The following is a 72,089-nucleotide window of genomic DNA, read 5'->3' as shown; positions in this document are numbered from 1 at the left end:
TGATTATCTTGTTGTTTCCACTGGGAAACAGAATCACTAACCATTCATTGCTGCCGAAAACTTTTCACATGATAAAAGGCTTAGATAATCCTTTGAGTAAAAGACTCATCCCTACAACAGTTAGACTCAGACAAGAGCTGCGCAGTAGGGTCAAATCAATTATCCTGAGATATTTAAACCATGCAGCAAGTGACTTAACATATTCACTTAATAACAAGGCGACTCCCAACACAAGTCCCAATCTCTAGTACCATCTCAGACTCATCTTGTTGCCCCATAATTACATTCCAGATGCAGCCGAGACCTCCCTTGTCTCATACTTACCTACCAATTAACCAATATACCAGATTTCCAACCGGTTGCTGAGACTAATAGTCTCACACCATCGCACTACGCGACTTCTGAACGAGGGTCTTACCTGGCAAGATCTGTCCTAGCTTCTTTGCCTTAATGGCTCTAACAGCCTTCCTGATCCAACCAAACATAACCAACCATCAACCTGATGCAACCAATTTCCACCTGCTATAAATGAACACTACATGCCCAACTATAGTCTTATATCATAGTCGACCTCATACGACTCACAACCTCCTTCATTCCACGAAGGTTGTGGCCTTCCATCAGACTCACAACCTGCCCTGCCATGGACTAATCCCACCTAGAGGAAACTACGATCCAAATCAAAGATTTATCATGCTCTCACAGCTACTCAAGAACTAGGTGAATGCTACAGGCAACCTCACAGTCTTAAATCACTATCACACTACTTGCCAACCTAGTGAATGTTATGGCCACCCCTACAATCTTATAACACTTCTACCACTACTTTCCATTCTAGTGAATGCTACGGCCACCCCATAGTCTTACAACACTTCTACCACTACTTTCCATTCTAATAAATGCTATGGTCACCCCACAGTCTTACAAAACTTCCACCATTACTTTCCATTATAGTGAATGGTATGGCCACCCCACAGTCTTACAACACTTTTATACTGACATGGTCACCATCCATGGTCCTGCCGCTCATCTACCATTCTAACCATAATCATCCTGAGTCGAACCCGCATACGACTATATTCCAACCAGGTTTTTGGGTTATGCTTCGAACCCCAAAGACTTAATCAGACAAGAATAGACAGAGATGCTCTAACACAACCCTCGACCTGGATCCATCCACATACCCGCCATACATCATACTGACGTGCAATGAAACCCAAACATCCATTATAGTGCAATCCCTTATACCAAACGATTCTCCCCCACTTGGATTCGATTGCGCTCTTCTAATCCACAAAATTTGATGGATTTCCAATCCATCTCACAACCTTATAATTCAAACTGTCGACAACCTGAACTTACAAGAACTAGCATTCCATTACTAGCCAATCTTCACGATCACACTCATTCCAAAACCGGATGAATTCTTCCTGAAATCTTAACGAGCTCTACTATCCCAAGCACTTCCCATTTACTTCACTACAAATCCTCAACGACTTATCAGATGACGTAGAACATCTTAGTTATCGAAACGGGTACCCAACTGATTCCACGATCTATTTGCACTTAGAACAATTCCCTTGCGAACCTGCAACTGACCACAATACGAACGCATGAACTTGAAAACTACCGCTCTCACACCCATGATCAAATCCATTCATTATTGCCTCGCAACTACGAAGAACCCCTATAAGCCCTGTATTCGAACCCGACATGTCCACCTCGCAAATTTCTTGAATCCTTGCTGAAACTACCAAAGATTGAATTGATTGTTGATCTTTTCTCATTTAGGCTTGTTCCGACGATAGACAATGCCTCCCATATTGACATCCAAACTGGCTCACCCATACATCCCGTAAACACGGCTCTCGACATGCAAATGACATATGAAGGTTCTCAAGATAAAATGTCTAAGCCATCATGAAGAAAACTATAGTTCTAGGTGGATACTTAGATACACCCCATATAGCATCTCACACATACAATGATAAACACAATTAATAAGAGCAAGAAGGAAATGAATACAATGTTGGGTTTTATGTACTACAACATCCTATGGCGCACATACAACCCTAAATGCTTTGGATCTATGTTTTCTCTAATTATACATGCAATATTGTTTCCAAAGCATAAAGCCTACAACTAGCATACAATTGACATAAACAACACAAAAGTGAGTTATAGAATTACCTATTTGTTGTAGCTTGTAGTTTTGGCCTTTAAGAACTTAGCACCTCAAATGTGATGCCTCAAATGGTTCATAAACACCATGAACAAATGGAGGACATTTGAGAGAGAATATAGAGCACTAAAATTCGGCTATGCTTCTCCAAGAATACATGTTCAACCAATTTTAGGCCAAAGGGGTGTCATATATATAGTGTAGGAATTCAAGAGTCATGGATAAATCTTAATCCATACACTTGGGTTATGATCCATATTTCATGTGGGCTAACTCTTCATGGATACTTACATAAACTTAGCCCATCATGGATCAATAGCCCAAACAATATATATACATATCACTTATTTACATAATCAGTCCCCGTTAATTTAATTAGTCTCTTTTGATCACTAATTTAATTCCAAATTAATTCTTGATCAATACTAATTAAATAACATGATTTCATATTAATATATTAGAACTTATAATATATTAATAAATCATAAATAACCTATTCTCAAAAAGCCATCCTATCAAATTGTTCTGGTGAAGGCAACCCAAATGGACCATGCTACTCTCGGGTCAAATACATAACAATTATAGTTATGGGCTTAGACACCTAATCCAACAGTCTCCCACTTAGATAAGTCTAATAACTATTATTGCAAGTACGACTCCAAAATCCCGACTAGTAATCGTAGCTCTTAAAAGCCGATGTCGAACTCTGACCTAGTCAATGACGCGTCCATTAGATAAGGGATCATATATTCCTCCATTCTAAATATCGTATGAACTGAGACATGGATTATAATCATTCTCTCTGTCCATCTGTTGTTTCCCGATTTCCGATTTATGACGACTGACTAATTGAACAAATCAAATCAAGCCAGGCTTGACCAAACGCTTAGGGTATCATCACTAAATCATCGAGGGGCCCACAGATATCGCTTTTACCCCTCTAAGGGTAAAAGGAATGGATAAACTTCGACTCATATGCTTGCTATATTTACTCATCAAATCACATACAACAATGCGTTTTATAACACCAAGTTACTGGTGCGTTTACGCATCATCAATGTGCAACCGATTTGTAAGCTACAACTCACACGTCTCTGTTTTAAGAATATAGGATATTATCGTCTCACAATCACTCGTGATAAAATCCATGAAGTGATTCAGATGAGCGTGGGTTTAATCCAATACTCGAATTTTATTCCAGGAGTACTCATGAACACTGCATCAAACTTGTGCTATGTCTAAGCGCCTTTAGACAATCTACAGACCCATTCATGACAGTCTAGCTTCAATACCTACTTCCAAAGTATGATCGACCGTGGATGGTTTGAATAACCTAGTTATTCGGGAAGTCAAAACATGCAAAGTGAAACACAAGAATAATCGAATCCAATATGGTCTCAGAACTTATGAATATAAATAAAACACCTTTTATCTAATCACCATATTGATTACACATTATTCATTGTATAATGTTTCGATTAATCAACTTAATACTTGAATTAAAACAACAGTTATGCCATGCTCCAAGCATGCACACTATGTTTTCCTATGGTCCTTTCTTTGTGAAATAGATCAATTGAAAGCATTTCAATGACACTCATTTCATAATTCCAAATCCTTATCGTAAATGTAAGAATACCAAATTCTTGCCATTCGCTATAATCTGTTAGATTTTAAACTTATATGCAATGATCCTCTTATAATGACTATGCACAAAAGTCACAGAGACTTGGCAACATACATTACAAAGTATTCCAATGGAGAGCAATTCCATGAAGTCTCACATTCAAAGTACATTCCTTTGAACATCCTTCTTGAATTAAGTTTCCTAATCTTACATAGATTTAAAGAGTAACTTCCACTTATGGAAACATTTCCATATTCTCATTTTGAGTATCACTCTTGAACACGAGTTGCCTCTTTTCAGAATATGTCAATATGGTCCTTCCAAAATTTACAATATACTTCCAACTGTCCATAAGCAACCAATATTTGGTAAACCTCAGATTGTCCTCGACAATTGCTTGACCATTTTAGTCATATCTTGTTCTAGTCCTTTTTCCCTCTTAATCCCTAGGCATTTAGAAAATTAGAACATATTAATGTTATAACATATGTAATCAAGCCTATACCCGAAACATATGGGATACAATACATAATGTTTCACATAAAGACATGATATTTTACCAGTCTCTTGCTATAATATTTCCACATATAGAATTTCCTTATGTTGAATCATAACATTCATATATGTTCTTGACTAAATTTGATTAAAATCTCAATCTAAGCTTTTAGATTTGAAATGAAGTATGAGTTCCTCTCCCTTAATTATAGCAAAACAACTTTTCAAACCCTGCAACTTTGCGATTTGAAACTTTTGTTTTCTATAATTAACATTGCTAACTCGCAACACTTAACGTAATAATTGTGCTCCCACTAGCATAATAATTACATTCTTATTAGCATAACACTTATGCTCCCACTAGCTTTGACATGTACTCAGAAATCAGCTGGATTTCTAGAAATCAATACTTTTTGACTTTCTTACCAAAGTTCAGATTTCTAATATAAGATGCTTTGATAAGACTTTATCTAGGCTTCTCAAACTCATACACCTTTCCTTAGATAGCTCACATGTGTGTCTAAACAATTTTAGAACTTACAGCCATAAGTCTGAAATGTTTAGACCTTTTTCCATTTCTCACAATTCGAACTATGAAGAGGGATGCCGTAATCATAATCGAATTTGAGAATGCAAATAACACAATTGCTAACTATTTAAAATCTACTTAGTGAAAGCGTTTCCTCACAATTATTTTCATGAATTGGAGAGAAACCTTACGACACTTAGATTTTATGGTATATGTGTTCCTATCCATGTGAATTTGTCATAACCATAATCACAAGACAAGGTTAGTGACAAATCCAAACTCATATGGACTGAACTTGTTCAATATTAATTTCTTGCCACCTGGAAGCACAAGGGCCTACCATTGCTTCCAAGTTGTTATGCAAACAACTGAGAACTCATAGAACTCACATGCATAGTCAACTTTAACTGGAATGGGCACAGAAACAAGAATATGTCAACACGATAGGTTATAAACCTCAAGTCGTGTGCTAGTGATAAACAATTGGTTTACTCTTGATTGGTTCTTGAAACTCTTCAAGATATTTAAGACTCCCACTGACCTCTTGACATATAAGATTCTCTTTGTCAAGAAATATTACTTGACAAAGAAATATTCAAGAGTTAGTGCAGTTTCTTATCAAGAAAAACACTTCACACAATTGGTCTTAGTTGGTCTTTGTTTTATCGAAAACATCAAAACTTACCAATTTCAAATGTACAAGAGTAAGAAAAATTTTACTCTACATTTGATAAGTGTTATAAACCTTTCTTAAGATTATGTCACTCGAGGCTCGATCTTGGAGTGTTACTCTAAGACTTGATTTTGGAACGAAGTAGGATTCACCTTTTTGATTTAACCATTTCAACAATTCACGATTCCTTTTCTTAGCCATACAAATGCACTAAGATGTCGTTAGAGAATCAATTGTGACATGGTTTCATAATCACTAAGATAATCATAAAACACGATACTCAAGTACTCTCCCTTCTTTTCAGATTGGAGAAACTTTTATCTTTCTGCCTAATTTGATTCTTCTTATTCGTTCTGCGATACATTGAAACTTTTTCAATGATTCAGAATTACACTTAATCTTGTAAGCATAATCATATTTATTAAACTTTAGTAAATCATAACGAATAGTCTTATTGTTCTTTGTGGTGTACCTGATCAGCGCACAACCAAGTGTACACGATCCCCTAGTCCTTCAGTTGACTCACATATACACGTGAACAAGGAATTAGTCTTAATTTCCCAAAGACGAAGGTTCTCATTCATCACACAATACAAGTTGCATGATTCCAAGTTTCTATCCAACTGAAATTTAGGTGAAGAGAATCTTTCCTTATTTGGTAAATCTTGACACTACCACAAATGAAAGAATCAAATCCATTTTCCAATATTGCTATCAATGGAAACACATAAAAAACAATTCTCACAAATGCCATTGTAAGGAAACTTAAAATAAAATAAAATCAAAATTTATCTTTTATTTATTAAAATTACGGAAAACTTTTCCTTACAATGCAAATACATATGAAAACTATGTTGTTATCTATTCCTAAGCAATCTATCATAACTCTTAAGCAGCAGCTCAAAATTCTGATCATCGAACCATGCAATCGAAATCCATCTCTTCATGATCAGAATCAACTTACTCTTCCTTTAAGTTTCCTTTCATTTCTTCGATTCTACAAAACATCAAAATGTAATTACATTACATCATGTATTAAGAATCTCCAATTAGGAACTTAATAGAGTTAGATAGTATATTTTACCTGAAGTAGAGTCAAACTTTTTGACTTTACCATCCTTGTGGTCCTTCAGGTAGATACGATAGCTTCGCAACCAATGCCCTTTCTCTTGGCAATAGAAACATGTGGACTCTTTAGGAATGATACACAAGACTATCTCAGACTTACCCTTTCTCTTTACATTTGGTCAAATGACTTGACTATGACCGATCCCTTTCCATTGGGAAGAAAAAGCTTTTCTAGACTTCCGATGTCACCATTGTCAATGTCCATGGAAGTTTGGGGAGTAGATCTTCCAATCAAATTTGCTTTACCAGTGCGCCAAATCATTGCTGATTCAGCAGCAACAAGCAAATAGGTAAGATCGCTAGGGGTTATGTCGTGATCTGTCATATAGTAGTCCTTAATGAACTCACTATACGACTCAGGGAGTGATTGAAGAACCAAATCAATAGCCAACTTCCTTGAGACATCAACTCCTAACATTCCCAGCCTGTCAATGTGTGACTTCATCTCCAAGACATGTGCACACACTGACCTTCCATCTTGGTGTTTGCTAGCCAATAGGGCCTGAGTGACCTTGAAATTTTCAAGTCTTTGAACTTGTGGGTCAGGGAGAATTATTGGAGGAGGTGGAGGAAGTGAAGTTACACTACAGCACGAAGAAGGGATTACTCTTTTACCTCGATCGTCTTGTGGAATATCATCTTTATAAGGAAACTAATATTCAAAAGATTCGGGAAGACCATAGTTGTCAGAACTAGACATCTACAAGGGAGAAATTCAAGTTGGTTGATTTAAGTCCTTAATATAACACCCAAAATGAATATATTAAGGCTAGGACCCAACACAATACTTTACAATTCGGAAGAGGGATGCCGTAATCCAATTGAAAAATATTTGAAGGTAGATAAATGACGATTTACCAATTTCCATCATGAAAAACGAAAATGAACTTTAGGTTTTAAATGAACTGAAATTCCTAGATTCTTTGAGATTCATTGAACTTTTCAATGGCATGTTTAATCTCGATTATGCCCTTCAAGTTTGTGACTGGGATACCGAGGATCACAAACAAGGTGTGAATAACCATCCAAATTAGCTTGGTACTCTCGATGTCATTTATCACCTAATCAATGTGATGGTTAACCACACACGCTCCATTGATATATGACAAACATCGAGCTACTCTTTGCCACCCTTGTTAGTCCAAGTTAGTGTGCCGGTTAACCACACACGCTCCACTAATGACTTGGCAAGTTGCAAAGTGCAATTTCATGGGTTAGCATCAAATTCACATTTTTCCTCAGTAACTAAGATTAGGAATTTATAAGTGTTTAGTTACTTAAAGTACTCATTATACTTTTAATGAGAATAAATGTCTTATCCTACTCGTTCGGCTAACGACCCTCCACCAGTCAAGGAAGCGGTGAGTGAGAGTGGACACCCATTAAACCACCATTTTATAAGCAGAAACCTTATACCCCCCTTATAGACCGGCTTCGTGAATGAGGCCTACTAATGGTAAGACTGACTCGTCTTATACATATATATAATTATTAAACTTTTAATATTGTAATTGTATAAGGTTGTATTTTAAACTTTTAAAATACTAGATGATTTAATCTATTAATAAATTATACTCTTAATTTAATTAAACTTAAACCATGTCATTATGGAATTATTAATTCTCTTTTAATTAAACACTTTAATTAATTTAATAAAGTCCATAAGGTGCAATTTGAGCTACTCAAATACTTCAAGGTTCTAAATATAAAAATTAAAAATTAAAAACTATTTAATTATTTTTTTTAATTTATGAACCCAATAGTTACACCTTTTTAATTACAAGAGTTTCTAAATTTGAGACTTTTCAAATACCAAAACTTGACCGCAAGTTTTGTAACTCTTGAAAAACCTTTGATTTCCATAACTTATGAGTTTAATATGGTTTTTATGAAAAAACATTTCATGTTCCATAACTTGAGGACATGTTATGGAGGACTTTAAAAAACATTTAAGATCAATTATTTGAATTAACAAAATAAACAAATAAACTTATCTATGATCAAGTTAAACTCATAAGTCAAGATAATTCATATAAACACTTTGCAAGAAATTAGCCTAATCATATTTTATGAGCTAAAACATTTTGTGGTAATGATTCTAATCCAAAACAGGCCAAAAATCCCGAAAATCTGCCATCAGAAGCATCAACTCGTCGAGTGCATGATCATGACTCGCCGAGTTGACCTTTCACTGAGTAGACTCGTCGAGTCAGCCAGTGGACTCGGCGAGTTCATCAGTCAGAGGCCAGAAAATCAATTTTTTTCAACTTTGAAAATTAAGCAAGCATCAAATATAATAGAAAACGATCCTAGGCTCTGATACCACTGTTGGGTTTTATGTACTACAACATCCTATGGTGCACATACAACCCTAAATGCTTTGGATCTATGTTTTCTCTAATTATACATGCAATATTGTTTCCAAAGCATAAAGCCTACAACTAGCATACAATTGACATAAACAACATAAAAGTGAGTTATAGAATTACCTCTTTGTTGTAGCTTGTAGTTTTGGCCCTTAAGAACTTAGCACCTCAAATGTGATGTCTCAAATGGTTCACAAACACCATGAACAAATAGAGGACTTTTGAGAGATAATATGGAGCACTAAAATTCGGCTATGCTTCTCCAAGAATACATGTTCAACCATTTTAGGCCAAAGGGGTGTCATATATATAGTGTAGGAATCCAAGAGTCATGGGTAAACCTTAATCCATACACTTGGGTTATGATCCATATTTCATGTGGGCTAACTCTTCATGGATACTTACATAAACTTAGCCCATCATGGATCAATAGCCCAAACAATATATATACATATCACCGATTTACATAATCAGTCCCCGTTAATTTAATTAGTCTCTTTTGATCACTAAATTAATTACAAATTAATTCTTGATCAATACTAATTAAATAACATGATTTCATATTAATATATTAGAACTTATAATATATTAATAAATCATAAATAACCTATTCTCAAAAATCCATCCTATCAAATTGCTCTGGTGAAGGCAACCCAAATGGACCATGTTATTCTCGGGTCAAATACATACCAATTATAGTTATGGGCTTAGACACCTAATCCAACATACAATACATACATGCAGCATCAACTAATGGAACTTGATTCCCCTCGACCTATGACTGCAATGCTCGGCTCCTCACCACAGGAACCTCCACTCTGCCCTTGCGACCATCAGTAATCCTTAAAGTGGCTGGAGTAGGTGCCCTCACTGCTCCTCTCATCAACTCCTGACAGTCGGCCTTCTTGTGGCCCACTTGGTTGCAATGAAAACATAATGGGCTCATCCTATGGGGACAGTCTCTGCTGACATGACCAACCCTGCCATACTTGTAGCAACCCATACCCTAAGGTCAACAAACCCTATCGTGCTACTTCCCGCACGTGCTGTACTGACCCTAACCCTGCTGGCCCCTCAACCGCTAGTCTGAAGTCTTGGGTCTCTTCGCATAACCCCCATCTGCCTGCACCTGCTCTGGCTTCCTCTTCCCCAAGTGCTCCAAATCAATCTCCCGTTCCTGGGCTCAAGCAATCATATTATTCAGGGTCTTGTACCCTGACATACTCACAAACTCCCTGATGTCATCCCTTAGCATATCATGATACCTTACCTTCTTCATCTCCTCATCCGCTGCATACTGCGGAACCAACAAAGCCCTCTCCCGAAACTTGGCAGTGATCTCTGCTACAGTCTCAGTAGTCTGGCGAACGTCCTGAAACTCCCTCGTCAACTGTTGCACCTCAATAGATGGTGAAAACTCGGCTCTAAACCGGGTCACAAACTCATCCCAAGTCATCGTCTCCAGGGCTTTGCCTCCCAAAGAGAAGTCTACCTCTTCCCACTAATCTCGAGCTCTGTATTTCAGAAGACATGAAGCAAATCTGAACTTTGCCCCATCAGGGTAGAAACTCATCCGAAAAGTGTTCACCATATCTGCTAACCATCTCCTACTAGCAATGGGGTCCTTCTCCCCAAAGAACTCGGGAGCTCCACAAGCACGAAACTCACGGAAGGAAAGAGTGCGAGCTCTCACAATAGCCATAATCTTAGTACGGAACGCGCCCAGACACTCATCCAAAATCTTCATAATCCTCTCTTTTACTTACCGAAGATCTCAAGAGTCTGCTCCAAAATACCGCGGGTGATCTCCGACGAGATAAACTCCCGCATCCGCTCATCAATCGGATCAGCACCTACACCCGAGCCTGAACCTCCTCCACGTGTGCTCATCACCATTCTGAAAAACAATTATACAAATGATCAGAACATACCCAATAATCCTAAATCCATAGGCTTCCTAGATTCTCTGTGACTCTCCTCGATTTGAGTATGGATCATGTGCTTTCAGTAGTACGGGCCCAATACTACCTTCCACACATATCCATACTTTCCTCAAGAATTATCTCGAATCCTCCAGGTCACCTTCTCAAACTAGTACTCCCAATACTTGCTAAACAGTACATTCGGACCCACTACTGAACTTCCTAGGCTCTCCTAGGTTCCTCATCCTCACCCTACCATCAGCTGCTGAAGGACTCCCACTAACGTCAGCTAACCACTTCATGAATACAATCACATGCAACAAAGCTTAGATAATCCTTCGAGTAAAAGACTCATCCCTACAGTCCAAAGACAACGGCTTCAGGCGACAAAGCGTCCAGACAGAGCACAATCGCCTGAACCAATTGGAGGCCGGGACACGAACGTGGATCAGAGCCTCCAATGAGGACGACGGATCCTGTCGGGGCCACAGTCCCTGTCCCCGTACGGACCGAGGAGGATCCTCACTATAAAAGGACTAACACTTGGTTCAGCCGAGGTAAGTGAACCCAACTCCGATCACGCATTACCATATTCTCCCACACACTCTAGACTAACTTGATCGTCGGAGCGTCTTTCCGGGAGCTCCTCCCAGACGACGGCTGACATTCTTTTCTCTTGTGTGACTTCTCAGGTTCCACCGCGAAGGATCTCTTCCACATAGCCGGTGGTTTGGGACCTGGTCGCTGATGGGTTTTGAGCATTCTAACACTCCTATGGTGTACATGCAACCCTAGAAACCTTGGATCTATGTTTGACTAAGATACATGCAAATAATTATTTTTCCAAGGTTCTTATCCTAACTAGCATGGCATGGGATACTTGAATCAAATAAAACTAGTAGAATTACTTACCTTGTAGTAGTAGTTGATTGCTTGGAGTTTGAGAGCCTAGCACAAATAATGTGGATGCCTCAAATGGAAGTCACAAATCACCACAAACTTGGAAACTTGAGAGAATAGTCACAAACTTCTTGAAATCGGCCCTCTTGGTTTACACACATCAACTAATGTTATTTCAAGAACCAAAGCCTCCTTTATATAGTGTGGTGGATTAGGGTTACATCCATGTAAACCCTAATACCCATGTCTTTTCATTTCCATGAGATCCATTGGTTAAAGCTCCATGGAGTATCCATGGACTTTCCATGCAAGCCTAGCCCATTCCAAATAAGCATTAGCCCACACTATATAAATACAAGAGCCCATATTTAATTAGTCATACTTTTGATCTCTAAATTAATTCTAAATTAATTATAGATCAACACTAATTAAATAATATGATTTTATATTAATATATTAGAACTTATAATATATTAATAAATCATAACTTATACTATTCTCAAAAGATTATCCGTAAATTGTTCGGGTGAAGTGCAACCCAAATGGACCATGCCGGGTCGGGTCAAGTACATAGCAAATATAGTTATGGACTTAGACACTATCTCCAACAGTCTCCCACTTGGATAAGTCTAATAACTATAGTTGCAAGTATGACTTCAGGAACCGATCAACAATCGTAGCTCTTAAAACTCTGTTGAACTATGAAGCGCCATTTTAGATAAGTGATCATATAATCCTCTGTTCTAGATATCAGCCGGACAAATACATGTAACATGGTCTTGCTTATTGTCCAGCATTTGTTTCCCGATTTCCGATTTGTTTGACATAGAACTTAACTGAACACATCAATTTAGTTCTGACCGGGCCCGGTACATAGGTCAAAAAAACTCATCGAGGGGCCCAGATATCGCTTCTAATTCTAGAAGGAACAGATAAACTTCGACTCATATGTTTGCTCTACTACTTGTTGAATTACACACAAAAGCACGGTTTATAACATCGAGTTACCAATGCGTTTTCGTGCAATCAATGCATAACCAACTCATAGGCAACAAATCATATCTCTAGGTTTGAAGACTTATATGATATTACCGTCTCACGATCACTCGAGATAAATTCCATGAAGTGATACAAGTGAGCGTGGGTTGAATCCAATACTCAGAACTTATGAGCACTCATGAGTGTTGTAGCCCCACTTTGTCTAACATCTTAGACCTCTACAAGCCAACCCATGATAGTCTTGATTCATATCTACTTCCAACATATGACCGACTGTGGAGAGTTTGAATAATATGATATAAACCATAACATAATTATTCTGGAAGTCAAAACATGCAAAAAGAAATAATAGTAAACGATTGACAAGAGATAGCAACACTTTACTCATAAATAACAGCTTTTATTTATCATCAAATGTCAATTACATTTTACAAATTTCAAGATTATCTAACTACTAAAACTAATATCATCCTTCAGCCCTATGCTCCGAGCATGTTGGAGATGCTTAGCCCGAGTCAGTCCCTTCGTGAGGGGATCTGCTGGGTTCTCATCCGATGATACCCTCTTTGCCACGAGGATTCCTTCTTCTATTCGATGTCTGATGAAGTGATATTTTCTGTCAATGTGTCTGGATCTCCCATGATCTCTTGGTTCCTTGGCTAAGGCAACCGCACTATTGCTGTCACAGAAAATCTCCATTGGCTCCTTTATAGCTGGTACAACTCCAAGGTCTCCGATGAAGTTCTTTAGCCATATAGCCTCCTTTGCTGCCTCGCTTGCTGCTATATACTCTGATTCACAAGTGGAATCAGCCACTGTCTCCTGCTTGGAACTTTTCCAAGTAATTGCCCCTCCGTTTAGAGTAAAGACCCAGCCCGACTGAGAGCGGAAATTATCCCTGTCAGTCTGAAAGCTAGCATCACTGTACCCTACAACTCTCAAGTCCTTACTGCCACCGAGGGTAAGGACCCAGTCCTTAGTCCTCCGTAGGTACTTGAGGATATTCTTTACCGCAGTCCAGTGTGCCTTGCCAGGGTTCCCCTGATACCTGCTAACCATGCTCAAAGCAAAGGCTAAATCAGGTCGAGTACACGTCATAGCATACATGATCGATCCTACAGCTGAAGCATAAGGTATTCGACTCATTTCTGCTATCTCAGCCTCAGTACTAGGGCTTTGTGTCTTACTCAATCTGGCGTTACTCTGGATGGGTAACTCTCCTTTCTTGGAGTTATGCATGTTGAACCTTTTCAACACTTTGTCCACATAGGTGCTTTGACTAAGTCCAATTAGTCTTTTACTCCTGTTTCTCAAAATCCTTATCCCTAGGATATAGGCAGCTTCTCCAAGGTCCTTCATAGCGAAACACTTCCCAAGCCAGGACTTTACTTCCTGCAGGGTTGGGATGTCATTTCCTATGAGTAGTATGTCATCCACATACAGTACCAAAAAGCTGACTATACTCCCACTAGCCTTGATATAGACATAAGATTCATCTTCACTCCTTGAAAAGCCAAATTCTTTGACTTTCTCATCAAAGCAAAGATTCCATCTGCGAGGTGCCTGTTTTAATCCATAAATGGATTTCTCGAGCTTACACACTCTACTGGGGTACTCTGTACTGACAAAACCCTCTGGCTGAACCATGTAAACATCTTCAGCCAACTTTCCATTAAGGAAAGCGGTTTTGACATCCATTTCCCATATTTCATAATCATGAAATGCAGCAATGGCTAACAGAACCCTAATAGACTTAATCTTGGCCACTGGTGAAAAGGTCTCATCATAATCAACTCCCGGAGTTTGAGAATAACCCTTTGCAACCAGTCGTGCCTTATAAGTGTGTACATTACCATCCATGTCGGTCTTCTTCTTGAAGATCCATTTGCACCCAACTATCTTACGATCAGGTACATTGTCAACCAAGTTCCAAACTTGATTGTCATACATGGACTGTATCTCGCTATCCATAACCTCTTTCCATTTAGTAGCCTCAGGGCCTGTCATGGCTTCCGTGTAGCTGTTAGGCTCATCCAGATTTACCAGTGTGTTATCACTGATAAGTGTCTCACCTTCTGCAGTAATATGAAAACCATAATAATGCTCAGGTGCATTCCTAACTCTGGTGGAATGCCTCAGAGGTATAGATTCTTCAGTCGGCTCAATAGGAGTTTCCTCCTCCGGTTGAGGGCTAGGGTTTGAGGTTCCTTCACCACTTGACTCTTGAATTTCCTCAAGGTCAATTTGCCTCCCACTGTCTCCTTGGCTCATGAATTCTCTCTCTCGAAAGAATCCTCTTCTTGCTACAAAGACCACATTATCAATGGGTATGTAGAAGATGTAACCAAAGGATTTCTGTGGGTAACCGATGAAATTACACCTTTCGCTTCGGGGTTCGAGCTTATCGTGAGTCTCGCGTCTCACGAAAGCCTCGCAACCCCAAATCTTGATGTGGTCTAGATTGGGAACTTTTCCAGTCCACACCTCGTGAGGTGTTTTGGCAACCTTCTTTGTAGGAACTAGATTAAGGATATGGGCGGCAGTCTCTAAGGCATACCCCCAAAATGAGATTGGTAGCGAAGCTCGACTCATCATGGAACGAACCATGTCCAACAAGGTCCGATTATGCCTCTCAGCTACACCATTCAACTGTGGTGTCCTAGGAGGTGTCAATTGTGAGACAATCCCACATTCCTTAAGATAGTCAAGGAACTCAGTACTAAGATACTCACCACCACGATCGGATCAAAGCATCTTAATGTTCCTGCCCAACTGATTCTCCACTTCTTGCTTAAACTCTTTGAATTTCTCAAAGGTTTCTGACTTATGCTTGATTAGATAGACATATCCATATCTACTAAAATCATCAGTAAAAGTCACATAGAACCGATTAGCATCTCTTGTGGCGGTTCTGAAGGGTCCACACACATCCGTGTGTATGAGGTCCAACAAACCTTCACCCCTAGCACAAGTGCCAGTAAAAGGTGACTTTGTCATTTTACCAAGCAAACAAGATTCACAACTATCATCTGACTTTAGGTCAAATGACTCCAAGACTCCATCCTTTTGGAGTTGGCCTATGCGTTTCTTGCTTACATGTCCAAGACGACAATGCCATAAGGATGCTTTATCTAAGCTAGTGGAAGAGTTAATACATAATACATTATTTCCTAGATTATCTACAACAGATACAGTTTCATACACGCCATCACAAGATAATGCTTTAAAATAAAGAACATTATTAAAGAAAGCATCAATACTACCATTATTATTATCAAAATAAAAGGTAAAACCTTGTTTATACAATGCATGAAAGGAAATAACATTTCTTGCCATTTCTGGCGAATAATAACATTTATTCAAATCTAATGTAAACCCACTATTTAGCACTAAGGAATAAACTCCTATCTTGGTGACAGGTGAAGCTTTCCTGTTTCCCATGATCAAGTTTATCTTTCCCTGCTCCACATTCTCAATTCTTTTTAGTCCCTGCAAATCACAACATATGTGAATACCACAACCTGTATCAAGGACCCAAGACTTAGAATGAGGTGAGTTATTAGACAATATAGTGTATATACCTGCATGGTTGGGTTTTACTTTCCCATCCTTCAAATCTTGCTGGTACTTTGGGCAGTTTCGCTTCCAGTGCGACTTTTCATGGCAATAGAAGCATTCAGCCTCATTAGGGTTAGCAGAAGGAGTGACAAAACCTTTCTTGGTTTTGCTTGAAGAGGAGCCTTCAAGGGTCTTACCCTTAGTACCCTTAGAAGGGTTCTTTCTCTTCTTCCCTTTGCCATGCCCGATTGCCAAGACATTGGCCGCAGTTGGAGTAGGAGTAGGAGTAGTAACAACCGACTTACCCTTTAGACCACTTCCGACGGTCTTCAAGAGTCCTTGAAGTTTGCTGAGGGTGACTTCTTCCTTGTTCATGTGATATGTCATGCGGAATTGATCATAACACGATGGCAAGGAGTGCAAAATGATGTCTATTGCTAACTCCTCAGGGAAGTTCACATTCAGCTTCAGTAAACGGTCCACATACCTTTGCATTTTCTGCATGTGGCCCGTGATGGGTTCACCATCCTTCATTCGGGTTGTTATCATGGAGGAGATTATTTCATATCGCTCTTAACGAGCACTTTGATGGTAGCGGTCCATCAAGTCCTGGTGCATCTCAAAAGGATAATAGTCCTCATAGGACTTTTGGAGCTCGGCTGTCATGGTGGCCATCATGATGCATGCCACTTTTGCAGCATCTCTTCCATGTACCTCATATTCAGCAAGCTCTTCAGGAGTAGCAGTTGGCTCGGGTACCTTCAGCTCCTTGTCGAGAACATATTCTTTGTTCTCATACCGAGTGACCATCCTGATGTTTCTGATCCAATCTGTAAAGTTGGACCCATCAAAGATGACTCTCCCACAAAGATTCATGAGAGAGAAGGAGCTAGTAGGGTTTGAGCCAGAAGCATTGTTATTGGAAGACATCTGAAAAGAAGAGGGAATAGATTAGATTAGATATAGAGATAGTCCTTAACAAAACACCCAAATGTAATATTAAGGCTAGGACCCAACACAATATTTTATAACTTAGAAGAGGGATGCCGTAATCTAAGCTATAAGATATTTGAAGGTAGGTGAATGACGATTCACTAATTTCCACCATGAAAAACGAAATATTTAATTAGGTTTTAATTGGTTTAGAAACTCCTAGATTCTTTGAGATTCATTGAACTTTCTTCAATGACATGTTTCAATCTCGAGTGTGCCCTTCAAGTTTTGTGACTGGGATGCCGAGGATCACAAAACAAGGTGTGAAGTAACCATGCAAATTACTTGGTACCCTTAATGTATTACCCCTCAATCGATGTGCCGGTTAACCACACACGCTTCATCGATACTATGATAAACATTACGTCACCCTTTACCTACCTTGTTAAGTTCAAGTTAGTGTGCCGGTTAACCACACACGCTCCACTAATGACTTAAACAAAGTGTAAAGTGTAATTTCATGGATTAGCACCTTATTCACATTTTCCTAAAATAACTAAGATTGAGAATTCAATAAAGTTTAGTTACTTTAGTATTATCATTATACTTTTAATGAGAATTTATAAGTCCTTGTCCTACCCGTTCGGCTAACGACCCTCCACCGATCAAGGAAGCGGTGGGTGAGAGTGGACACCCATTAAGTTGCCATTTTATAGGCAACAACCTTATACCCCCCTTATAGACCGACTTCGTGAATGAGGGGTACTAGCGGTAAGACGACTTGATCTTATACATATATAAATATTATTAAACTTGTAATATTATAAAGTATAAGGGTTGAATTTTAACTTTTAAAATTCTAGGGGTTGGAACTAAAGTTTTTAATATGACTTTACATGTTCCAAAACTTGAGGGCAAGTTTTGTAAACTTTCAAAACTTTTCATTTCTCATAACTTATGAGTTAATGGTTATTAAAAATGAAGACTCTTCATTTTTTGTAACCTATGTGTTCTTTTAATGGTTATTTATAAATGTGACTTTTGGTTATCCATAACTTAAGAACTAGTTATGGACTCCATTAAAACACATAAAGATCAAGAATTAATCTAATCAATTATTAACACATAATTTCTATGATCTTCTAAACTCATATGTTTATGAGTGTTCATATCAAAAATTTCAAGAATCGTAAGTACATATACAAAAGTTGAAATTTTGATACGAGCTTTTGAACAAAACTTCGATTTTCAAGTTTTTTTTTTTTTTTTTTTTTTTTTTTTTTTTGCATTAAGTATCAAATAAACAAACCAGGCTCTGATACCACTGATGAGTTTTGAGCATTCTAACACTCCTATGGTGTACATGCAACCCTAGAAACCTTGGATCTATGTTTGACTAAGATACATGCAAATAATTATTTTTCCAAGGTTCTTATCCTAACTAGCATGGCATGGGATACTTGAATCAAATAAAACTAGTAGAATTACTTACCTTGTAGTAGTAGTTGATTGCTTGGAGTTTGAGAGCCTAGCACAAATAATGTGGATGCCTCAAATGGAAGTCACAAATCACCACAAACTTGGAAACTTGAGAGAATAGTCACAAACTTCTTGAAATCGGCCCTCTTAGTTTACACACATCAACTAGTGTTATTTCAAGAACCAAAGCCTCATTTATATAGTGTGGTGGATTAGGGTTACATCCATGTAAACCCTAATACCCATGTCTTTTCATTTCCATGAGATCCATGGGTTAAAGCTCCATGGAGTATCCATGGACTTTCCATGCAAGCCTAGCCCATTCCAAATAAGCATTAGCCCACACTATATAAATACAAGAGCCCATATTTAATTAGTCATACTTTTGATCTCTAAATTAATTCTAAATTAATTATAGATCAACACTAATTAAATAATATGATTTTATATTAATATATTAGAACTTATAATATATTAATAAATCATAACTTATACTATTCTCAAAAGATTATCCGTAAATTGTTCGGGTGAAGTGCAACCCAAATGGACCATGCCGGGTCGGGTCAAGTACATACTAAATATAGTTATGGACTTAGACACTATCTCCAACAAAGAATCTATGTGTAAAGTTAGAAACCTTAATGCAAGAAGGATGTTCAAAGGAATGTACTTTGAATATGGGACTTCATTTCCATGGAATTGTGTTGTAACCAATCTCCAATGGAATGGTTTGTAATATCATTGTCCAAGTCTCTGTGACTTTGGTACCTTGACATTACAAAAGGATTATTGCATGAGAGTTTAGACTTTAACATATTCTAATAGTGGAAGAATTTTGTATTCTTACACTTATAATAAGGATTAGGAATTGTGAAATAAGCATCATCGAAAATGTATTCAATCAATCTATTTCACAAAGTAAGGACCATAGGTAAACATAGTGTGCATGCTTGGAGCATGGGGTAACTATTGTTTTAATTCAAGTATTAAGTTGATTAGTCGAAACAATTATACAATGAATAATGTGGATTAAATTATTATTGTGTTTCACTTCGCATGTTTTACTTCCCGAATAACTAGGTTATTCAAACATCCACAATCGATCATACTTTGGAAGTAAATAATGAGTTTAGACTGTCATGAATCTGACTGTAGATTGTCTAAGTGTTTAGACATAACACAAGTTTGTTGCAGTGTTCATGAGTACTCCTGAAATAAGATTTGAGTATTGGATTAAAACCACGTTCACTTGAATCACTTCATGGATTTTATCACGAGTGATTGTGAGACGATAATATCTTATATTCTTGAAACGGAGATGTAGTTTACAAGTCAGTTGCACATTGATGATACGTAAACGCACCAGTATTGTTGTGTGTGATTTGATGAGTAAGTTGAGCTAGCATATGAGTCGAAGTTTATCCGTTCATTTTACCCAAAGTGGGATAAAAGTGATATTTGTGGGCCCCTCAATGATTTAGTGATGACACCTAAGCTCTTGGCCAAGCCTGGACTAAGTTGATGTGTTCAATGTAGTCTGTTGTCAGTCGTCATAAATCGGAAGTCGGGAAACAACACATGGAAAGAGAGAATGATTATAATCCATGTATCGGTCCATACGATATCTTGAAGAATGGAGGAATATATGATCCCTTATCTAAAGGACGCGATTCAGATATGATCAGAGTTTGACAGCGACTTTTGAGAGCTATGATTGCTAATCGAGTTATGAAGTTACATTGGCAATTATAGTTATTAGACTTATCCAAGTGGGAGACTGTTGGATTAGGTGTCTAAGCCCATAAATATAATCGGTATGTACTTGACCTGATAGTAGCATGATCCTTTTGGGTTGCCTTCACCGGAGCAATTTGATAGAATAGATATTTAAGAAAGAGGTTATTTGTGATTTATTAATATATTATTTGAATAATATATTAATTGAGAAATCATATTATTTAATTTGTATTGATCAAGAATTAATTTAGTGATCAAAAGAGACTGATTAAATTAACGGGGACTGATTAGGTAAATCAGTAATATTTATAGTTTGGGCTAATGATCCATGTTGATTAGGGATAGACTAAATCTATGTGAGAGTCCATGAAGATTTAGTCCATTGGGCCCATAAAATGAGTTATTGGATTAAAGGCTTAAGTGAATGAATTAGGGTTTACAAGTTGAAACCCCAGGAATTCCACACTATAAATGTAACCCCTAGTATCACCAAAATGGCCCCTAAGAGTTCCAAGAAGATCCCTAGCCGTTTTGTGTGCCTCCTAGCCTCTCTATCATTATCCTCCATTTGCTTATTGTGTTTGTGACTTATTTGAGGCATCAAATTTGAGGTTCTAAGCTCTTGAAAGGTCAAGTTCTACAAGCTACAACAAATAGGTATTCATCTAACTAGTTTTATGTTTCAAATATCAAAGTTGTATGCTAGTTATAGGTTTCATGCTTTGGATAATTTTATTGCATGTATAATTTTAGAAAACATAGATCCAAAGCATTAGGGTTGTGCACCATAGGGATGTTATAGTGCTCAAAACCCATCATTCATTTGATAGTTAGCTCGCATCAATGTGATCCCCACAAAGCACAAAGCAAGCAACATTCGAGCAGTATAGTTGACTGGCACTAAGACACAATAAAATCAGATAGATCCTCATATGAAACTCTCGATCTCTATCTCCCAGCATCTCGGATGCACCTTCGTCCTGCTCTCACTCTCTCAAGAGTGGCTAATCATTCCTCACGCTGACCCGCTATGAACTGCACCCACCATGAAACTTCCACCAACCCTGCAACACTTGTGTATGCTAATCATACATAACACTGGATCATATAGACATTTAAATACTCGATTCTACCCTAATCCCTTCATCAAACAAGAACATAAAATAAGGCTAAACCAAACATTCCCAGGCTATAGAATCTTAGTTATGTACAACTATAATGCATACACTAAGAAACTACAGTAATGATGTCATTTTTCATATAAGGAAGACCCTAGCCTATCAGGCATCATATAATCATGAAATTCTATCATGCAATTCCTAAAGATCCCTAGCCTATCACTAGCATTTTGTTCTAACATATCACAATATCAAATAACAATGTGATAATTTGGGGTCTACTTACTGGCTCCGGTTGATCGTACACATCGCATCCTTTCTTATTTTTTGAAAACAATTTTGAAAATCATTTTTAAAACCTTTTTCATTTTCCTTAGTTTGAGACTGGATTCACATGAGTTTTCCACCAATTCACTCAAACCAAGGCTCTGATAACAACTTGTAACATCCCAAAAATTTCAACAAATTTAAACCTTTCAAAACAATTCATTTACTAATAAAAGTGTTTACAAATTCATTGTTTCCAAAACATTATTTAAAATCAGAGTCTCCCAAGATCCAATCAGTCATAAAACCAGGGATGTGTACGGTCACGCCTTCGCCTTGCCATGGTCCTTATAAGTACCTGAACCCATAAACCAAAACTGTAAGCACGAAGCTTAGTGAGTTTCTCCCAAAGTACCGCCACAAAACATAAGTACAATAACCAACATCATGCATACAGAGCCTTCAGCCTGACTGGAATGTCGTACCGGCCTACAGACTATCTGGTACGCTCACAGAACCTTCATCATGACTAGAACACCTCACCGGGCCTTCAGCCTATCTGGAACGTTCTCCGGGCCTTCGGCCTGACTGGAACGTCTCTCAGGCCTGCAGTCTATCTGGGACGCCTTGGGTCTCTTGGCCTTTAGTCTACACGGGTCCACCTCAACCCAACCACACACAACATGTCGATATACACATAACAGATAAACATATATATGACCAGTCAATAGACAATCAGAAAGATCTTACAGATCACTAAGCATAACATCATCCTATATAGCATGATACCAATCTAACAGATCATCATAGCAGAATAACATACTATCACATACATGATATCTAATCCAATGGGCCTACCGTGGTGCCTTTGACCCGTAAGTACAGTGAAGAAAACTCACCTCAATCCGTTGATAATCAAATGACTGCTCAGGTTGCTGAACTGAATAACCTCGCGCTAACTAGCAAAATACAATCTTAATCAATAATTATTCTGATAATCCAAAATCTGAGGCCCACTCCTTAAACCAACTTCCTAAAGGGTAAAAGACTATTTTACCCTTTTTCTCATTTGGCACAAACCCAAGGCACAAACCCAAGGCTCAACCTAATCACAAAAAAGCCCAAGATGGCAAACCAAAACCCAATATGACCCAACTTCCTAATTGGGCCCAAAACTATCATGGGACCAAAACTAGGAAGCCTACAGCCTAACCATGGCTCATAATCAGAAATCCAATGGCCCGATAAATCCCAAAACCACATCTCACGTCGTGACCAGCCTTGGTCACGTCGTGAGTGCTCAATCAAACAGATCCCAACTCATCACGACTCAACCTAGCCGACTTAGCCAAAGGAAAGTCAACAGGGCTGCCCTCACATCGTGAGAAGCCTTCTCACATCGTGAGATTCAAGCAGATAACCAGAAACGGGGCCAAACGCTTCTCACGTCATGAGACCTTGTGTCCCACGTCGTGAGAATTGCCTGATGCTAAAATTCCAACTTTTAAGTCCTTAATCCATTAAGCTTTCAATCCTAATTCTTTCAGAAGCTAACAAGGAGTCCAAAGGCCAATAAAAACAATTACTTGATGGACATGCATGCCCCAAGCATGTCCTAAACCCATCTTAGCTCAAAATGGCAAGAAATGGCCCCAAACTCAAACAAGATTCATAAATTATAACCATACTTTAGATCCATAAGACTAAATCACAGAGAATGACTCATTAATCCATAAAGTTGCCAAATTTATGGATCCCAAGCATGAAATCTATCATAAACATGCAAAAAGGTGCTTAGAACTTAGATCTAGCAATTTGAGCTCATAAAGATTGGATCTTGGACAATTACAATGGTCCAAAATGTGCACAAGATGATGATGATGAAGCCTCCTTGTTGAACCAACACTTTAGGACTTCTCCTTCTTATTCTTCTAGCCACCAAAACACTAGAATGGATCCAAAAGACCAAGATGGATTAGGGTTAGGGTTTTTCTGAGTTAAGGGATGGTAGAGGCTGAGAAATGAACCGAAAAACCGAGTTAAGGGGGCTTAATTATGTAGGAAACCCTAAAACTTCGTGGGCTTGGGTTGCAGCGATCCTCACGTTGTGAGCTCTTATTGCTCACGTCGTGAGCTCAGTGCGGGATAGAATCTTCATGCGGCCCTCCTCACATCGTGAACTTCCATGCCTCACGTCGAGAGGACCCATTTTTCTCCAAAAATCCAACATTTTGACCCGCTAAAAGCCTAATTCAATTCGTCCAAGAAAACGGATGTTACAGCAACCCAAAAAGGACTTCGCTTCTATTTGCAAGTTTAAACCAATTTAGTTATGAACTTAGATACCTTAATCAAACACTTAATTGTAATAGAATTTATTTTTTTAAAAGTTAAATATTACCTATATCCTAACAAAATAAGTACATAACCATAAAACTTTTGTATATTCAGTCGTCTAAATATTTAAATCATCGTATATAATAATTTTTAGACTAATTGAGGGTATTTTTGAACAGTTTTAGGCATCAATCATCATAATTTAGTCACCCAGTATCATAAATTTGACTAATCGTGATTTTTTTTTGAAATTTTGACTGTCTGACTTTTTTACCGGCTTAGACCGCCTAGGACCGCCCACGACCACCTACTACCGCCCAGGACCGACTCCACCTAAGTCAACCGACTATCATTAATCGTAGACAGTAAGAGGCCGCCTAGGCCAACTTTTACAACAATGATATATATATATATATATATATATATATATATATATATATATATATATATATATATATATATATATATATATGTGTGTGTGTGTGTGTGTGTGTGTGTGTGTGTGTGTGTGTGTGTGTGTGTGTGTGTGTGATATTGGTAGATTGTGTTGGTAAAGTTTTCAGAATTATGGATGGTTGTGTGGTAGATTAAATGCTTCAAACAAAAAGATCGAAGGTGAATAATTCATATGAAGGGATACGATGTCAAGATTCATGCGAGACACATACAATTATTTTCAAGTTTCTACAATTGGATTGATATTATTATTTTATTCGCATAATTATGATGTTCATTTTTTTGTATTGTATGCTTTACCGATTCATCTAGAATATATGAATTATAATGGAGAAGTAACATGACGATATATTTTCATAATTTTGTTTGTTATCTTTTTTATTCCCAATAAAATGGTTGGATTTAATGTATTGAGTGACAATAGGTGTTAGGCTAAATAATACTCTTTTTGTTTCATTTTTAGATACATATAAAGAAAAAAGTCAAGGCAAGATCCTGCCAACTAAATTTTCAAAGGTCTCTTGGATATAGCAAAATTTGAACATTTATATGTATAACCTATTCACACTATTGTTGAATGACATTAACCTTAGGTTAAGCATATGTGACATTTCATGTTAATTATGAAACTTTCACTCCGTTGTAACTTAATTACATATTTATATTTTTATTTGTAAATATTATAATAATATATTTTATTTATATTAAAGTGTTCGATATTATGTGATAACTTTACAAAATGAATAAAAATATTATTTTTTTTACCCTCAAGTTTTGTTATTTCTAACAAAAAGTTATAACTTTGTTTAAAGGTCGTCAATAGATTTGCTTCCTTTGTAAATGTAATCTATGTAAAATATGTTAAATAATACGTTTTTCCTATACTTTTACATTTGGTAGCGTTTTTTGACGTTACAAATAATAATGATGATTAAGATGTTACTTATACAATAGTTAAAAACTCGATTTCTTCGAGAAAGCTATAACTAATTCTTTTAAAGCAACATAAAATAAGGGAAATGGACTTAAGAATGTAATTAATTTTTCGGTTTGTTCACATCTAGGTAACTATCTTTTTTTTGTACACATCTAGGTAACAAACTTTTTGGAAGTAGCAGGTTAGATCCGGGTATAATCGGTCATAATGGTCATATGTGAACACTTTAAAAAAGTTCGTTACCTAGATGTGTACAAAAAAAAGATAGTTACCCATATGTGAACAAACCGTTAAGGTAAAAGTAAATTACACGAATGGTCCCTGTAGTTTGGGTAATTTGTGCGTTTGGTCCATAACTTATTTTTTAACTTGGATGATCCCTACTGTTTATTTTTGTTGTGCGTTTGGTCCATGTCTTACCTCAAAAGACTATTGATGTCATTAAAGATGGAAAGAAAAGAAAAGTTAAGGAGGATGAGAAATGAGATGGTGACTGGTGGGACCGAGCTTAAATTTCTCAAATATGGTTTCAGGTTTAGGGTGAGGAGATACAAATATGAGGGGTCTATTAATTTTTTAAAATATATAAAAAATAAATACATAAATAAGAAAATTAATTAAAAAATAAATTAGAAATGGGCACAATAGTCTTTTGAGGTAAGACATGGACCAAATGCACAACAAAAATAAACAGTAGGGGTCATCCAAGTTAAAAAATAATTCAGAGACCAAAAGCAAATTTACTCAAACTACAGGGACCATTCGTGTAATTTACTTTTACCTATTCGGTGTGTTCACATCTGAGTAACAATCTTTTTTTTTGTACACATCTAGGTAAAAAACTTTTTGGAAGTGTTCACATATGACCATTATTACCGGTTATGACCGGATGTAACCTGCTACAGCCGGTCATAATGGTCATATGTGAACACTTCCAAAAAGTTCGTTACCTAGATGTATACAAAAAAAATATAGTTATCTAGATGTGAACAAACCGAAAAATTAATTACCTTATTAAGTCCATTTCCCCATAAAATAATATAAAAAAAGGCTTCATAATTTTACTTTAAATATCATATTCGAAATCTGTAGAATGTAATTGAACTGAAATAGAAAAAAATAGGAAAAGCAAAACATATTATGGATATCATTTTGCTTTAAGAATATTCATTCGAAACTCCCAAAAGTTTTCAACTTATTTTTAATTGATAACTAGTAAAGTGGCCCCCGCGTTGCGGGGGTTAGATGTTTCATTTATACCATCAACACCACCAAAACCCTTTTTATTGTAAGAGCCAAGAGGATTGGAAGAGGATCCGTTATAGGGGTCCGTCTCCTTTGTATGTGTATGTATGCTCCAGTAGTAGACACAGAAGAACGCGATAAGTCAGACTGAAATTCGATTTCTAGAGGTGGTAGCAAACACATTTTCTAGCAGTTGGGTTCTTGAGGAGCATGGCTTTCATATGTAAACTCCACAACATCTTTAGCTCTTCTTCTCTATTGCCTTCAAATCTGGTTCACTTCACACAATCTGTCACCTTACCTTCACCATCGGACACTGCATCTGCTGCCATAACAAACTGCTAGATATATATAAGAGTTAGAATAAGTAGATGCTGCAATGAAAAAGAACTTTATGACCTTCTGGAATCAGTAAGTAGATATATATAAGAGTTATAATAGGTAGATGCTGCAATGAAAAATATAGCAAAAACGTAAAACCCATTTCTTGTGCAGGTTGAATATAAATTTCAGGAAACCTTTGGAAAAAATCTAAACCTGAATAAGATTAACCATTTTGCGTGTCTGGGAAAAGATAAGAACTTTATGACCTTCTGGAATCAGTTTTTCCTATAATGGATGATTAAAAAAAAAGTTTAGGTTGATTTTCTCATATCTTTTAAACATTATTTATCCAAATGGTATTAAAATATAACAAAAAAAAAAAAAAAGAATAAGGGTCTAAGGGTATGTATGTAATATGTAATATTCTAACCAGTAAAGACATAATAAAGAAGATCTTGCAAGAAAGCTTGTCATGAGTTTCCCCAATGTCATATTTCTCTGCAGTATCTGCTATATGCATTGCTAATTTTTCAGCAATTCCTTGATCTTCCTCATTTAGCCCTGTTTCCATTGCTTCTAGAAGATCTTTAGCAACTCTTTTTGTTAATACAACTGGATGATCACAGATTTTTTCAATATCTATTAAATGTAAATCATAAACATTAACTTTCACTAAAGGAAAAGTCCACCAAAAACTAAGACTGATGTTAATAGAACAAAAAAATTGCATTGTTGATCTCTCTTATGTGCAAAAGACAGAAATACCCTTCTCATAAAAGACTACAATACCGTGAGAGCAGGTAAAGGTGAACCATCAAAGGCTGAAAGAACAATCTCACTGTTCAAAAAGCCTTCGTATAGTTGTCTCTGTAAATTTAAAAAGATAAAAAGAATGTAAGTTGAGTTTTTATAAAATAAAAAATATAAAAACAGTTAATGTAAGCACCTGACATTTGGATAATCTTAACCAAACAATAATCTCATTCTTTTTAGAAAGATTGGCAGTGTTTGTAGCATCATTATCACGAAAAACTTCACTTTTTAAACGCCTGAGAAAATAGGGCTGAATGCAATTTCTTAAATCCTGTTTGTAAGTTTGGATAAATGTTATTTTTTTTATAGTTTTAATCATAGCAAAAGGTTATTGCCTTAATATTTATGGACCATTTTGTCATTTAGGGAAATATAACTAATAACCTGTGCAACAGCTGAACCAATGCGCTTATCTCTATCAGATGCATTTTTGTCATTTCCACGTAGGATTGCTGACTCATATTTTTCCTTAAAACTGAAAAGAAAATAGATATAAATAAGTAAATAACATAACAATAAGAAGAAAAAAAAAATGAAATCTTACCATTTCTTCTCTCTGAAAAGCTCTGGGCAACAGAAGTTAAACAAAGCCCAAAGTTCCTGAATTATATAAGAACGATGATCAATAAAGTGGCTTTTAAAGCAATAAAAGTATAAACAGAAATCCATATAAATCTAATAGAGAAAAACACAATGGAATAGAATCCTATATTCCAAAGTGGTAATCCATGAGCTAAAACACATTCAATTAGATTACGTTGGACTAAGCTGCAATCCATTAGCTAAAACACATCCGTATCAACAGAAATCCATATAAATCTAATAGAGAAAAACACAATGGAATAGAATCCTATATTCCAATTTCTTGGTTGCCCAATTGACGCAATTGAATTGAGTCAATTCTGATGGAATCCACCAAAATCCATATATGAAGGGATTTCATCATTTGTAGGAATGGAAGACGGAATTGAATTCCATTCTCCCAAATCAAATTGTCTTACAAACCCTATACTTATTAAAGGGTATTTTGGTCATTTAACAAATTATTCTACCCGCGATATCCAATCGAGAAAGTTTTGTCTAAAAAGAAACATAATCCATTAGAATAAACTATAGAAACAGTCCTTATGCTTTCTGACATGTTTAGTTCAAGATTCAAACTTTTTTTTTTTCAGTTTTGCTCCTTATTTCAAGATTCCATGGACCAAAACCGGAAAATGTTTCAATTTTAGACTGAACACGGTAAAAATAAGAAAGATTAGGGCCCATTTTTAGTAATTTACTCCAAGTATTACGTCATTTTCGAAAAGAAAATCCAAATATTTTCTTACGAAATAGAAACTTATTTTTACAAATCCACTTGTATTCTTTAAATTTTTTGAATTTTGGAGAATTTCTTTTTTGGAAATTTTAAAAACTTATTTTTACAAATCCATTTGTACAGAAACAGATAAAAAAATACATACGGAATACACATAAAATTGTAAAAAAAAAATCAATGACTAATATAGCCTTGAAGGCATCAATTTGATAAAAACAATATATACAACATCTTCAAAACATAATTATTAGTTATTTTTCAAAAATAACACGATGAAACCTACCGTACCTAGTACAGGCGCGTAATAATATGTATTTTGGCTCAAGCAATTAATCAAACACCTAGTGTGCATAAAAAACAACTAATTTTGTGGCGGATAAAACAATTCAAATTGAAGGAGCACCTATATATAAAATTGGTAATGATGGTTAAAGAAATAAGACTTACCTTTGAAATATGTCTAATACACACATGAACTGTGTTCCTTCTGTTTTGTCGAAGCCAAAATCGTAACTCAGGGTGCAATCTTATAATCCAAGCCCTTGTACTATTAGTCTTGCATTGGCGTTTTAGAACAAATATCATACACCACAATCCCCAATGAGAAGGTGTGGTAAAGGTGAAAGATTATTGGGCGAGTGAGTCGTTGACGGTGGTGCGTCGGTGGTGCCAATAGAGGAGGTCTCCTGTAAACATCACACACAACAGATAATCGATGATGTTACACATATCCGGAAGCATCATACAAAAGCCAAAATGAAAGGTAGTAGAAACAGAAATTCGATATTAAAAATACAATAAAACACAAATATGAAACACAAACAACGTATGCTAATCCGGAATTCAAACCAAACGGCGACAAATCTAGTGGAAAAAAACGGAAATCATACCGTAAAAATTTGGAAACGAATGAAAGAAAGAGCAGAGGATGACATTACTGGGCATACAGACGCAATAGTGGTCGATCATTTCAGCAAACACCTATGGTGCAAAACCACACAATTTAGCCAAATATGAACTATTGAAGGTGGAAAGCACATCTATTTATCAAATCAAATACAAACTGTTTGTGAATATTATGTTTACCTCCTGTATAGGTCGAACTATAGCCAACAATCTGTAGAGGAGGATGTCCTTTTGACTCTATTTTACAACAAGTGTATACCTCAGAAGAAAGCCCTGATCGAAAACCTGCAACCAAGAATTATGAAGCAAAGTCAACCTCCGTATACACCTTTTAGATTCCCCTTCAACAGATTCCAAGAAGAACACTCCTGAAACTGAATCAAAAGGATTCCTACAGATTTTCAGTTCTTCACACACACACAAAAAGAGAAGTCAAGGCGGTGGAGAAGAGGTGTGACGGACGGAAGTGGATGGTTGATAGTCGTGTTTGTGGAAAGTGTTCCCTCTCGAATCTGGGTAAAATACAAACGAAGAACAAAAGGGAGAAGGGACCGAATGTAGGGTAATGGAAGAAGGAAGCGGTGGTGGAGAGACCTTTTTCGGGTTTATCTGAGACGAAGAATGTAGAGGCGTTGTAACGAAAGAGAAGAAAAGATAGCTGAACCGTGTAGAGAGTCCGCCAGGAGCGATGGTCTTCATCAAGCCCTAATCGCAGGTCCAGATGACGCGGCTGATGGTGGTGGCGATCGAGGTAAAAAAATACGACAACAGTGGCGTTGGCCTCTGCCAGCGTTTTGTCGGGCTGCTTCTCCACCTCTGGCGACTCCTTCCGTCATCGGAATATTGGAGCCGGTGGTGAAGAAGAAGGGAGAAACGGTGGAGACGAAGAGGGTTGGGAGACGGTGGAATCTGGAAGAGGATAAAAGGAAGATTGTGGAAGGATCAGGGTGGAGGATCGGCAAGTAAAGTCGTAACTAGTGTGGTAACCCCAGGAATATATAAATTAACAAAGTGACACACAAACAAAAATAGAGGGACCGAAAATGTAATTTAAGGGACCAAAATTGGCCAAAATGTCTCAGGTTTACTGTTAAAACTTTTCACAACTTTAATATATATATATATATATATATATATATATATATATATATATATATATATATATAATAATTAAACTCATTTATAATTCTAATTTCAATATTAAAACTTAAATATTTAAATTAAACTATTTAACTATTTATTTAAAATGAATCTAAAACATTTTATTTTTAATGCTAGAATAAAATATACTTACTTTTTTAATTTGAATATAGTTTCAAAATAGAAATATAAATAAAAAAATCAAATGAACCTGAAAAAATTTGCCCATATAACCACAACCACTCAAGAGAATTTTAAATTATATATTATAGTTTGTCAAACTAATATAATATAAATTATGAATATTAGATAATTCAATAGGTTTTTAAGTACATCACTTTTCATGTTTTCAAAATTAATGATATTTACTAATGATTTTTTATTTAATAAGATATTAAATTAATTACTACAAATATCATCCATATTATTTTATTTTATTCATATAAATGTTAAACATATGCTATCAAATAAAAATTTAAATAATACTATTTAAGAATAATAATTATTTACAATACTAATTGACAATATTTATTTCATAATTAATAACGACGTATAATTTTTTTAATATTTACTTAAATATTTTAACAAAATGTATTTATTATTAGTTATTTATATAAATATATTCCGGCACAAGCCACACAAATTTGTCTCACACAAATTTGTCTAATAAAATTATAGAGTTAAAGAAAATATCATTAATAATTGGTTAAACCGCCATTTTCACATGACAAATTGTGAGCCAAATAGTCCAAATTTCAACAAATAGTGAAGCCCATTTTTAGTTAATTATGTAGCCCAAAAATCAGTTGCAGCCCATTTTTATATTGTTGTCCAGATCGGCTTCACAGCCTAATAGGCATGCTGATTTTTAGCCAAACACAGCCAATTTTGCAGCAGTCAGATGTGATATTCTTATTCAGTATACACTACTAGATTTCGGTTCAATGCCCACTAAAAAAAGAGTTGTTCACCAAAACAATAATTCGCAACTCATTTTCTAAAAGAATATAATAAAATATCTGTATATAATGCGCAAAAATATTGGTAAATTCATAAAACGGCTTTTTTCGACAATATTTTTGAGAATTTTATTAAGTTGAATGGAATGGTGGTGGCACGGAGCTGAGATGGCAACTCTCTCTCTCTCAATCAAAATTTGACCATCTCAGATTCATTTCTATTTTTCTCTAAAAATAAATAGTGTTTCGTTTATAACCATACTAGGTTATAACCCGGGTACTACACGGGACCAACGTATAAAAACTTTAAAAGTTAATAGACGTTTTAATTATCGATACATTTGCTAATAGTTATTTCTTTTAGAAACTTATATGTTTTATCCGTAGAATTATCAACTTAAATTAATTTTGCATTGTATTTTGAAGATATGAGCAATGTCCTATATGCCTAGATTAAAAGAGAAAATGATTATGTTGTATAATATAATACAAATTAACAAAAAAAAAACATAGACAATTAATCATGGACAAAATGTTTTATGAAACATAAACAGTATAAAATATCTATATTACAATAAAAGATATCATGAAAATTAATATATATATATATATATATATATATATATATATATATATATATATATATATATATATATATATATATATATATATCGAGTTAACAAAATACTAATTATTAGAACTTTAGAAGCAAGTCACCATTGATAACAAACAAATCACTTATTAGCAAATATTAACTTACAATTGCATTCTTCCGATTGAGAAAGGTTAGCATTTAATATTAGATTTCAACAAAGAATAAAAGAAAAAAAAAGTATGTAGATGCAACTATAAAGTATAACCGATTAAATAGTACATACAAGATAAAAACTCAAAACCACAAAAGGGTAAAAACTCAAAATTAAAAGTATAACCGATTAAATAATAAACAGTACACACAAGATAAAAACTCAAAATTACAAAAGGGTAAAAACTCAAAATTAAAGATATAGTAAACATTGCAAACCATTTATTAATGACTTATTAACCAAATACAAAACCAGGTATTTAAACCCCAAAATAACATCTAAAATCAACTATAAATAAAATGGAAGAGAAGTTGTATAGGAAGAGAGAATCTGATGTAAGTCAACATAGGGGCAATATGGTCTTTTCTGGAGTAAATAAAGTGGAGGCAGGAAAAGCAGTTGGGGGACTCTGTTGGAGCTTTTTGGCTGAATTGAAGTCTGTTAAGTAGTAGAAGTAGATTTATTTTGATAGTATCTCTCTCTTTACATATAATCATTCTTTAAAAAGGGAGCTGAATAAAATTCCTTCAATTTATATTATTTTCGATCCAATCTGCATCAAAATGTTTAAGCAATCACAAATGAGTGATTTACCATTTACAAGTAGTCTTTAAATAAATAAAAAAATCATTGTATCTTAATAATTTTGAGTAGAAATTCTATGTTTCTTTATGTGATGAATCCTCTACATGCCTCCATCTTCAATGCCTTGGATAATCAATAAATATAAGTTTTTATACATATTGTTTATTAAAAAAATTACATAAATTAGTAGAAAAGATAATATATATGTTCATATGAAATATAATCATTCCTTAAAAAATGGAGCCGAATAAAATTCTTTCAATTAAACCCATAGGCTTGAGTAATCTGCAGATAAATAATAAAGAATATTAATATAACTTCACAATATGTCTAAATTAAATACCTTCCTAGTTTAAATTGAATCAAAATGGTAGTATTTAATTTCATCACAGATACTAAGATAAGAGAATATGTATGATTTATTTGTATAAAATCTTCAAAAATCAGATAAGACTCTTTTCTAAAGGGTGTTATTACAATAAACCAAGTAAAAAACAACTAACCTTCATAAGGAATCAATTTTGAAATTGACTGATCGGCCTACAGATTGGTTTGGGCTGCGCTTCCATACTCAACTGACTTTCAACAACATTATAATTAATCAAGCACTGTGTCCACAAGCTGCTCAAGAATCATTGAAAACCCCTAAATTATAGTCACATAGACCTATAACAAGAAACAACCAAATGGAAACAAAAAAACTTTTCAAGATAGCCAGATCATCGCCTCACAGTGCGTTAATTTTTAGCTAAGCTTCTTAGACTTAGATAATCGATTTGGATATTAAAAAATAAATACTCATTCAATATCATCGCCTCACAGCTCATACCTTTGAATCATTAATTCCTTGAACCTAAAATTGATGAGAGAATATACGCTTTTCGGTCATTAATTCTTTCTTTAAAATAAAAATGAAATTGAAATCAATGGAGCCATCGAACTTGAAATTCAAAATTAGTGGGGTTAAGTGAGAAGTGAGCCTCAAATGAAACTCAAACCAAACCTGAAATCGAAACGGCGTTGAGCGATAAGCGTCTAGTTTCATGCCGGTGGTCGATGTTGTTTTGTGGCTAAAAGATAACAGTAAAGACGAGTGGATGAAAACTAATAATATCAAAATAAATAGGAAGAATGAGAAGAAAAAACATTGATTTGGTTCTTAAAATCAGGACTTCAAATAAGAAGACAAAATTAAAATTGAAAATTCGATAAAATGAGGGATCACATAAATTAATGATATGTTGCCTAAAATGATTCCAAAAAATTAGGAATTATTTTGAAATTATAGTTCCTGATTTACAAGATCGTTATTAGTATATCTTTGGTTTCAATTTGGGCGGCAAAAAGAATTGTTGATTGCTTAGAAAAATGACACGTAGCAAATTATTGGTTTACAAGAATGACACCTGCCACTAAAGACACTCTTTTATTAGAGTAGGGATTTCATTTTTACTCCAAATAAATTGATTAAATATTGTTTAATTTCCAACTATATTCAATTTTAACTAAAAAATATATTGATAGTATATTTCATTATTGTAACTTACATACATTATCAAACACGTATTTTCTATTAATTAGCTTTTAACAAATATATATTTTATATTTTATTGTTACAATCATAAGATTTTATAAAATATGTTACTACATTTCAATTTTTAAATATCTATAATTTTTTATATAAATTCGATACATAAATATTTAAACTATACATTTATGATTAATTAAAATAATTTAATTTGTAAAAGGTTATTACAAATATTAAATATTACATTTAAAATTACAACTAGTAGATAAAAGAAACTATAAATGTACAGAATGAAACAGAAGAACAAAAATCGACAACTAAAATTACAATTATATTTTGGGATAAATGAAAAGTGTTACTCCATATTTGGAGTAATACTATTTATTTCTTCAAAAATTAGGTAAGAAATATCAAATGGTTGGAGAGTTGTAACATCCGATTATCTAGTACTTTCATTTTTAGCCCTTGATCTAATCAAAGTTTGCACATTTGGTCCCTCCTTTTTTAAAGAATCGTAATTCAGCCCGTACGTTGGGCGTACGTGAGGTATGTGCAGCGTACTTGTGAGAACCTGGATCGCGGAAGCCATGCTAGTACGTTGTGCATACCTGTGGTACGCCGAGCGTACTAGCTTAACCTCTAAACCCTAATGCCAAGGGTTTGCTCCCTATTTCATCCACCTTATGCCTCCATTGGACATTCCTTATCAGCCACCCTTCCCTTAAAACCCTAATCTCGAGTCTAAGCTTTGTGTGTGAGAGTTTGGAGCTTATTAGTGATTTTAGTGCTCATTTGTTGAAGAAGAAGGCTATTGAAGAAGTAGGTGTTGCTTGTAAGCTTGTAGATCAAAATACTATTTCACTTGTGCATCTTTTGAAGGTATAAAGTTTATGCCTTGATGTGTTTCCTTTTAGATCTCCATAGATGAGTTTTAATGAGCTTTTTGTCACAAATCTTGGACCTTTGTGAGTATGGAGCACTCCGGAGCATATTAGTTGTCCTTTTATGCATATTAGGTCTTGTAGATTGATAAAAATGGTTGCTTAATCATTTCCCTTGTCCCATGCATGAGTTAAGTGGCTCAGAGTGTGATGAAAGTTAGAGTTTTGTGTATTGGGTCCTTGCTAGCCATTCAAAGGCTTAAAGTCGGTGACTTTATGGGTTTAGACGTTCTAAGAAGGTCAGATATGAGTTTGGATGCATGTATTAACGATTAAGACCTTTTTTGGAATGATATTTGAGGTCAGACGGAATACGCCCCACGTACTAATTGCTACGCCCAACGTAGCCAGGTGTGACTCTAATCCTGCCTGATTTTCAAGTACGCCTCGCGTAGGAAGAGAGTACGCCCAACGTACACGCAGAGCAGTTGACTTTTGCTGACTTTTGATCTTTGGTCAAAATTTAGGGTATTGGACCATAGGTAGGGCAAAATGGTCTTTTTGCTCTTAAGGAGCTTAGTTGTGGGATTCGGATGTAACATCCAAAATTATGGTATGTCTTAAACCCTAAGAAATGATAATTTTTGCATAATTGATCCCTTAAGTACGCTGGGCGTACTTAAGTGTACGCTTAGCGTACTGCATGGAAGTGGTCACGGAGGAATCAGGGTACGCCGGGCGTACCTTGAGTTATGCGGGGTGTACGCGCCAGGGACGCAAAACCCTAATTTTACGGACTTGAGGCCTATTTAAACAACTTTAAGTCCCTTGGACTAAACCCTAGAGAGCCTCCATAGCCTTAGAACGTCCATATACTCCTGGAAACCTTGTGAGATCATTTTTAAGCCTTAAAGAGTGCATTTGTGGCCTTTTTGTGTGTATTTCAAGAAGAAGGGGTGGTCAAGCAAGCTTGGATCAAGGGAGTGCTTCAAGATCCTACACCAAAAGCATCTTGCAAAGCTTATGGAGGTAAAAAGCTTGCATCTTTCCCTTCTAATCTTTAGATCTAGCTAGGGTTTTGGTGGTTTGTCCCTTTTATGAACTTTGGACCTCTTTTGTTGAGTTAAGCCTTCCCTTTTGATATGAAAGTCAGATCTGAGGTCCCCTAGTCATTTAGAAGTATAAAAAAGGAAGCTTGATGAGAGAATTGACCTCATGCATGGGTAAAAGACATTGGAAAGGTCTTAATGGAATGGTTGGGGGTGTATGAGACATGCAAGGGCATAAAGTTGCCAACTTTATGCCTTAAGACATCTTTTCAGACTTAGATCTAGCATTTGGACGTGAGGGATTCGAGCATTAAGCACTTAATGGGAAAAGTGCTTAATACGGTTGTACACTGGGCGTAACTGTCTGTACGCAGCGCGTAGTCACTAGACCTTCAGTACGCTGCGCTTACCAGGGAGGTACGCTAGGCGTACGAAGCTCAGTTGGGCCCTAAGCTGTTTTGGGCCTTTGGGCTTTTGGGCCCCATTTGGCTGTTAGGCTTGATTGGGTTCTGTAAGATTGAGGCCTTTTCATCTGATTGGGTCATGGACTTATCGGTTGGGCCTTATTGGGCCAAGGGTCCCATTAAGGATATTGGACTTGGACTTGGGGCCCATTCGCAAGATAAGGGTAATTGGGCCTTGGGGGTAGAGTTTGAAGGTTGGGCCCTTTCCTTGGGTAATTTAAGGTTTTATCATTAATTATATTATTATCGTTATTACTCAGCTCAGGAGGTTGCAGATTATTAGGAGGACAATATTCGTATTCATCGGACAGAGGTGAGTCTTCTCACCATACCTATGGGTCTACGGCACCAAGGCCGGCCCATTATGTGAACATGTTATGTGTGTGCTATTCATTTATGAATTGATATGTTATGTGATTATGTTGGTATGGAAGACCTCGGGGGGAGCCCGTGGCATTGGATATAAGACCATGTGGGGTAGCCCATGACATTCCTAGGTAAAGACCATATGAGGTAGCCCATGTAATTGGATGTAAGGCCATGTGGGGTAGCCCATGGCAGTCCTAGGTCAAGACCATGTGGGGTAGCCCATGGCATTTTTACAGGTTTTTGGTATGCATGGCTTATGTGATATATGTGGCTTTGTAGCTACTATGATATGTGTTATGTGGATTGTATGTGGGGTATGCTCTGGGAAACTCACTAAGCATTTCGCTTACAGGTTGTTGATTTGTTTTAGGTACTTCTGAGCCCAAGGGCAAGGGCAAGGCGTGATGACGTGACATGCACTCTATCTCTCTTTTGGATGTGTTTGGGACCCTCTGATGTTTTAAAAAAGAAAACAATGATGTAATGAATGTTGATTTGAAAACAAATGTTTTGGGATTTATGGTTTATGAGATTGATTTTGATTAACTAAAAAGGAAAAAAATTTCCTGGGTAAAATTGGGTCGTTACAAGTTGGTATCAGAGCCTTGGTTTGAGGGATTTGGGCACATCCTCGGGTGTGTCAGGACTCAAACTAAGGAGGTGATAAAATGTTTTCAAAAGTAACCAAAAAGGAATTAAAAGGAACCCAAAAGATGAGAGTGCGACTCGCGTGATCAGCCAAGCCAAGTAAGTAGTTTTCCCAATTTGAATATCCATGCTATACTGATAGTTGAGTCTTGTAGCTTATATGGAACTTGCTATGTGTATGCTTTTAGAATTATATACGGTTAGGAGCTTATAGCCTCAGAATGATTGATATGGCCTTATTTTATTTTCCTTGTCTGGATGTGGTCTTAGGGTAGAATCTCTTATTCGAAAGTCTATTTGATCCTTTCTGTGTATAATCTGCATACATAAAAGCAGCCTGTTGTGATGGGTTTGATTGTCATGGGTAGGACAAATCATAGGGCAACCCATGATTTGTTTTGGGTGTTAGTTGTGGATTACGGTATTGTATTTGAGTCATTAGGTAGAGCAGTGGGGGAAAGGTACAGGTAGGTGTGGAAAGTAGTATTGGGCCCGTATTACTGGAAGCACAGGACCTGTACCCAAAGCCATGTTTTACATGGGGCTCCAAAGGGGAGGGAAACCAGTGTGAAAGAACCCTCGTTATAGGTATCCTGATCATTATGTTTTGATATTTCAGTTCAGCATGGTGATGACACAGTTTGGAGCAGGGGGATTAGGATCGGGAACAGGATCGGGATCTAGATCCGGGGCTAGGTCAGGCGGCCCTACTGATGGTATTGATGAGAGGCTGCGTGAGTTGATTGCGGCCGAGGTTACGAGGGGCATCCTTGACGCTACCCTAGTCATCTTTGGGACGGTTAAGGAGGGCATGATGGAGATTATGGAGGAGAGGCTTAGGGCATTCAGGGCTGATGTTTCTACGGGTCAGGGTGGAGCCCGAACTCCCTCGTTTCGGGAGTTCAAGGCATGTGGAGCTCCAGAGTTCTCGGGGGTCAGGGACCCCATTGTGAGCAGACGCTGGGTAGCGGACATTGAGAATGCCCAGCTCACGAGTTCTTGCCCGGAGGAGGCAAAGGTTGGGTTTGCTTCCTGTATGCTGAGGGACAGGGCCCGAGATTGGTGGGGCGAGATTACCAGCCAGGTGGGAGCAGCCGGTGTGGCAGAGATGACATGGACCGAGTTTGTCCGACGATTTGATTTGGAGTTTGCACCACCTATTGAGGTGCAATGACTTGTGAGGGAGTTTCATGACCTTCAGCAGACCACCGAGACTGTGGCGGAGATCACCGCCAAGTTTCGGGAGCGAGCGTTGTTGATTCCACAGTACGCTACGGATGAGGATATGAGGCGGACGAGATATCATTCCATTCTGAGGGATGATATCCGTGAGTTTGTGAGCTTTACAGGGTGCAAAACCCTGAACGAGATGGTGGAGAAGGCCCGTGAGAGAGAGATGGAGTTGGAGTCCCGCACGAAGCGGAAGACTGAGCAGGTACAGGCAGCAGGCGCTCAGTCTAAGAAGCCTAAGACCTCTGATTCTTCGGGTAGGGGCCAGCAGGGCCGGGGACAGTGTGCCAAGTGCGGGAGGTTTCATAGTGGGGCTTGTCGGACAGTCGGGATATCAGGATGTTACTCTTGTGGCCAGCAGGGCCACCTGAGTAAGGATTGCCCCAAGAAGAGCTTGATATGTTTTCACTGCAACCAGACAGGCCATAAAAAGGCCGATTGTCCAAGGTTGCAGGGAGGAGGAGGAGGATCAGTGGCGGCGCCCGCGCCCGCCACTATGAGGATTACTGACAGCCGCCATGCCAAGGCGGAAGCGCCGGCGGTGAAAAGCCTCGCATTTCAGCTGACTACCGAGGAGGCTCGGGCAGCGCCAGACGTCGTGGCTGGTATGTGTTTATTCTTCTCTGCCTTATGTTTGTTAAAATGCTTATATATATGTATGTATTATGTTTTGTATAGGGACCTTTTTGGTCAATGGTATGTCGGCTCATGTTTTGTTTGATTCGGGTGCTACCCGATCGTTCGTGTCTCTTGAGCTTAGCAAGAAGTTCTGAGACGCGTCGGGGACTCTGGATACCCCGCTCGAGGTGGAGATTGCAGATGATCACACTGTGAGTGCTGCGAGGGTATATCGGGACTGTGTATTGAATGTGCATGGCGAGAGGTTTCACGTTGATTTAGTTCCCATACCGTTGCGAGGATTGAAGGTGATAATTGTTGGATTAATGTCTAAGTCCATAACTATAATTTATAAGACTTGACCCGACCCGGCATGGTCCATTTGGGTTGCATGGCATCATGCATTTGGATAGAGTATAATGAGAGAAATAACACTTAAGGTTGGTTAATATATTATAAGTTCTAATATATTAATAAGGTTATTTAATTAGTATTGATCAAGAATTAATTTGGAATTAATTAAGTGATCAAAAGGAGACTAATTAAATATATGGGTTGATTGTGTAAATCATTCATTCTTATATATGTGGGCCTGTGATCCAAGATTCCTTATGTTGGACTAAGTCCATGGGGTGACCCATGGATACTCCATGGAGGTTAAAATCCATGGAGCATAAGGAATGGGTAAAGTTATGAGTTACATGGTGTAACCCTAATAGCCACCATATAAAAGAATCCCATGGCTCAAGAAATCGTGCACTAATGTGTGAATATGAGGGCTAGACGATTTCAAGGAGTGTTCCATTTCTCTCAAGTCATTCCATGTGCATTTGGTGTTGTGTGAACCATTTGAGGTGTCACACTTGGGGCACTAGGCACTCAAGCTTCATGGAGACAAGCTACATCAAACAAAGGTATGTATTCTATCCATTTGATTACCCAAGTATCAAGTATTGTATGCTAGATAGGGTAATACCTTGGAAAGTTCATAATTGCATGTATAATAGAGAAAACATAGATCCAAGGTATTTAGGGTTGCATGTACACTTAGGAGTGTTAGAATGCTCAAAACCCATCAGTGGTATCAGAGCCAAGGCTTGTTTTCTTGTTATACTTGCAAAATTAGCTGAAAAATCGAATTGTATTAGTTTAAAAGTTATGCTAATTACTTGAAAAAAAATTTGATGTGAATTATCTTTGTTCATATGAGTTTATTAGATTAATAGAAAAGTTAATTGATTATGTGTTTTCAATCCATTTTAATCTAAGAGTTGATTCTAAAATGTGTTTTTGTAACTTGTCCTCAAGTTATATGAAAAGTCACATTTAAGTTTCATAAAACTCATAAAAAGTTGGCAATGGTTACAAAAATGAAGAGTCTTGTCCTCATTAAATGGTTTTATGACTCCATAACTTGTCCTCAAGTTATGGAGGTTCAAGAGTCACTTCATTAAATGATAAAATGTGTAACCTTAATTAGTTCCATAAGTTACAAAAATAAAGAAAAGTTACATTCTTTTATTAGTTTAAAGTCTTCCATAACTTGTCCTCAAGTTATGGAACTTGAAGAGTTTTTTTTTAATTAAAACTACTTTAAACACATAAGTTATGGAATTAATTAGTTTTGAATATTTTCAAAACTTGCCCTCAAGTTTTGGAATTTGTAAAGTTTTCCCCATGAATACTTTAATTCCAAGTTAGCCCTTAGAATTTTAAAAGTTAAAATTCAACCCTTATACTTTATAGTATTATAAGTTAATAATAAATATATGTATAAGAGCAAGTCAGTCTTACCGTTAGTAGGCCTCATTCACGAAGCCGGTCTATAAGGGGGGTATAAGGTTACTGCCTATAAAATGGCAGTTTAATGGGTGTCCACTCTCACCCACCGCTTCCTTGACTGGTGGAGGGTCGTTAGCCGAACGGGTAGGACAAGGACTATAATTCTCTCTTCATTAAAAGTATTAATGATAAATACTAAGTAACTAAACACTTATAAATTCCCAATCTTAGTTACTTAGGAAAATGTGAATAAGGTGCTAATCCATGAAATTACACTTTGCACTTTGTTTAAACCGTTAGTGGAGCGTGTGTGGTTAACCGGCACACTAACCTGGATTTAACAAAGTAGGCAAAGGGTAACTTAATATTTATCATAGTATCGGTGGAGCTCGTGTGGTTAACCGACACATCGATTGAGGGGTAAATATTAAGGGTACCAAGTATATTTGCATGGTTACTTCACACCTTGTTTTGTGATCCTCGGCATCCCAGTCACAAAACTGAAGGGAACACTCGAGATTGAAACATGCCATTGAAAAGTTCAATGAATCTCAAAAGATCTAGGAGTTTCAAATCCAATTAAAAACCTAATTACATTATTTCGTTTTTCATAGTGGAAATTGGTAAATCGTCATTTACCTACCTTCAACTATTTTATAACTCGGATTACGGCATCCCTCTTCCAGTTATAAATAGGTTGTTGGATCCTAGCCTTAATATTTCATATTGGGTGTTATATTAAGGACTTTAGATAAACTATCTTGAATATCTCCCAAAAGATGTCTAGTTCAGACATCTATGATCTTCCCAAATCTCTTGGAACTTTACTTCCTCCACCTCCTCCAATTATTCTCCCTAACCCACAAGTTCAAGGTCACTCAAGCCCTAATGGCAAGCAAGGTCTATGTGTGATCACATCTTAGAGATGAAGTCACATATTGACAAGCTGGGAGAGTTGGGTGTCAAAGTCTTGAGAAAGTTGGATGTTCAATCACTTTCTAAGTCACATAGTGAGTTCCTTTGGGACTACTATGAAACAGACTATGACATGAACCTTAATGATCATATCTATTTGCTTGGTGCTGCTGAATCAACAATGGTTTGGAACGATAGTAAAGCAAATTTGATTAGAAGATCAACTTCCCAAAAACTTTATGGACAGTGACAATGGAGACACTGGAAATCCAGAAAAAGCATTCTCTTCCCAACGGAAAGGGATTGGCCATAGTCAACCCGGTTGACCAAATGGTAAGGAGAAAGGCTAAGTCTGAGATAGTCCCATTACCAAAGGGTCCATATGTTTATTTTGCCAAAGGAAGGGGCGTTGATTGCAAAGCTGCCAAGTTTACCTAAGGATGTTAAAGTCAATAAGTCTGACTCTACTTCAGGTAGAGCCCATTATCTAACTCTGTTAAGTTTCTATTCTAAGATCCTCATTACATGATGTGACTGGGTCACATGTTGATGTTTTAAGAATCAAAGAATAGAGAGAAAGCTTAAAGGAAGTATATGCTGATTCTGATCGCGTAGGTGGATTTCGATCGCATCAGAATTTTGAAGCTGTTACTTAGGAGTTATGATATATTGCTTAGGAATAGATAACAACAAGTTTTTCTGTATGCATTTCCACTATAAGGATAAGTTTTTTCCGCAAAGTTTTGAAATAAAATAAAAGTTTTTAATTTTATATTTATTTTAAATATCCTTACAAGTGGCATTTGTGAAAAATGGTTGTTTATATGATTCCACTGATAGCAATATTTGAAAAAAAAATGGACTTGATTCTTTCGTTTGTGGTAGTGTCATAATTTACCAAATAAGGAAAGATTCTCATTCCCAAGGCTTCAGTTGGATAGAAACTTGGAATCATGCAAGTTGAATAGTATGATGAATGAGAACTTTCACGCATTGGAAAATTAAGACTTGTTCACATGGATGTGTGAGTCAAGTTAGGGAATAAAGGGATCGAGTACACATTCTTGTGCACTGGTCAAGTCCACCACAAAGCTCGTTAAGACTATTCGTCATGATTTACTAAATTTTAGTAAATATGGTTATACTTACAAGTTTAAGTATAATTCTGAAACATTGGAAAAGTCTCAATGTATGGCAGAACGAATGGGAAGAATCAAATTAGGCAGACAGATAAAAGTTTCTCAAATCTGAAAAGATGGGAGAGTACTTTAGTATCATGTTTTGTGATCATCTTAATGATTAAAGAACCACATCACAATTGGTCTTCTAAGGACATCTTAGTGCATTCTTATGACTAAGAAGAGGAGTCATGAATTGTTGAAATGGTTAAATCAAGAAGATGAGTCATACTTCGTTTCAAAACAAGTCTTAGAGTCATACTCCAAGACTATAAGTTGAGTGACATATCTTAAAGAAAGGTTTATAACACTTGTCAAATGTAAGAGTAAAAGTGTCCTACTCTTGTACATTTGAAGTTGGTAAGTTGTGATGTTTTGGATTAAACAAAGACCAACTAAGGCCAATTGTGTGAAGTGTTTGTCTTGATAAAGAATCCGCACTATCTCTTGAATATTTGGCAAGATAGTCTTATATGTCAAGAGGACAGTGAGAGTCTTAAAGATCCTAAAAAGAATTTCAAGAACTAATCAAGAATAAAACCTGAGGTTCTTCACTAGCACACGACTTGAGGTTTATAACCTATCATGTTGACATATTATGTGCCCATTCCAGTTAAAGTTGGCTTTGCATAGGAGTTCTGAAAGTTCTCAATTGGTTGCATAACAACTTGGAAGCAATGGCAGGCCCTGTACTGCCAGGTGGCAAGAAGTTAAGATTGCATAAGTTCAGTCCATATGAGTTTGGATTTGTCATTATCCTTGTCTTGTGACTATGGTTTTGACGATTCACATGGATAAGAACACATACACCATAAAATCTAAGGGTCATAAGGTTTCTCTCCGATTCATGAAAATGATGGTGAGGAAACACTTCCACCAAGTAGATTTGAAGCAGATGGCAAAAGGTCTAAACAATTGAGACTATGATTACGGCATCCCTTTTCATAGTTCTGAAATTGTTTAGACACACATGCATGCTATCTAAGGAAAGGTGTATGATTTTGATAAAGTTTTATCAAAGCATCTCGTATCAGAAATCTGAACTTTGGTAAGAAAGTCAATAAAGTATTGATTTCTAGAAGTCCAGCTGATTTCTGAGTACATGTCAAAGCTAGTGGGAGCATAAGTGTTATGCTAATAATCATCATGTTAGTGGGAGCATGATAATTATTGTTAGTGTTGCAAGTTAGCAATGTTAATTATAGAAAACAAAAGTTTCAATTCGTGAGGCTGCAGGGATTGAAAAAGTTGTTTTGCTATAATTAAGGGAGAGGATATACTTCATTTCAGTTCTAAAGGCTTAGATTGAGACCTAGTCAAGAATATATATATGAATTTCATGTTGGATTGGTTCAACTTAAGGAAATTCTATATATTGCGTTCTCAAAATTCGATTATGATTACGGCATCCCTCTTCATAGTCAAATTTTGAAAACATGGCAAATAAAAATATTGTAGCAAAAGACTGGTCTAGAATCATGTCTTTATGTGAGACATCATGAATCGTGTACCATTTGCTTTGGGTACAGGATCGATTGCATGTGCTATAATATTTGTCATTTCTAAATTTTTCCAAATGCCCAGAGGCATTAAGAAGGGAAAAGGTCTAGAATTGGATATGACTAAAATGATTAAGCAATTGTCGAGGACAATCTGAGGTTTACCAAAGATTGGTTGCTCAGGGACAGTTGGAAGTATAGTGCTAATTTTGGAAGGACCATATTGACATATTCTGAAAAGAGGCATCTCTTATTCAGAAGTGATAGTCAAAATGAGAATATGGAGTTGTCTCCATAGGTGGAAGTTATCTGTGTAAGATTAGAAAACTTAATGCAAGAAGCATGTCCAAAGCAATGTACTTTGAATATGAGACTTAGTTTCCATGGAGTTGATCTCCATTGGAATACCTTATAATGACTGTTGACAAGTCTTTGTGACTTTGTACATATTCATTACGGGAGGGTCAGTGCATATAAGTTTAAAATCTAAACAGATTTCGATAAATGATAGGAATTTGAAATTCTCACATTTTTCGATAAGGATTTGGGAGTGTGAAATTAGAATCATTGAAATTATGTTCAATTGGTTTATTTCACAAAGTAAGGATCATAGACAAACATAGAGTGCATACTTGGTGTATGGCAAAGCTATTGTTTAAGAAAAACATAGTGTACATGCTTGGAGCATGGGACAACTAGTGTTTTTAATTCAAGTATAAAGTTGATAAAACCGAAACAATGAATAATGAGTAATCAGTATGGTGATAAATAAAAGTGTTTATTTATATTCATAGGGTTTGATACCATATTTGATTCATTTATTCTTGTGTTTCACTTTGCATGTTTTGACTTCCAGAATAACTAAGTCGCTCTTCCTGAATGATTAAGTTATTCAAACCATCCACAGTCGGTCATATGTTGGAAGTAGATATGAATCAAGACTGTCATGGGTTGGTTTGTAGAGGTCCAAGTTGGTGGACAAAGTGGTGCTACACACTCATGAGTGCTCATAAGTTCTGAGTATTGGATTCAACCCGCACTCATTTGAATCACTTCATGGATTTTATCACGAGTGATCATGAGACGATAATATCTTATATTCTTCAAACCTAGAGATATGAGTTGTTACTATGAGTTGGTTGTACATTGATTGCACGAAAACGCATTCGGTAACTCGATGTTATAAAACGTGCCTTTGTGTATGATTCAACAAGTAGTAGAACAAGCCATATGAGTCGAAGTTTATCCATTCCTTTTACCTTCGGGATAAAAGCGATATCTGTGGGCCCCTCGATGATTTAAAGATGATACATGTGAGTGCTTGGCCAAGCCAGGACTGATTTGATTTGTTCAATCAGTCAGTCATCATGAATCGGAAATCGGGAAACAACAAATGGACAGAGAGAATGATTGATAATCCATGTCTCAGTCCATATGATATCTAGAATGGAAGAATATATGATCCCTTATCTAATGGACAAGTCATTGACAAAGGTCAGAGTTCATCGACAAGGTCAGAGTTCGACAGAAGCTTTTGAGAGCTACGATTGCTGATCGGTTCCTGAAGTCATACGCAATAATAGTTTTAGACTTATCCAAGTGGGAGACTGTTTGATTAATGTCTAAGTCCATAACTATAATTTGTAAGACTTGACCCGACCCGGCATGGTCCATTTGGGTTGCATGGCATCATGCATTTGGATAGACTATAATGAGAGAAATAACAGTTAAGGTTGGTTAATATATTATAAGTTCTAATATATTAATAAGGTTATTTAATTAGTATTGATCAAGAATTAATTTGGAATTAATTAAGTGATCAAAAGGAGACTAATTAAATATATGGGTTGATTGTGTAAATCATTCATTCTTAGATATGTGGGCATGTGGTCCAAGATTCCTTATGTTGGACTAAGTCCATGGGGTGACCCATGGATACTCCATGGAGGTTAAAATCCATGGAGCATAAGGAATGGGTAAAGTTATGAGTTACATGGTGTAACCCTAATAGCCACCATATAAAAGAATCCCATGGCTCAAGAAATCGTGCACTAATGTGTGAATATGAGGGCTAGACGATTTCAAGGAGTGTTCCATTTCTCTCAAGTCATTCCATGTGCATTTGGTGTTGTGTGAACCATTTGAGGTGTCACACTTGGGGCACTAGGCACTCAAGCTTCATGGAGACAAGCTACATCAAACAAAGGTATGTATTCTATCCATTTGATTACCCAAGTATCAAGTATTGTATGCTAGATAGGGTAATACCTTGGAAAGTTCATAATTGCATGTATAATAGAGAAAACATAGATCCAAGGTATTTAGGGTTGCATGTACACTTAGGAGTGTTAGAATGCTCAAAACCCATCAGTGGTATCAGAGCCAAGGCTTGTTTTCTTGTTATACTTGCAAAATTAGCTGAAAAATCGAATTGTATTAGTTTAAAAGTTATGCTAATTACTTGAAAAAAAATTTGATGTGAATTATCTTTGTTCATATGAGTTTATTAGATTAATAGAAAAGTTAATTGATTATGTGTTTTCAATCCATTTTAATCTAAGAGTTGATTCTAAAATGTGTTTTTGTAACTTGTCCTCAAGTTATATGAAAAGTCACATTTAAGTTTCATAAAACTCATAAAAAGTTGGCAATGGTTACAAAAATGAAGAGTCTTGTCCTCATTAAATGGTTTTATGACTCCATAACTTGTCCTCAAGTTATGGAGGTTCAAGAGTCACTTCATTAAATGATAAAATATGTAACCTTAATTAGTTCCATAAGTTACAAAAATAAAGAAAAGTTACATTCTTTTATTAGTTTAAAGTCTTCCATAACTTGTCCTCAAGTTATGGAACTTGAAGAGTTTTTTTTTTTAATTAAAACTACTTTAAACACATAAGTTATGGAATTAATTAGTTTTGAATATTTTCAAAACTTGCCCTCAAGTTTTGGAATTTGTAAAGTTTTCCCCATGAATACTTTAATTCCAAGTTAGCCCTTAGAATTTTAAAAGTTAAAATTCAACCCTTATACTTTATAGTATTATAAGTTAATAATAAATATATGTATAAGAGCAAGTCAGTCTTACCGTTAGTAGGCCTCATTCACGAAGCCGGTCTATAAGGGGGGTATAAGGTTACTGCCTATAAAATGGCAGTTTAATGGGTGTCCACTCTCACCCACCGCTTCCTTGACTGGTGGAGGGTCGTTAGCCGAACGGGTAGGACAAGGACTATAATTCTCTCTTCATTAAAAGTATTAATGATAAATACTAAGTAACTAAACACTTATAAATTCCCAATCTTAGTTACTTAGGAAAATGTGAATAAGGTGCTAATCCATGAAATTACACTTTGCACTTTGTTTAAACCGTTAGTGGAGCGTGTGTGGTTAACCGGCACACTAACCTGGATTTAACAAAGTAGGCAAAGGGTAACTTAATATTTATCATAGTATCGGTGGAGCTCGTGTGGTTAACCGACACATCGATTGAGGGGTAAATATTAAGGGTACCAAGTATATTTGCATGGTTACTTCACACCTTGTTTTGTGATCCTCGGCATCCCAGTCACAAAACTGAAGGGAACACTCGAGATTGAAACATGCCATTGAAAAGTTCAATGAATCTCAAAAGATCTAGGAGTTTCAAATCCAATTAAAAACCTAATTACATTATTTCGTTTTTCATAGTGGAAATTGATAAATCGTCATTTACCTACCTTCAACTATTTTATAACTCGGATTACGGCATCCCTCTTCCAGTTATAAATAGGTTGTTGGATCCTAGCCTTAATATTTCATATTGGGTGTTATATTAAGGACTTTAGATAAACTATCTTGAATATCTCCCAAAAGATGTCTAGTTCAGACATCTATGATCTTCCCAAATCTCTTGGAACTTTACTTCCTCCACCTCCTCCAATTATTCTCCCTAACCCACAAGTTCAAGGTCACTCAAGCCCTAATGGCAAGCAAGGTCTATGTGTGATCACATCTTAGAGATGAAGTCATATATTGACAAGCTGGGAGAGTTGGGTGTCAAAGTCTTGAGAAAGTTGGATGTTCAATCACTTTCTAAGTCACATAGTGAGTTCCTTTGGGACTACTATGAAACAGACTATGACATGAACCTTAATGATCATATCTATTTGCTTGGTGCTGCTGAATCAACAATGGTTTGGAACGATAGTAAAGCAAATTTGATTAGAAGATCAACTTCCCAAAATCTTTATGGACAGTGACAATGGTGACACTGGAAATCCAGAAAAAGCATTCTCTTCCCAACGGAAAGGGATTGGCCATAGTCAACCCGGTTGACCAAATGGTAAGGAGAAAGGCTAAGTCTGAGATAGTCCCATTACCAAAGGGTCCATATGTTTATTTTGCCAAAGGAAGGGGCGTTGATTGCAAAGCTGCCAAGTTTACCTAAGGATGTTAAAGTCAATAAGTCTGACTCTACTTCAGGTAGAGCCCATTATCTAACTCTGTTAAGTTTCTATTCTAAGATCCTCATTACATGATGTGACTGGGTCACATGTTGATGTTTTAAGAATCAAAGAATAGAGAGAAAGCTTAAAGGAAGTATATGCTGATTCTGATCGCGTAGGTGGATTTCGATCGCATCAGAATTTTGAAGCTGTTACTTAGGAGTTATGATATATTGCTTAGGAATAGATAACAACAAGTTTTTCCGTATGCATTTCCACTATAAGGATAAGTTTTTTCCGCAAAGTTTTGAAATAAAATAAAAGTTTTTAATTTTATATTTATTTTAAATATCCTTACAAGTGGCATTTGTGAAAAATGGTTGTTTATATGATTCCACTGATAGCAATATTTGAAAAAAAAATGGACTTGATTCTTTCGTTTGTGGTAGTGTCATAATTTACCAAATAAGGAAAGATTCTCATTCCCAAGGCTTCAGTTGGATAGAAACTTGGAATCATGCAAGTTGAATAGTATGATGAATGAGAACTTTCACGCATTGGAAAATTAAGACTTGTTCACATGGATGTGTGAGTCAAGTTAGGGAATAAAGGGATCGAGTACACATTCTTGTGCACTGGTCAAGTCCACCACAAAGCTCGTTAAGACTATTCGTCATGATTTACTAAATTTTAGTAAATATGGTTATACTTACAAGTTTAAGTATAATTCTGAAACATTGGAAAAGTCTCAATGTATGGCAGAACGAATGGGAAGAATCAAATTAGGCAGACAGATAAAAGTTTCTCAAATCTGAAAAGATGGGAGAGTACTTTAGTATCATGTTTTGTGATCATCTTAATGATTAAAGAACCACATCACAATTGGTCTTCTAAGGACATCTTAGTGCATTCTTATGACTAAGAAGAGGAGTCATGAATTGTTGAAATGGTTAAATCAAGAAGATGAGTCATACTTCGTTTCAAAACAAGTCTTAGAGTCATACTCCAAGACTATAAGTTGAGTGACATATCTTAAAGAAAGGTTTATAACACTTGTCAAATGTAAGAGTAAAAGTGTCCTACTCTTGTACATTTGAAGTTGGTAAGTTGTGATGTTTTGGATTAAACAAAGACCAACTAAGGCCAATTGTGTGAAGTGTTTGTCTTGATAAAGAATCCGCACTATCTCTTGAATATTTGGCAAGATAGTCTTATATGTCAAGAGGACAGTGAGAGTCTTAAAGATCCTAAAAAGAATTTCAAGAACTAATCAAGAATAAAACCTGAGGTTCTTCACTAGCACACGACTTGAGGTTTATAACCTATCATGTTGACATATTATGTGCCCATTCCAGTTAAAGTTGGCTTTGCATAGGAGTTCTGAAAGTTCTCAATTGGTTGCATAACAACTTGGAAGCAATGGCAGGCCCTGTACTGCCAGGTGGCAAGAAGTTAAGATTGCATAAGTTCAGTCCATATGAGTTTGGATTTGTCATTATCCTTGTCTTGTGACTATGGTTTTGACGATTCACATGGATAAGAACACATACACCATAAAATCTAAGGGTCATAAGGTTTCTCTCCGATTCATGAAAATGATGGTGAGGAAACACTTCCACCAAGTAGATTTGAAGCAGATGGCAAAAGGTCTAAACAATTGAGACTATGATTACGGCATCCCTTTTCATAGTTCTGAAATTGTTTAGACACACATGCATGCTATCTAAGGAAAGGTGTATGATTTTGATAAAGTTTTATCAAAGCATCTCGTATCAGAAATCTGAACTTTGGTAAGAAAGTCAATAAAGTATTGATTTCTAGAAGTCCAGCTGATTTCTGAGTACATGTCAAAGCTAGTGGGAGCATAAGTGTTATGCTAATAATCATCATGTTAGTGGGAGCATGATAATTATTGTTAGTGTTGCAAGTTAGCAATGTTAATTATAGAAAACAAAAGTTTCAATTCGTGAGGCTGCAGGGATTGAAAAAGTTGTTTTGCTATAATTAAGGGAGAGGATATACTTCATTTCAGTTCTAAAGGCTTAGATTGAGACCTAGTCAAGAATATATATATGAATTTCATGTTGGATTGGTTCAACTTAAGGAAATTCTATATATTGCGTTCTCAAAATTCGATTATGATTACGGCATCCCTCTTCATAGTCAAATTTTGAAAACATGGCAAATAAAAATATTGTAGCAAAAGACTGGTCTAGAATCATGTCTTTATGTGAGACATCATGAATCGTGTACCATTTGCTTTGGGTACAGGATCGATTGCATGTGCTATAATATTTGTCATTTCTAAATTTTTCCAAATGCCCAGAGGCATTAAGAAGGGAAAAGGTCTAGAATTGGATATGACTAAAATGATTAAGCAATTGTCGAGGACAATCTGAGGTTTACCAAAGATTGGTTGCTCAGGGACAGTTGGAAGTATAGTGCTAATTTTGGAAGGACCATATTGACATATTCTGAAAAGAGGCATCTCTTATTCAGAAGTGATAGTCAAAATGAGAATATGGAGTTGTCTCCATAGGTGGAAGTTATCTGTGTAAGATTAGAAAACTTAATGCAAGAAGCATGTCCAAAGCAATGTACTTTGAATATGAGACTTAGTTTCCATGGAGTTGATCTCCATTGGAATACCTTATAATGACTGTTGACAAGTCTTTGTGACTTTGTACATATTCATTACGGGAGGGTCAGTGCATATAAGTTTAAAATCTAAACAGATTTCGATAAATGATAGGAATTTGAAATTCTCACATTTTTCGATAAGGATTTGGGAGTGTGAAATTAGAATCATTGAAATTATGTTCAATTGGTTTATTTCACAAAGTAAGGATCATAGACAAACATAGAGTGCATACTTGGTGTATGGCAAAGCTATTGTTTAAGAAAAACATAGTGTACATGCTTGGAGCATGGGACAACTAGTGTTTTTAATTCAAGTATAAAGTTGATAAAACCGAAACAATGAATAATGAGTAATCAGTATGGTGATAAATAAAAGTGTTTATTTATATTCATAGGGTTTGATACCATATTTGATTCATTTATTCTTGTGTTTCACTTTGCATGTTTTGACTTCCAGAATAACTAAGTCGCTCTTCCTGAATGATTAAGTTATTCAAACCATCCACAGTCGGTCATATGTTGGAAGTAGATATGAATCAAGACTGTCATGGGTTGGTTTGTAGAGGTCCAAGTTGGTGGACAAAGTGGTGCTACACACTCATGAGTGCTCATAAGTTCTGAGTATTGGATTCAACCCGCACTCATTTGAATCACTTCATGGATTTTATCACGAGTGATCATGAGACGATAATATCTTATATTCTTCAAACCTAGAGATATGAGTTGTTACTATGAGTTGGTTGTACATTGATTGCACGAAAACGCATTCGGTAACTCGATGTTATAAAACGTGCCTTTGTGTATGATTCAACAAGTAGTAGAACAAGCCATATGAGTCGAAGTTTATCCATTCCTTTTACCTTCGGGATAAAAGCGATATCTGTGGGCCCCTCGATGATTTAAAGATGATACATGTGAGTGCTTGGCCAAGCCAGGACTGATTTGATTTGTTCAATCAGTCAGTCATCATGAATCGGAAATCGGGAAACAACAAATGGACAGAGAGAATGATTGATAATCCATGTCTCAGTCCATATGATATCTAGAATGGAAGAATATATGATCCCTTATCTAATGGACAAGTCATTGACAAAGGTCAGAGTTCATCGACAAGGTCAGAGTTCGACAGAAGCTTTTGAGAGCTACGATTGCTGATCGGTTCCTGAAGTCATACGCAATAATAGTTTTAGACTTATCCAAGTGGGAGACTGTTTGATTAATGTCTAAGTCCATAACTATAATTTGTAAGACTTGACCCGACCCGGCATGGTCCATTTGGGTTGCATGGCATCATGCATTTGGATAAAGTATAATGAGAGAAATAACAGTTAAGGTTGGTTAATATATTATAAGTTCTAATATATTAATAAGGTTATTTAATTAGTATTGATCAAGAATTAATTTGGAATTAATTAAGTGATCAAAAGGAGACTAATTAAATATATGGGTTGATTGTGTAAATCATTCATTCTTAGATATGTGGGCATGTGGTCCAAGATTCCTTATGTTGGACTAAGTCCAAGGGGTGACCCATGGATACTCTATGGAGGTTAAAATCCATGGAGCATAAGGAATGGGTAAAGTTATGAGTTACATGGTGTAACCCTAATAGCCACCATATAAAAGAATCCCATGGCTCAAGAAATCGTGCACTAATGTGTGAATATGAGGGCTAGACGATTTCAAGGAGTGTTCCATTTCTCTCAAGTCATTCCATGTGCATTTGGTGTTGTGTGAACCATTTGAGGTGTCACACTTGGGGCACTAGGCACTCAAGCTTCATGGAGACAAGCTACATCAAACAAAGGTATGTATTCTATCCATTTGATTACCCAAGTATCAAGTATTGTATGCTAGATAGGGTAATACCTTGGAAAGTTCATAATTGCATGTATAATAGAGAAAACATAGATCCAAGGTATTTAGGGTTGCATGTACACTTAGGAGTGTTAGAATGCTCAAAACCCATCAATAATTGGGATGGACTGGCTGGGGGCCAACGGGGCCATGATCGATTGTGAGAGGCAGTTGGTCCGGGTTTGAACCCGAAGGGGGGAGAGCTGGTTATTCAGGGAGAGAGGGCCTCGCAGGGCCCGACCCTCTGTTCAGCCGCGAGGGCTAGGAGGTTTTTGCAGCAGGGCTGCACGGGATTTTTGGCTTATGTTTCGGATACACGAATAGAGGCGGTAACGGATATTGACAGTGTGCCCGTGGTGCAGGATTTTCGGGACGTTTTCCCCGAAGAGTTGCCTGGGGTGCCTCCGGAGAGGCAGGTGGAGTTTCGCATTGATTTGGTGCCAGGTGCCGCTCTGATAGCCAAGGCACCGTATCGGTTGGCACCACCTGAGATGCAGGAGCTATCTACACAGCTTCAGGAGCTGCTAGACCGAGGGTTCATCCGTCTGAGTAGTTCTCCATGGGGAGCACCGATCCTTTTCGTGAAAAAGAAGGACGGATCGCACAGGATGTGCATTGATTATAGGGAACTGAACAAGCTGACGGTGAAGAACCGCTATCCTTTGCCAAGGATCGACGATTTATTTGATCAGCTTCAGGGTGCATCTTGGTTCTCCAAGATTGATCTTCGGTTTGGGTATCATCAGATGAGGATTAGGGATGAGGATATATCGAAGACAGCTTTCAGGACTCGTTATGGGCATTACGACTTTGTGGTGATGCCATTTGGGCTCACTAATGCCCCGGCAGCGTTCATGGATCCCATGAACCGGGTGTGCAGACCAATGTTGGATCAGTCAGTGATCGTTTTTATTGATGATATCATGGTTTACTCCAAAACCAGGGAGCAGCACGAGCAACACTTGAGAGAGGTGCTGGAGACTTTGAGGGCGGAGAAGCTTTACGCAAAGTTCTCCAAATATGACTTCTGGCTGCGGGAAGTGCAGTTTTTGGGGCATGTCATCAATCAAGAGGGTATTTTGGTTGACCCAGCCAAGGTGGAGGCTGTGATGCGATGGGAGGTACCGAGGAATGCCTCGGAGATTCGTAGCTTCTTGGGCTTAGCGGGTTACTATCGGAGGTTTATCTAGGATTTCTCCACGATTGCCGTGCCATTGACCGTTTTGACCAAGAAGAATGTGACTTTCCGGTGGGGTGAGGATCAGCAGAGGGCTTTTGAGACCCTGAGGCAGAGGTTATGCGAGGCTCCAGTCCTAGTACTGCCTGAGGGGTTGGATGATTTAGTGGTATACTCTGATGCATCGATATCAGGGTTGGGTGCAGTGTTGATGCAGAGGGGGCATGTGATTGCTTATGCCTCGAGGCAGTTGAAGCCTCATGAGGTAAATTACCCCACGCATGACTTGGATCTGGGGGCGGTGGTGTTTGCCCTCAAGATTTGGAGGCACTATTTGTATGGAGTGTGGTTCATTATTTATACCGATCACAAGATTCTAAAGTAATTGATGGATCAGCAGAACCTCAATATGCGGCAGAGGAGATGGTTGGATGTGCTGAAGGATTATGATTGCGAGATCCTATACCATCCAGGGAAGGCCAACGTGGTGGCCGATGCATTAAGTCGCAAGGCGACGGGGCCCCCGATCAGGGATATTTGTATAAGGATGACTGTGAGTTCACCTTTGTTGGACATGATTCGAGGGGCCCAGGTCGAAGGAGTGAAGAAAGAGAATTGGAAAATGGAGAAAATTCAGGGGCAGTATCCTTTGTTTGTTAAGGATAGCCACGGCTTGTTGACACAGTGTGGCCATGTATGGGTGTCGGTATCAGGCGGAGTGAGGCAGAGGCTGTTAGAGGAGGAGCATAAGTCCAAGTTTTCTATACATCCAGGTGCAACAAAAATGTATAGGGACTTGAGGCTGAATTATTGGTGGCCCTGCATGAAGCGGGAGATCGTCTGGTTTGTGGAGCGGTGTTTGATCTGTAGGAAGATCAAGGCTGAGCACCAGCGGCCTCATGGCAAGGTTCAGTCGTTGCCCATTCCCATGTGGAAATGGGAAGAAATCACTATGGATTTCATTACGAAGCTACCGAGGATGGCGAGGGGAGTGGATGCCATATGGGTTATTGTGGACAGACTGACGAAGAGTGCCCACTTCATTCCGATCTCCGAGAGTATATCCGTAGAAAAGTTGGCAGACATCTATGTTCGAGAAGTGGTGGCTAGGCACGGGGTGCCTGTGTCAGTGGTTTCAGATAGGGATGTTCGGTTTACATCCAGGTTTTGGAAAAAGTTCCACGAAGAACTGGGTACTCAGCGACACTTCAGTACAACATATCACCCTCAGACTGACGTTCAGAGTGAGAGGATGATCCAGACATTGGAGGACATGCTGCGAGCATGCGTGCTGGATTTTGGAGGAAGTTGGGATACGTACCTTCCACTAGCAGAGTTCTCATACAATAACAGTTATCATGCCAGTATCGATCGAGCTCCATTCGAGATGTTGTATGGCCGGAGGTGTAGGACCCCAGTGTGCTGGGACGAGGTTGGTCATCGTGTAATGGGAAGCACGGAGGTGGGAATCAAGACCACCGGGTTGATTCAGCAGGTGCGTGACCGGTTGCGGGTCGCGCAGAGCCGTCAAAAGAGCTATGCCGATCGACGACGGTCAGATCTGTAGTTTCAGGTGGGGGATTTTGTTTTGCTGAAGGTGTCACCCTGGAAGGGGATTATCAGGTTTCGTAAGAGAGGCAAGTTGGGGCCTCGATTTATAGGACCGTTCAGGATCATAGACCGAGTGGGCAAGGTGGCCTATCGTTTAGAGCTTCCAGAGGAGCTTAGTCAGATTCACAACACCTTCCATGTGTCTCAGCTTCGGAAGTGTGTTGCTGACGAGTCCGTAGTTATATCCTTCGACGATATTCAGGTGGATGGGGGCCTGAATTATGTCGAGAGGCCGGTTGCCATTCTAGACAGGAAGACGAAGGGACTTCAGATCAAGGAAGTAAAGTTGGTAAAGGTGCAATAACAGCATCGAAGGGGCTCCGAATGGACTTGGGAGCCAGAAGAGGAGATGCGGGAGCATTACCCCGAACTGTTTTCAGCTGCAGACTTCGAGGACGAAGTCTAGTTCAAGTGGGGAAGAGTTGTAATATCCAAAATTCTGGTATGTCTTAAACCCTAAGAAATGATACTTTTTGCATAATTGGTCCCTTAAGTACGCTGGGCGTACTTAAGTGTACGCTTAGCGTACTGCATGGAAGTGGTCACGGAGGAATCAGGGTATATCGGGCGTACCTTGAGTTACGCGGGGCGTACGCGCCAGGGACGCAAAACCCTAATTTTCCGGACTTGAGGCCTATTTAAACAACTTTAAGTCCCTTGGACTAAACCCTAGAGAGCCTCCATAGCCTTAGAACGTCCATATACTCCTGGATACCTTGTGAGATCATTTTTAAGCCTTAAAGAGTGCATTTGTGGCCTTTTTGTGTGTATTTCAAGAAGAAGGGGTGGTCAAGCAAGCTTGGATCAAGGGAGTGCTTCAAGATCCTGCACCAAAAGTATCTTGCAAAGCTTCTGGAGGTAAAAAGCTTGCATCTTTCCCTTCTAATCTTTAGATCTAGCTAGGGTTTTGGTGGTTTGTCCTTTTATGAACTTTGGACCTCTTTTGTTGAGTTAAGCCTTCCCTTTTGATATGAAAGTCAGATCTGAGGTCCCCTAGTCATTTAGAAGTATAAAAATGGAAGCATGATGAGAGATTTGACCTCATGCATGGGTAAAAGACATTGGAAAGGTCTTAATGGAATGGTTGGGGGTGTATGAGACATGCAAGGGAATAAAGTTGCCAACTTTATGCCTTAGGACATCTTTTCAGACTTAGATCTAGCATTTGGACGTGAGGGATTCGAGCATTAAGCACTTAATGGGAAAAGTGCTTAATACGGTTGTACGCTGGGCGTAACTGTCTGTACGCAGCGCGTAGTCGCTAGACCTTCAGTACGCTGCGCGTACCAGGGAGGTACGCTAGGCGTACGAAGCTCAGTTGGGCCCTAAGCTGTTTTGGGCCTTTGGGCCCCATTTGTCTGTTGGGCTTGATTGGGTTCTGTAAGATTGAGGCATTTTCATCTGATTGGGCCGTGGACTTATCGGTTGGGCCTTATTGGGCCAAGGGGCCCATTAAGGATATTGGACTTGGACTTGGGGCCCATTCGCAAGATAAGGGTAATTAGGCCTTGGGGGTAGAGTTTGAAGGTTAGGCCCTTTCCTTGGGTAATTTAAGGTCTTATCATTAATTATATTATTATCGTTATTACTCAGCTCGGGAGGTTGCGGATTATTAGGAGGACAATATTCTTATTCATCGGACGGAGGTGAGTCTTCTCACCATACCTATGGGTCTACGGCACCAAGGCCGGCCCATTATGTGAACATGTTATGTGTGTGCTATTCATTTATGAATTGATATGTTATGTGATATTATGTTGGTATGGAAGACCCCGGGGGGAGCCCGTGGCATTAGATATAAGACCATGTGGGGTAGCCCATGGCATTCCTAGGTAAAGACCATGCGGGGTAGCCCATGACATTGGATGTAAGGCCATGTGGGGTAGCCCATGGCAGTCCTAGGTCAAGACCATGTGGCGTAGCCCATGGCATTTTTACAGGTTTTTGGTAGGCATGGTTTATGTGATATATGTGGCTTTGTAGCTACTATGATATGTGTTATGTGGATTGTATGTGGGGTATGCTCTGGGAAACTCATTAAGCATTTCGCTTACAGGTTGTTGATTTGTTTTAGGTACTTCTGAGCCCAAGGGCAAGGGCAAGGCGTGATGACGTGGCGTGCACTCTATCTCTCTTTTGGATGTGTTTGGGACCCTCTGATGTTTTAAAAAGAAAAACAATGATGTAATGAATGTTGATTTGAAAACAAATGTTTTGGGATTTATGGTTTATGAGATTGATTTTGATTAACTAAAAATGAAAAAAATTTCCTGGGTAAAATTGGGTCGTTACATCGGACTTGCGAGTTGAGTTATGGACCTTAATTATTAATTAGGGTTAATTATTGTGTTATTAGGCAGAGTCTAGTTTCGACAGTTCGGGTGTGAGATTTATCTGTCATCTGTATCAGGTGAGTCTCCTCACTTATTCTTACATGTGTGGTAGAATAGTTGTATTTATGTGATGACCAGTTGGGTCTAACTGTTATTTTGTATTATGTTGATTATGTGTGACTGAGACTACGGATAGTCTCCAGGGTTGCTGTTAACCCATAAGGCATGTTGTTGCCCACTGGGACTGCTGATAGTCCCAAGGGTTGTTGATAACCCATAGTTGTTTATTTATGCTATGTTGTATGTGGTATCTTGGGGAACTCACTAAGCTTACTGCTTACAGTTGTTGATATATGTGTTTCAGGTACTTCTGAGGATCGCGGGAAGGCAAAAGGTCTGAATTTACACACTCGCTGGGAGAATTGTTATTGGGGCAGTCTTTGATACTCTGATATTTTGTGATGATGATTTGTATTTGTCACTTATGATCTTAATGAATTGGTTTATGAACAATATTTTGGTATTTTAAAAATGAAAAAATTGGTTTAAAATTTGAGGTGTTACAATGTAGTATCAGAGCCCTGTTTGAGAAATTTTTGGTTGAACTCCAGGGTAATTCCAAACTCAAACTAAGGATATGAAGATTTTCATAAATTTTTTTCAAAGAAATGAAGATTTTTACATGAGAAAAACCCAGTGAAGAAGTATGTACAATCAACCAGAGCTCGAGCGGTAGTTTCCCAAAATACCTCAATTTATATTATGAGTAGTGCATAACTGATATTTTATGAGCTGATAGAATTGCATGCTAGTTAGTGGTAGGCTAAGGATTCTGTAGGAATGGTGTGATAGTGTTGCCTGATTTCTGACGCCTTTAGCCTAGGAGTTCGTTCTGATGATATTGAATATCTCATTGTTATTTGCTTGGTGTATGTTGTATAATTCTAGATAGTTAGGATTTTATAGCCTTAGAATGTCTGATTTAGCCTTTCTTCATTTTTCTCTTTTGGTTGTGGATTTGAGGTAGAATCATTTATTTGAATGTCTATCGAGTCTCGTATTGTGTACAATTGGCATGCACAAAGAAAATGGCGAGGACAACGGAAATCTTGTGAGGCGGAGCAGTGCTGGGGAGCAGTCTAGAGTTAGTGTCTAGATGCTTAGTTGTGGTTCTAAGGAACCAGCAGGGAGAGTGTATAGTTGATCTAGGGAAATAGAGTCCTTGTGACTTAGGGTATTGAGAGGACGAATTGAGACAAATACGGGTTGGTGTGGAAGGTAGTATTTGGCCCGTCCTTCTAAAAGCATTCGATCCGTGCGCGACTTAAGAAGGAATCTTAAGGAACTTGTAGGAGTGTGTGAGTGTTTGTGTATGTGATTTAGCCTGATTCTGATGGTTTTCTTATGTGTTTTAGTATGGTGGTTACCTGGGGTTCAGGCTCCAACAACCCCGAGAGGTCGAGTGTTAGTAATGATGAGATCTGCAAGATTGTTGCTGCCGAGGCAGCCGCAAAAATCAGAGGGGATATTCCAGAGATGTTCGGGTCTATCAAGACCATGCTGATTGAGTCTTTCAACGAGCGTTATGCCGCCGTCACTGAGGGTGCTGCTGCCGCAGCCACTGCAGTTGTTGCTGCTGCTAGACCACATGGGGGTGATTCGTTCTGGTACTGGGAGTTCAACAACACGAAGCTACCCCTGTTTGATGGGAAACAAGATCTGATTGCTGCTATGAGATGGATTTTTGATGTCAAGGGATGTTTTTACACTTGCTTCTGTTCGGAGAATCTGAGGGTTCGTTTCGCGCTGAACCTGCTTTGCTTGGGAGCGAATGATTAGTGGAAGTTTGTGACAACTGATTACACCCTTGCAGAGTGTTCTGCGGTGGCCTGGGAGAGATTTATTGAGATGTTCAAGGATGATTTTGTACTCGTGGTTGAGAGAGAGAGAGAGAGAGAGAGAGGTTGGCCCAGGAGTTCCTGTCTCTCAAGCAGAAGACATAGACGGTGACTGAGATTACCTGGATGTTTCATGAGAGAGCCTTGTTTTGTCCTGAGCATGTGTCTACTGAGCAGGCACGTGTGAGTCTGTATCTAAGTATTCTGAGGGATATCAGTGAGTTCGTGACGAACACTTCATATCAGACATTGTCTAAGTTGCAGACCAATGCCAGGAGGAGAAAGATTGAGCTGGAGACTCATGCTAGAGAGGAGAGGGAGACCCAGGTGAGAGATAGAAGGCCAATACAGTCGCATCCGGTGACTAAGTGGCCCAAGCCCATTGACTCGAGAGCAGGAGGCCAGAAGGGCCACACTTGCGGTAAGTGCGGCAAGGGGCATGAGGGACCATATCAGTAAGGGACAACTTACTACCTGTATGGCAAGGAGGGGCATTTGGCCAGAGATTTCCCCAAGGGATTTAGGGTTTGCTTCAATTGCAACCAAACATGACATATGAGGGTCGAGTGTCCTCAGCTTATGTCTAGGGCGGTTCAGACTCCGACCCCCACGACTCTGCATATTAATGATGGCTGGAAGGGAAGGCCGAGACACCGAGGGCTCAAGGGAGAGCATTTCAGTTGACAGCAGAGGAGGCCCAAGAAGCTCCAGACATCGTGGCTGGTATGTGTTCTTTATTATTCTGCTAATTTATTTATGTTGCTTATGTGATTGATCGTGTATGTACTTTTCTTGTGAATTATGTACCCGTGCTTGTGCTGTTTGACTCGGGTGCGAGTCAGTATTTTGTGTCATCATTTTTTATTGTGGTTTTAATATTGCATAGGAGGCCTTGAGTAGGACTTGAGAGTCTCTATACCTGATGAGTGTCGGTCTCCGCTACTGATATCTACCGGGGTTGTGTGTTAGAGATTTTTGGTGTTGGTTATCTGATAGATCTTATCCCTATTGCGATGAGAGATGTCTGTGTGATCGTGGGTATGGATTGGTTGATCCAATTTAGGACTATAGTTGACTGTGAGAGTCAGATGGTGATGTTTCGAGACCCTAGTGAGGGAGTGCTGACCATCTACGGTGAGGGTAATAGGTCGGGATCAACCTTCTGTTCTGCCGCCAGAGCGAGATAGAGTTTGCATCATGGGTGTATGGGTTATCTGGCATATGTAGTGGATACTCAGGTTGAGGAGAAGGGATCGATTTCCATTCCTGATGTTCCTCTTGTACCTTATTTTCCCGATGTTTTTCCCGAGGAGTTACCGGGTGTGCCTCCTACGAGGCAAGTGGAGTTTCGGATCGATCTGATTCTGGGTCGGCGCCGATTGCCAAGTCACCGTACCATCTTGCACCTCTTGAGATGCAGGAGTTATCCTCTCAGCTTCAGGAGCTGTTAGGATAAGGTTTTATCGAACGACCAGTTCTCCTTGGGGAGCACCGATCCTTTTGATTACCGGGAGTTAAACAAGCTGACAGTAAAGAACCGTTATCCATTGCCTAGGATTGATGATCTCTTGTATCAGTTTCAGGGGGCATCTTGGTTTTCCAAGATCGATTTGAGGTCCGACTACCATCATATGAGGGTGCGAGAGGAGGATATTCATAAGATGGCCTTCTGAACTCGCTATGGGCATTACGAGTTCGTGGTGATGGATTTTGGGCTAACCAACGCACCGACGTCATTCATGGATCTCATGAACCGGGTGTGTAGGACCATATTGGATCGATCGGTGATCGTCTTCATCGATCACATTCTGTTCTATTCGAAGACCAGAGAGCAACACGGGGAGCATTTGCGCGAGATTATTGGAGTTTTGAGGATGGAGAGGCTCTATGCCAAGTTCTCCAAGTGCGACTTCTGGTTGCGCGAGGTTCAGTTTCTAGGACACCTCGTTAACCAGAACGGTATCTTGGTCGATCCAGCCAAGATAAAGGCAGTGATGCGATGGGAAGTGTTGAGATCTCCATCTGAGGTTCAAAGCTTCATCGGTTTGGCAAGATATTATCGAAGATTCATTCGAGACTTCTCCAAGATTGTTATTCCTCTCACTAAGTTAACAAGGAAGGATGTTGTGTTCAGTTGGGGGCCTGAGCAGCCAGCATCATTCGGGACTCTTCGCCAGAGACTATGTGAGGCATCGGTACTTGTCCTCCCCAAGGGAGTTGAGGATTTTGTAGTCTATTGCGACGCGCCCATCGCAGGGTTGGGTGTTGTGATGCTGCAGAGGGGGCATGTGATTATATACGCTTCAAGGCAAATTAAGCCTCACGCAGCGAAGTATCCTACTCATGATTTGGAGTTGGGGGCGGTGGTTTTCGCACTCAAGATTTGGCACCACTATCTTTATGGTGTTCAGTATACCATCTACAAGGACCATAAGAGCCTGAGATATCTTATGGATTAGCCTAACCTGAACATGAGGCAAAGGAGGTGGTTGGATTTAGTGAAAGATTACAACTGTGAGAACCGGAAAGGTGAACGGATGATTGGTCAGATTTCAGCATTTGATATTGACAGCAGGGGGATTTTGACTCTTCATGGGCGGGTTTGGGTACCTTATGTGGGTGGGGCTTGACGGGTATTGATGGAGGAGGCCCATAAGTTGAGATTTTCCATTCATCCAGGGGCTACCAAGATGTATCTCGACCTGAAGCATAGTTACTGGTGGCCATGTATGAAGAGAGATATGGCCTGGTTTGTAGAGCGATGTTTGACATGCCTGAAGGTCAAGGCCGAGCACCAGCACCCTCATGGCAAGTTGCAACCCTTAGAGGTTCCACTATGGAAGTGGGAGCAGATCACCAAGGATTTTCTTACAAAATTGCCATAGATTGCGAGGGGTTTTGATGCTATCTGGGTGATAGTGGACCATTTGACAAAGAGTGCTCACTTTCTAGCCATTAGCGAGGGCTGTTCTGCAGAGACGCTGGCTGAGATTTATGTCAGAGAGGTGGTAGCTCGGAATGGGGTACCGACTTTGATTGTGTCGGACCGGGATGTTCGTTTCACTTCCAGGTTTTGGAAGAGGTTTCACGAGGATTTGGGTACCCGGTTACGTTTCCGTACTGAATATCATCCGCAGATGGACGAGTAGAACGAGCAGACTATTTAGACGCTCGAGGATATGTTGCTTGCCTGTATCATTGACTTTGGTGGGATCTAGGAATCCTATCTCCCGTTGGCTGAGTTTTCTTATAACAACATCCATCATGCCAGTATTGGCATGCCTCCCTTTGAGGTTTTGTATGAGAGCAGGTGTTGGACTCCTATTTTTTGGGACGAGGTCGCATAGAGAGTGATGGGGAGCACGTAGATAGTGCTCAAGATGACCGATCTTATCCAACAAGTTAGACAGAGATTGCTGATGGCCTAGAGTCACCAGAAGAGTTATGCAGATCGGAGACGGAGACGCTCTGAGCTAGAGTTCCAGGTGGGGGATTTAGTGCTTTTGAAGGTGTCACCCTGGAAGGGTGTTGTCTGCTTCAGGAAGCGGGGCAAGTTGGGCCCCAGGTTTATCGGCCCGTTCAGAGTGTTGGCCCATATGGGCAAGGTGGCTTACCGCTGGAGATATCGGAGGAGTTAAGACATATTCATGATACCTTCCATGTTTCCCAGTTAAGGAAGTGTATAGCTGATGAGACGGCTGTGATTCCTTTGGAGGATATTTAGGTCGATGATCGCCTGACTTACATCGAGAAGCCTGTGGCAATTCTGGATCGGAGAGTTAAGACCTTGAGGAACAAGGTAGTGAGCATGGTCAAAGTTCAGTGGAAACACCAGAAAGGCTCGGAATGGACGTCGAAGCCCGAGTCTGAAATGCGCGAGCACTATCCTGATCTATTTCCCAAGGATGACTTCAAGGGCGAAGTCAGATTCTAGTAGGGGAGAATTTTAACATCCGATTACCAGGTACTTTTATTTTTAGCCCTGAATCTAATCAAAGTTTGAACATTTGGTCCCTCGTTTAAAGAATCGCAATTCAGCTCGTACACTGGGCGTACGTGAGGTACGCGCAGCATACTTGTGAGAACCCAAATCACGAAAGTCATGCTAGTACGCTGGGCGTACTAGCTCAGCCTCTAAACCCTAATTTCAAGGGTTTGCTCCCTATTGAATCCACCTTATGCCTCCATTAGACATTCCTTATCAGCCACCCTTCCCTTAAAACCCTAATCTCGAGTCTAAGCTTTGTGTGCGAGAGTTTGGAGCTTATTAGTGATTTTGGTGCTCATTTGTTGATGGAGAAGGCTATTGAGGAAGTAAGTGTTACTTGTAAGCTTGTAGATCAAAATACTACTTCAATTGTGCATTTTTTGAAGGTATAAAGTTTATGCCTTGATGTGTTTCCTTTTAAATCTCCATAGATGAGTTTCTATGAGCTTTTTGTCCCAAAGCTTGGACCTTTGTGAGTATGGAGCACTCCGGAGCATATTAGTTGTCCTTTTATGCATATTAGATATTGTAGATTCATAAAAATGGTTGCTTAATCATTTCCCTTGTCCCATGCATGAGTTAAGTGGCTTAGAGTGTGATGGAAGTTAGAGTTTTGTGTATTCGGTCCTTTCTAGCCATGAAAAGGCTTAAATTCGGTGACTTTATGGGTTAAGTAGTTCTATGAAGGTCAGATCTGAGTTTGGATGCATGTCTTAACGATTAAGACCATTTTTGGAGTAATATTTGGGGTCAGACAGCGTACGCCCCGTGTACTAATGGCTATGCCCAACGTAGCTAGGTGTGACCCCGATCCTGCCTGATTTTCGAGTACGCCCTGCGTAGGAGGAAAGTACTCCCAACATACGCATTGGGTAGTTTACTTTTGCTGACTTTTAATCTTTGGTCAAAATTTAGGGTATTTGACCATATGAGGGGCAAAATGGTCTTTTTTACCTTAAGGCGCTTAGTTGTGGGATTTGGACTCGCGAGTTGAGTTATGGACCTTAATTATTAATTAAGGTTAATTATTGTGTTATTAGGTGGAGTCTAGTTCCGACAATTCGGGTGTGAGATTTATGTGTCATCTGTATCAGGTGAGTCTCCTCACTTATTCTTACATGCGTGGTAGAATAGTTGTATTGGTGTGATGACCAGCTGGGTCTAACTGTTATTTTGTATTATGTTGATTATGTGTGACTAAGATTGTGAATATTATCCAGGGTTGTTGATAACCCATAGGGCGTGTTGTTGCCCATTGGGACTGCTGATAGTCCCCAGGGTTGCTGATAACCTATAACTATTTATTTATGGTGTGTTGTATGTGGTATCTTGGGGAACTCACTAAGATTCATGCTTACAGTTATGGATATATGTGTTTCAGATACTTGTAAGGATCGCAGGAAGGCGAGTGTCTATTTGTACACACTCGCTGAGAGAATTGTTACTGGGGCAGTCTGTGATACTCTGATATTTTGTGATAATGATTTGTATTTGACACTTATGTTCTTAATGACTTGGTTTATGAACATTATTTTGGTATTTTAAAAATGAAAATTCGGCTTAAAGTTGGAGGTGTTACAAGAGGAAAATAGAGATGAGAGGTTTTTAGAAAAACCCTAGCTCGCGATGTAGACAATGGAGTGTCGTAGCATGTGCTACATCGCAATTCCTGAAGCGACCAAGTATATGTTGCGACACGAAGCCGCAAATATACTAAATCCTAGCCTTGGGCCTTGAGCTATATTTAATGGCTCTAACTTCTAGGGTTTCCCTATTTTGGAAGCCTCCACCACCAGAGAAACCCTAACCTAGAAACCTTAGCCCCTCTCATCCCTTTTTGGTATTCGTAATGCATTTTGGTGAAGCTTTAGGAAGAAGAAAGGAAGAGTTACTACATCAAAGGCTAGATCCAGAGAGTAGAATCTTATTTTGTCATCCTCTTCAGCTTTGTAAGTCTTAAAGATTCAAGTTTGATGGTTTTATTTTCCTAGATCTAAGTTTGTAGCGTTATTGGTCCCCTTTTGCTCACATTTACTTGGAGTTTGGGAACTCCAAGTCCCAAAGACTAAGTATTGTTGTATTTTGGATCCATTTTAGTGTTTTTGTTTCATACCCATCTTCCTTTTTAAGCCATGCAAGAAATGGTTAGCATTTTTTTACTATTTTTATGCCTAGGGTTTAGGATTTGTAGTTATAGGTTTGCTTATGGATAAAGTTGGAAACTTTATCCATTAAGACCTTTGATTGAAGGGTTATGGAGAGTTTGAACCTTTATCTTAAGGGCTTAAGTGCTTAACAAGAAAATAGGAGACTACATTGAGAAGCACGATGCGGCCATGGAAGGTTCGCGTCGCGAATGTTGGACTGACATCGTGACTATTTTGTCGCCTAGTAAGCGCGAAGGAACCAAGAGTTCGGTCGCGACATATTGAATCTGAACATTGACCTTGACCAGTTGACAATATAGTTTTTGACCATTTTGAATTTTGGTTAAACTTTGATAGATTAAAGCTTTGGGCTGAGGATTGGTCTCGGTTTGGTATTAGGTGGGTCTGTGTTAGCTGTTTCATTGCAGAGACTGATGTTGAGATTCTACTATTAGCATTAGGTGAGTTATCCACTATACTATGTGTTACAATATATATATATATATATATATATATATATATATATATATATATATATATATATCCTTTGTAGGATACGATGTTGGGTACAGGAAAGTGCACAAGTCTTCCTTTAAAAGAGACAAGGTTTTTCATTGCCTAAGCAATGAATGTAGTTCACGATGGGCGTTGGGGCCCCTACCATTAGTTGTCTATAGGGATCTGGGTATGTTGATTAGGCAAGTAGGCTAGTATAGTTGTTTTCCTGTTGATTGTTTGATTGATTGATTATATGATATGTAGACATGTTATGTTTGAGGAGTTGATGGTGAATCGACACTAGAGCCGACAACTTGGAATACTCATGTCTATGGTTAGACGTGCATTAGAGCCATTAACTGTAGTTGAGGACTCGACATGCATTAGAGTTGTTAGTCTTCGTTGATGACTAGACCTGCACTAGATCCGTTAGTTTTCGTTGATCTGGTGGATCGGCACTAGAGCTAAGAGCCTTTGTTTGTATGCAGTGTATGTGTATTGTTGTATGTGTTATTTGGGAGAGCTCACTAAGATTTATGCTTACAATTATGGATTAAATGTTTTTCAGGTTGTTCAACTGTTAGGAGTGAGGGTGCAACTTGCTTGTACTGCATGCACATCGCTGATAATTTATGAATTAGACTTCCAGTGATTTTATGATACCACTATGTTTTGGAAATTATGTTTTACGATGATTAAATAAAAAGGGATTTTTTTATTACGTGTGAGAACACGGTTTGAAATTGTATTATATTCTGAAATGAAAATTTCGGTTTGAAATTTGGGACGTTACAAGTTGGTATAAGAGCTTTAGTTTGAGGAATTCGGACTGTCGCGCAAGCATGAGACTGAACTCAAAATGAGGACTGGAATATTTTTCCAAATAACTTTAAAAATAAAATAATTTTTAATGGAACTTTAAAATTAGTTAGGTCTGGAAAGTGAAATTGGTCTCATTACATGTTCTTGTCTGATCCTTGTTTTGAGACAAAGATCATTTTTCTCTGACTTGACCTAAGTTTACAAAAAGGAAGGTGTGATGTGTACAGTCATTTGGACCTCAGAAAGGAAAGTGATTCCTAATATACCCATATTTTTGTGTATGATATGTATGTTATTGGTAGAAATGCATGCTAGTATGTAGGCTAAGAATAGTTTTAGTAATTTCATGATAGAATTGACTGGTTTTTAAGATGCCTTGTTGCCTTAGAGTTTACTTGCTATATGTTGTTTAAAATTCATGCTAATGTTAACTAATTATGAAGAGAATGCTTCAGAGTTGTACATAATTAGAACTAGATAGCCTTAGAATTCTTGATTTGGCCTTATTGTTTGTTCTTGTTTGATAAAGACTTTAGTGCAAATACATGCATTTGAGTTACATTCAAGCCAAACCATGTTCATAAATCTTAATTCAAAATCAGGGTTATAAGGAAAACAATGTGAAATCTCGAATCATAAAACCGTTGATGTGTGTACAGTTCCAACTTCGCAATCTGATAAGTACCTAAAAAACATTTGAATCCACAGTTGTAAGACAAATCTTAATGAGTTCCCCAAAATACCCCACACAACAATACATATACAATGCATATACGCATGAGCCTACAGTCTGACTAGACTACCTTGCAAGGCCTACAATACACTAGGACCGCTCTCCTGAGCCTATAACAAATAGTCAGACCGCTCCTTTCGGCCTGCAGTCTGACTATATTATACCTCCTCTTAAGGCCTACAATGCAACTAGATTGCCCGTGTATCTTGGCCTACAACACAAAGCAGGACTGCCTCAATCCAACCATAATATGACAACATATGCAAACAAACAATTAATAACCAACAAAGCACATGTAATCATCACATATCACTACAACATACCAACTTCCTACACATAATAATACATATTGTAGTACAAAGTATAGTGAGAAAACTCACCTGAACTAAACAGTGGAAGCTCAACAAGATTCCCAGCAACAAAACAAGTAACCCGAGCTACCAAAATTCAAACCGAGACCATTCCTTAGCCAAATACTCGATTCTACCAAGGTTCGATCAAAAGTTAAACTGGCCAAAAAGTCAACGGTCAAAGTCAACTAAGCAGGTCACTACATCGTAGCCAACTCTTGGCCACGTCGTGGCTGCCTAACGACAAAACAATCATGATGAGTCTCGTCACAACGTCGTGGGCCTTCCTTGGCCACACCGTGGTTTCAGTTTGAAAGGCTTTTCTTCATTAAGAGCTTAATCCTTAAAGACTACGACTCATAACATCCGATCTGGTGCCTAATAGTTTCATAATGGATAAAATTTCCAACTTTATCCATTGGGGTGGTCCAAACAACCAAGATCTAGACTTTAAGTCTCAAAGGGACCAAGAATACATCTTTCTCAACTTAATCCATTAAGTCCAAGTCTCCAACATTCATATCTGAATCAAAATGATGTTTAGATGTATAAAGTTTCCAACTTTATCCATAATAATACCACAAACTTTCAAGATCTAAACTTTAATACACCAAAATGACCTAAAGGACCAAGATAACTTCCACGGCTTAAAGGAAAGGCAAAATATCATAACTTTCCTAGTCCATTAGGTCCAATAAGCATTCCAAACTGATCAAAATATGCTGGAGTCCACTCAACTGCAAGATCACCCATAAAATGGACCAAAAGTGCCAAAATTGAGTTTTGATGGACCCAAACTTGAAACAACATTCTTTCCAAACAAAAGAAATTTCTTGATCCTCAAGCTTCATCAAAATACCACCAAAAGCACCCTAAAGGACGATATAGGAGAGGGAGAAGCTCAAATCATGAAGAGGGAGGATAGGGTTGCTCCCAATGAGTTATAGATGAGATGGAGGCTGCGAAAGTGCACTAAACATGAACCTCACCTTTAAATACGTTGAAACCCCTAAAAAATCATGGGCTTAAGCCTACCCAGCTTCCACTCCGTGGAAGAAAATTCTCCACTCTTTGGCCATTACCACGCCGTGAAAGACAATTCTCCATGCCATGGCAATTACCACACCGTGGGAAATAATTATCCATTTCATGGCGATTACCACGACGTGGAAGACAATTCTCCATTGGCAACGGGTTTCCACCTAAATCCATTTATGCTCCAAACTGTCATAACTTTTTCATTTCAACTTCGTTTTCGGCGATCTTTATATGTACGCGAAGGTATTGACAAGATCCACAATTCTATCTTGTTACTTTTGACTAAAAACATATCGAACTAAAACCATTAATTCATGAAAGAAGCCTGAATTATCACCTTTCTCATTTTACCCTTTGCTCCAAGGCACAATTCAAGGGCTTTAATCACTTAACCAACATTATCAATATCCGATAGGGTCTAAACTCTATTCCCTTGAAGCCTAAGACCTTTAATCGATCAAATTACAACCCAATATCCTAAAATTAGAAACATCATGGAAACTAGGTGTTACTTTTCTCACCCACTTAAACTGGATTTCGTCTTCGAAATCTGACTTGGTTAGAATTCTTGGAAACTGTACTAACACAGTTTATATGCTCCCTCCAATCACTTCATAACATCAACACATCCAAAATGAAAGCTCGAGAGAACATGTGGAACCCAACT

The 72,089-nt window shown here is 38.1% G+C and overlaps 1 protein-coding gene across 2 annotated transcripts; it reads right to left on the bottom strand.

Annotated features, from left to right (window-relative positions):
- Nucleotides 1–26,753: 26,753 nt before the first annotated feature.
- On the bottom strand, nt 26,754–31,194 carry LOC145138581 (protein CHROMATIN REMODELING 24-like). 2 transcript variants are annotated; one of them, XM_079072643.1, is made up of 8 exons: nt 30,433–31,194; nt 29,794–30,327; nt 28,570–28,625; nt 28,410–28,500; nt 28,159–28,296; nt 27,643–28,079; nt 27,426–27,497; nt 26,754–27,226 (listed from the first exon to the last, which is right to left on the bottom strand). In XM_079072643.1, exons 2-6 carry the CDS (start codon nt 29,929–29,931, stop codon nt 27,993–27,995), a joined length of 510 nt encoding a protein of 169 aa, XP_078928769.1. In that variant the 5' UTR covers nt 29,932–30,327; nt 30,433–31,194; the 3' UTR covers nt 26,754–27,226; nt 27,426–27,497; nt 27,643–27,992. The 2 variants fall into 2 exon arrangements, with proteins under 2 accessions (XP_078928769.1, XP_078928768.1); XM_079072642.1 differs by having other exon boundaries at nt 26,754–27,497; nt 29,794–30,032; nt 30,237–30,327.
- Between the last annotated feature and the right edge of the window lie 40,895 nt (nt 31,195–72,089).

Source organism: Lactuca virosa, chromosome 9 (genome assembly GCF_052849685.1).
Source record: "Lactuca virosa cultivar CGN04683 chromosome 9, Lactuca_virosa_CGN04683_v6, whole genome shotgun sequence".
In the NCBI taxonomy this organism is placed as follows: domain Eukaryota; kingdom Viridiplantae; phylum Streptophyta; class Magnoliopsida; order Asterales; family Asteraceae; genus Lactuca; species Lactuca virosa.
This window is presented reverse-complemented; position numbering and strand designations above follow the sequence as displayed.

Bases quoted from the DNA above. Each gene is read 5' to 3' on its own strand.
- LOC145138581 (XM_079072643.1), bottom strand. From the start codon at position 29,931: ATGATATTTGTTCTAAAACGCCAATGCAAGACTAATAGTACAAGGGCT. The intron at 28,501-28,569 runs GTAAGATTTCAT...TTTTCTTTTCAG, and splicing joins CTTTTCAGAGAGAAGAAATG to TTTTAAGGAAAAATATGAGT. The intron at 28,080-28,158 runs GTGCTTACATTA...TTAAATTTACAG, and splicing joins TAAGATTATCCAAATGTCAG to AGACAACTATACGAAGGCTT.